Raw genomic sequence first — 52,090 nt, 5'->3', positions numbered from 1 at the left:
CAAATGCCTGTAAAATTTGTTGTCATTCAACTGTCTGTGAGCCTCACGAAGGTTAGCAGATTTATGTTATATGACAGTTGCACCACCTTTATCAGACGGTTTGTTGACGATGTTGTCACTGCAAGCCAGGGTTTCCATCGCTTCCATTTTTTTCGGCGCATAGGCAATGGCCGTGGAATGGCGATTGCCTTTTTATGCTTCGATTACATCTAGCTCACTGCTCAGACCTAAATATCGAGACATTCCCCTCGAGTAGCGGCAGTTAAACGTTTAGTCGAGAAAAACGCTATTTTGTTATATATGGAATAATCGTGAATTATTCACGTGAGCGCATGCTTCTTTCAAAATCGCTAAGTCACTGATTAGTTGCGTTTCAATGAATCCTCCAGTGTTAGAACCAAAACTCAAACGACGAAAAAGAACACAAAACTCCTCTACCAGTAACCGCTAAGTGCATACTTATTAATATGTTGTGTTACATACACACATGCACACATACGCACACGCACACAGTATATCGTACCAGCGCGCGTGCGCGAACGGTACATAAAGGTTTTCGATCTATAGCAAGAGTCACATGGCCTCTAAGATACACGCAACGCGCTCGCCATCTCGGAGGTCACAAAGTCTGACAATGTCTCACAGATAGCAGCACATTATCTAGCGTTTGCTGTTTGCTTGATCAACGCCTCGAGAAAGGCATATGTTTTCCACTAGATTGACATAGTTGTCCATTTTCAAAGCCGTTTGAAAGTTCCTGTGTGTTTTTAGCGGCGATGACTGCTATTTCCCGGCTTTTTTCGACGTAGTTCCTTAGCCACTAGACAACCGCGGCAATTGTTGTACTACCCAAAGAACTAAAGACCAAGTTTGAGAATACTGCTTTGCACAAGATAACATGTTGTGCATGTTTCTTTATCTCCTATGTATTAGGTGCCCTCATTCTTGTGCTTCCGGTAAATAATTGGCCAGGCATGAGTAATTAACCTGTAACCAAGCACACAAAACCGGCAAAATTGTAGAGTGGTTTTCATAAAGCCCAATTAGAGTTTGACTTCCCTGCCAAACATAATTTTTTCATTTTTATTACTAAAACCCATTCCGCGAACTCTCATTAAAATTTTCTTTTAAAGCCTGACGTATTTCAGATACAGAAACGACTTCGAGGACAACGTCATATCCAATTGATGACACGTAATTTGTCTCTCAGCTCGTCTCAGTTGATAACCGCATTTGTTCATTCGTTGTAGTAATATGAGGAGTTTTCTATGTGAAAAAGAGGCAGCATATCCACGGGCTGAATGATGGAGAGTAGGGTGAAGCATCCGTCCGTCAATTCGTTCTTGCTTCCGTCCACCCATGTGTCCGTCTGTGTGACTATCCGTGCGTCCAAGCACCCGTCTGTGCGTGCGTCTCTTCGTGCGTCCACACTTCCATTTATGCGGCCGTCCCTAGGTTCATTCATGCAACCACCCATACGTCCGGCCATGCGTCCATCCGTCCGTGCAGCCATCCGTGCGTCCATTTATGCATCTGTCTGTGTGTCCGTTCGTCCATCTAGTCAACCCTCCACGTACCACCATCTCCCATCTTTTCTTCATATATTCCGCATATAGAAGCACAACCATCCAGCTGACATTCCAAGGACTAAACGAGAGGTGGCACACGCACACTTTCTTACGGCTTGCGCTTCGTGTCTACTTCCCAACTTTATCCATCTCGAGTTCACGGTATATACAGTTTCTTGTATTCATGGCACTGCGGCCCAATTCTCGGTAAACCTTTCTAAAACCAACGAGGTCAGACCCAGCGAGTATAACGTAGCAACCTTTTTCTGTCAGATAGTGCTCAATGTACATGCCAATGGCTGCTAATGGGAAATGAGAGACAGGAGAATACGGTAGGTGGTAGGTATCGCATATAAACTCGATAAGAGACACATTATGAAAGTTGTACAGGCTCAGGCGTCTAAATCAAGCCATGATGGCGCGCTGGTTGAAAGCTTCGACGAGGACGTTTCATCGGCAATAAGGTAAAAACACATTATACTGCAACATTCCATTTCTCAATTTTCTTATCGCCCCAATACATTACACAATTCTCAGCGCAAACCGCGCCTGCAGTTCATTAGAAGCTTCAGGACTGTAGATCATTTTGATAAGAGCATGCCCACAACGCAAACTGTAAAAATTATTCTTGAACCTACGTCACCGCCAGCGATAACGCTAAAATATTCGATGGCAAGAGCATAAATGCCGACGCACTTCGCCACATGTCAGTAGCTGGTCGACGGCCGACGCTTCGTTCACTGCTTACTTGGCGCCGGGATTCCCGCGACTAGGCACGCTGCCAGTCGTCGACCCCTCTTATCGAGCATCAAGCGAACCTCTGCACAACCCCCCGGCTCTGTCCAGGCCTTCATCGTGAGCCAAAGCCGAGGCACCACAGCGCAAGCCGTGGGAGCCAGGGCCAGGACAAAAGTGTGATGGCTTTCGCAGCGCCACCGCCAAAAGCTCATTGCTCTAACTTCAGCTCTCCAGAGAGGAGCACCGTTGACGACATCATAGATGCCCTCGAAGCAGTAACCGGCCCAGCCGGTATCAAGTCCCTCCAGCACTTGGGAGGTGCAATGTTCGGCGCCGCAGCCTCAAACATCCATGCAGCCACCAAGCTGAAGAGCCGGTGCGCCATTCTCTTGAACGTAGAATCAGTTCCACTAGTCAGCGTAGGTCCTGAAATAGTCCACGTCACAGTCTTTCGGGTACCGCTGTGGGTAAACGACGCAGCCCTAGCGACTGCTCTCTCTGTCTACGGCAACGTGCAACATACCCACGAGCCAGTGTTCAAGGGCCGCCCTGGCGTTGGCACAGGTAACCGTGTGGCGCGAGTAGAAATGAAAAGCCAAATACCGAACTTTCTGACAGTCCAAGGCTACAATGTCATGTGTGACTACCGGGGTGTCAAGAAAGTGTGCTCGAAGTGCTGGAGTGCTGGCCACATCGCCAAAGATTGTGCCACGCCCCGTTGCACGAGCTGCAACGTGTTTGGACATGCCACAGAGGGATGCGCAGAACCGTGACGCAGGTGCTCGGGCAGCCATGCAACAGCTGACTGCGTACGTCCGAAGACCTTCGCAGCAGCTGCAGCGGCGGCAACTGAACAACAAGTGTGCATTCACCGCACGCCCGCACTACATGATGATTATCCGGCGTTCGAGCCTGCGAGCGACACAGACACAAGCGACACTGACGCCCATGCTGAACCACAAGACGCAGGAGACATGCCTCCCCTGTCTGAGAAAGCCTCGTCAATCCTTCGCACCCCGTCCGAGACCAGCGGCTTCTCGCCGGAGGCCTATGAAGAACACAGCTCATATAAAGCCGAAGCCCGAGTGCCCGTACTTAGCAGAGACCCCGAAAACTACAGCTCTGACACAGTTGTCACCACCAGTAGCTCCGAGGCGCCGAGAGCTTCGATAGGACGCGGCACCCGAACGACGGGACGTGCAGACGCTCCGATTATCGGCCCAGACAAGACCACAATAGTGATAATGCCACCGACAACTACGAGCGCCCGCGCCAGCAAGTACTCGGCTCAGATCCGCAAACTGAGCCTGTCTAACTCCTATTACCAGATTACAGGTGCGGCCAACGGTACGAGTGTGGGTGCCAGCGTCATGGAAATAGATCGTTCAGCCACCAAACGAGCCCACCCACTGACCACGGACTCTGAGGGCTCTACGGACAGTAGTAAGCCCCAAAACCTCGCTAATGCTCTGACGACGTCAGAGCATTGCTATCTTTAGTTTTGTTCACTCTTTAAGCTCTCGCCCCACCCCCTGCAAGGGGTTTCTCTGAAGTTTGCGCACACTCCCCCTATTTTCTAAATAGCTACGGTGCATTTTCTCTCCTTAAACGTCAGGGGTTTCAGACGCCGAAAAAAGCAGAAAGAAGTCATGCACTTCGCAGGGCCACGTCATGTCAATATCCTTTTCTTACAGGAATGTAATTTTAGAACGCCTTTTGATGTGCAATCTTTTTGTTCACATTTTGGAGTTGAAACCTTTTTTTCGCTGACTGATTCAAAGATATGCGAAGTCGGAGTTGTTTTTTTGACACCAGCATTACGTCGAAGAGCACACTGTGTTTATGGTTTTGACGGCCGCACACTAGCAGTAGACTTTGACCTTCACGGCAGACGAGTAAGGGCGCTCGTAATATATGCCCCAGCTCTACGTGGGGGCACGGCCGACTTTTTCAATTCACTCGACTCATTTATGTTTGACAGTTACCCCACTTTCTTAGTTGGAGATTTCAACTGTGTTGAGAAACCGACAGAGATGCGCGCGGACGCAGACAAAGCAGACAATATAGCGGAGTTAGCGCATTGCGAAAACTCATCCACAATTTCAAGCTCAGGAATGCGTGGGTCGACACTCACGGGAATGACTTCGTTGCAACCTGGCAACGGGGTTCCGACATGACCCGGCTAGGCCGCTACTATTTTCCAGAAGTTATAGCCACTCATGTCGTTAGTTGCGAGGTCATACATTTCCCACCGGATGTTCCATGCAATACAGACCACTGTCCAGTGTCTGTAAAACTTTTCTTTGAACAATCCACTACATTTAGAAACCATTGGAAAATGGACACCACACTCATGCACGACCCGGAAAGCGTAGCATTACTGCGCAATGCACTAGAGCGAGCGTGCGATAGGCCGCCAAAACCCTGCAGCTGGGACGCATTGAAACACAGTTGGCGCGCCGAGCTTATCAAAGCGGGGCACGAAAGGAAAGCGCGCCTGCCGACAGAGTAAACGACACGCTACGAAAAGCGCGCATTGTACGCAGAGGCAAGACGCTGACGTTCGCAATGCACGACTATCTCGATCAGTTAAAGGCGCGGTGCGAACTTTTGCTATGTCTTAGTTCGCGCACGGCTGCGCAGTCTTTTATCAACGGACGACCGGTTTCAGATCTGGCGGTTCTTCGAAGTGTTCGCAACGGCTCCTTGGGTGAACACATGCTTGTTCCTTTCGTTCAGTTGCCGAACGGCTAACAGTCTACACGAGCAGAAGACATAATGAGGGTCTTTGAAACACATTTTTCGAATCTTTTCAGGGCAGAGAACACGAGCGACGTGAAATACACCACCATAGTTAACGAGTTTTGCGCGGGAATTTCCTGCGTACCGGAGGAGCTCCGCGATGGCCTGTACAGCCGAGTGACGCTGGATGAATTACGCTTTGTGCTTCAGCATATGAACGCAACCGCCGCCGCCGGCACTTACGGGATACCTTTGAGTTTCTACAAAACCTTTCTTGAAACAATACAAGGCCACCTTTTGGCAATGCTAAATAGGCTTCTTGCTGACGGAATCAGACCGAATACGTTTCGTGAGAGCAGAGCTATACTCTTGCTTAAAAGCGGGGGAGAGCCGTCCGACCCAAGGGCGTGGAGGCCCATTAACCTACTTGACTCGAATTATGAGATATTGACAGCCATCCTTGCAAACCGCATGACAATCATTCTACCAGAAATAGTAAGCGACATACAAACATGCTGTGTCCCAGGTCGGACGATCAATACCTCACTTGCGCTGACTCGCGATTTATTCACGTACGCTACAAGAACACAAATGTCTGGCGTTGTTGTTTCCTTGGACCAGGAAAAGCTTTTGATCGCGTAGAATGGAACTATCTCTTCGCTGTGCTTGAGTGGTATGGCTTCCCAGCATATTTAACCGACACCCTCCGTTTACTCTACACAGACTTAGAAACGTCATTAGTAGTGAATGACTATACATCTGAACCTATTGCTGTAAGTAGGGGCATCCGACAAGGCTGTCCCCTCTCCGCAATTCTCTTTGTATTATGCATAGATCCATTATGGAAACAAATCGAGAAATGTACTTCGATACGTGGTTTCCCTCTTCTAGGCTTGGGCGAAGTGAAAGTAGCGGCACACGCAGATGACATCTCGTTGTTCATTCGGAACATAGATTGCTACAGAGCCTTTCTGCAAATATTCCAAACGTATAGTTACCTGTCGGGAGCACGTCTTCATCCCAGAAAAAGCGAAGCATTGTGCTTGAGATGCACATTGAAGAGTTTTTTGATGGCGTCGAAATCATCCAAGGCGTTAAACACTTAGGTGTAACTTTCCTTTCGACTGGTGAGGTAGCCCGCACCACATGAAAAGAAATCCAACGCAAAGTGGACAGACGCATTGAAGTCACCAGAACGTTTCAACTACCTTTTACTGGAAGAGCTTATCTAAATAAATCCAGCATAACAGCGCCACTGCTTTATCTAGCCAAAATTGCATGACCACCTTGGCGGGTTTTTCTGAGAGTGGCTACTACGTGCGGCTACTTTTTCTGGGATGGCCACGCCGAAGCTGTTGCCAGAGCCTTGGTCCGCCTACCAGTAAAATGGGGAGGGCTCAGTGTACCCAACCTTGATGTAATGTGCCGCATGTTGGCTCTCAGAAACACCTGGGCACTCTAGAAGAACTCATCGTATCGAGGCAGGCAACTTGTAGTGTATCTGCTAGGAACCTCTAGAAGACTTTTTGGTTTAGCAAACGACACGGGACCAGCTGCTGAGCAGACACCAGCGTATTACACACATGTTATAGAATCTTTGCAGTAATGACGAAACGATTTTTAAGTTCAAGAACTTATGGAAATGTCCCCAACCGACAAGAGCGAAATAATACCATTTAAAAGCCTATTTGAAGAACAACGCCGGAAATGCCGGGCGAAAAGACGCTGGACTCTTACAAACACGTCTCTCCCCTCCGAGGTCCATGACCTAAACTGGCTCAGGGAAGGGGGGGGGGGCTTTACCAACAGCCGACCACCTTGCGGCGTGGGGCGTGGCGCCCTCCGCCACAAGCCCGCATTGTGGTCGCGTCGAAACACTGAACCATGTCTTCCATGAATGTATAGTAGCGCGCACCTTTTGGCCCATGGTTACCAGGATGTTCCAAACAAGTATGCAGTGGAAATCTAGCCACAGAGATAACTTTGTAGTACTCTTAATGGCTATCGGAGCCTTCGTCTTACGGAAACGAAGGGGACTGGCCTGCCAGAGGGACGTCCCCAGAGAGCCATGTTTCCCGTAATACATCGGCTAAGAAACATAATCTTATGCATCTTAACGCAGAACTATTCATGCTGGGAGAGGAGGCTTTCTCCGACGGTGGTCTACGCAATTTATTATCGTAAAAAACAACAGAGTGTCCATGCCTTTTCTCTCTTATTGAGGAGGCGGGCTAGAGCTTGTACCACTGTGACATTAAAGTGTGTATTTTTATTTTCTTCTTTAGAAACATGTATTTTTCTGCAATATTGTTTTTGAGCGTGAGAGAAAATTGTCCTCACAGGTGAATGCAAAATATCACGCTACACTGTGATTGACCTCACCTTGTTTGTTCATAAAGCCTTACTGTTCATTTAAGTTTAATCATCTCAATGTCATGAATGTCCTGTCTTTGTTGTACAATTTTTGCACTGTACGTCACTGCATACGCTATAAGTTCTTTCGCTGTATATAACAACTTGCATTATTCATACGTAGCTCGGCGTGCTACGAAGGAATGGCTACACAGAAGCGTTCATCCGCCGGGCGTCACGCCGTTTGTCGAGACGACAACCACCGCACCGCGGAAAGACACCTGCAAGCGACACACCGCCCGACCCCCTTTCCGCCCTGGCCACACCACCGCACACGAGAGAAACGAAGACGCCAAACAACCGCGTCGCCATTCCATATGTGCCGGGCATAAGTGAACAGCTCTCGAGAGTCCTAGGAAAAGCCGGGGTCACGGTAATCCATAAACCTGTTTCGACGCTCGCTCGTTTGCTACCGCGGCCGAAAGACCGACCTCCGAGGGAGCTACACCCGGGCGTTGTCTACAAAGTGTCGTGTTCTGGGTGTCCAGCCAGCTACATAGGCGAGAGCAAGTGTTTCCCGGAAAGAATGCGCCAACACAAGAACGACGTCAGGAAGATGGAAGTGCAACGTAGCGCTCTGGCGGAGCACTGCGAGAAGCACGACCATAAAATTGACTTAGACGGCGCTTCTGGTATTGAAACAGAACGGAATTTGGGAAAGAGGCTCTTGTTCGAGTCTTGGCACATTCAGCATACGCCTGCCAACGTGAACCGCTCGCTGGGAACAATGCCTTCGGTGTACGTTCACGGTCTCCGAAACGTGGTGGAAAGGGAAAGCCGGAGACTTGGTGAGAGAACACGACGCGACGACACTTCCATGACCAAGACAGTCACCCCTTGAGGAAGGGACCGAGTCGGTCTCGAAACGTCGGGCTCTTTTTGAACTGTGGCTGGAGCAATTTCAATTTTCTAAACTTTTCTACCCAGCCAGACAGATTGCTGTCAAAATGTTTACGTTTAACTCCCAGTTCCAATAACAGTATCATATCATTCATTTTTACTAACATCCGTAGCCTGATTCCCAAAAGGGACCAACTAAGCAACATCGTTACCTCAACCGACTCCAATTTTGTAATTCTTACGGAAACATGGCTAAACCCCTGTATAAGTAATGCAGACGTAGAGCTCTATTTCCCAGATTTCGACGTCTTCCGATGTGATTGGGTAAACAGGCGAGGCGGTGGTGTCCTGTTGGGTGCCCATCGTAGTTTGCAGTGCTGTCGTGTTGTCATTAGTTCCCCACTCGAAATACTGTTTATTCGATGCACAGCTGCGTATCATCCTTTCATAATTGGCGTATGCTATCGCCCCCCAGATGCCGACGCCTCCTTCGTACCCAATTTTCACGACGCGTTGCAGTTGGTCTCAACCCTACACCCCAACACGCGTATTGCAATTTTTGGTGATTTCAACCTTCCGGCTATTGCCTGGTGCAACCCCGCTATCACGCCGGCGCACAAAAGCGTCGAAAGCGATTTCATAAACACGTGTTTTTCGTTCGGGCTTTCGCAGTTGGTCACATCACCCACAAGAACTACAAACCACTCGAACAATCTACTTGACCTGGTTTTTGCTTCTCACCCCGATAGTTTCTCCCCACTCACCTATCTGGATGGTATCAGCGACCATGCTATCATTCATGGTACGTTTCATTGCCTACACAAACGCCCACCGGAGTTATCGAAAACAATAACACTTTACGATAAAGGTAAATATCTCGATATGAACGCCGAACTGAGCCACTTTTGCGATTCGTTCTTGTTGGATTTCGAAACTCGCTCGGTTGAAACAAATTGGTCAATCTTTAAGTATGAAACGCAACGTTTGATTGCAAAATACATACCTACAAAAACGATAACAGAGCGGATCGAATCCCTAAGATTCAGCGTTACTTTAAAACGGCTCAAAAGAAAAAGAAATATGCAATTTAGAGCGGCGAAAACATCCACCGACCCACGCACAAAGGATAAATATTGAGCAACATCAAAAAAGTTCAATTCACTCCTGTCTAAATCCAAACGCACCTTCTTCTCGTCGATACTTCCAGCTCTGATTCGCACTAACCCTAAGCAGTTCTGGAGGACCATTAACCCCAAACACGTAAACCCTACAGTTTTCTTGCTTCACTCCTCAGGAACTGCTATTCCTGACTGCAAGGTTGCCGAGTTCCTTAACTCCTAATTCTGCTCAGTATTCACCCGCGAGCCAGACGACGGCCCTGTGTCCCTTTCTACTAAATTTCACTCTATCATGCCCTGCATTACATTCCAACCACACGGCATCTCAAACGTCATTGACTCCCTGAAGCTATCTTCGGCCTCAGGCGTCGACGGCATAAATGCAAAAATTCTTAAAAACACCAAACACCTCTCTAGCATCATTCTTAGCCATATCTTCCAGCAGTCCCTCTCAACAGGTTCTGTTCCCCAAGATTGGAAAACAGGAAAAGTGGTACCGGTCCCCAAGAAAGCCTCAGATAACGCGTTTCGTCCAATCTCTCTTACATGTGTTTGCTCTAAAATCATGGAACATATCATTTACACGCACATAGCTAGCTTTCTGAAATCCGCAAAGTTCTTTCATCCCAATCAACATGGCTTCCAAAAAGGTCTCTCCTGCGACACTCAATTGGCACTCTTCCTAAGTAACATTAATTCTAATTTAGACATAACGTCCCCGTCGATGCTATTTTCATAGATTTCGAGAAGGCCTTCGACAAAGTTCCCCACAAGCGTTTGCTATCTCAACTTTCACATTTAAACCTTGACGAACATGTATTTGCATGGCTTTCAAACTTTTTACCTAACCGACAGCAGTTTGTCTACGCTAACAACAGTTCTTCATCCTTATCTCCTGTCCTATCAGGTGTTCCTCAAGGGAATGTCCTCGGGCCCTTACTTTTTCTCATATACATTAACGACCTACCAGACAATATTTCTTCAAGCATTGGGTTGTTCGCGGACGACTGCGTCATTTATCGCCCCATTATCGATCCCAGTGATAACGCAGCACTCCATCAAGACCTAAGGAAGATAGACGAATGGTGCAACAAATGGGTCATGGTGCTAAACGTTTACAAAACATCCATCATGTCATTCCACAGGCGTCACTCCTATTGCACGTACAAATATTTTTTAAGTGGCTCCGCTATATTTCCTGTCTCGTCCATAAATATCTAGGTCTTCTTATTTCTCATGACCTTACATGATCATCCCACATAAATCGCATTGCCAATGACGCGAATCACGCACTGGGCTTCCTGCGACGTAACATTAACCTGGCTCCGTTCACAGTTAAATTATTGGCCTACGAAACGCTTGTTCGCCCAAAGCTGGAATTCGCGTGTAAAGTCTGGAACTTACCACAAGCTAACTCAAGTACCATCCTTGAATCCGTTCAGAACCGTGCGGCCAGATTTATCTTTTCCGATTATTCAAACCACACAAGCGTAACACTTCTTAAACGTAAAGCTAAATTGCCAAGTCTCAAAACACGACGTACACCCTACTGAAACGTTCCGCATATACGGATCCGTACATAAGCAATAATTGGACTACGGAAAGCCGCATCATGCGGAAAGATGCGAACATCCACAGCTTACGGAAAGCGCCATATCATGCGAAAAGATGCGGACATCCACAGCTTACGGAAAGCGCCATATCGTGCAGAAAGATGCGGGCATCCGCAGCTTACGGAAAGTGCCATATCATGCTAAATTACCCGATAAGCAGCTTATGAAAATCAGCAAAATGCAGAAACCATGCATCTATCTGCTGCATCTTGCAAAGATCAAATGGACATCCTAGATCTCGAGTAAAAGCAATTGGCCATTCAAGTTGTTTGCAAAAGCAAGTACTGTGTAGAAATATATATGAATATTTCCTTCTTAATATGTTGCATGAAGGTGAAATATGTTTGCTATCTGAAACAGCCTTGATGAGTAAACAAAGGCTTGATAGAAACAAATGTGTTAAGAAGCTACTTAATGAGGGATTGAATCATCGGCAACTTTCTAATTGTCGTGATGCGGAAGCAAAATTACCTTTCAAATAAAATACATTACAAAACTACTGAATTAACATGCTAGCAATCATAAATGGTGGTTACATTGCAACACATTAATGCAGTGTTCTATGCAAGACCTAAAGAACTTATAAAGTTATTATTATCAATAGAGAAGCATTATTGTACACACCAGCCCTGCTACAATCAATATATTTTTTTTATTTGTCTGTATGCTCCAGCTGTGAATGGTGACATTGCAGTGTTGATGGTACACAAATGAGGTGACTACACCGTAATTTCACGAGCTCCACCTAAGCCACAGGATGGTGGCACAAAACACAATGTAACAGCAATTTTAGAACGAAATGTTTAAACATAAATAATAATCATAGCACTGTGAAAATGTGGCGCTGTGTTTGTCTCATGAACGCCTTGTGGAGATCGGCGAAATGCTGCTTGAGGCTCCGGCACCACTGTAAATTTGGAAGGTCACTGCCATAGAACTTATGTGTCCTTCATAGGCACCTGGAAATGAAAATATTGGCACAAATAATGTCAGAGACACATGCTGGCACATTAGTTCACATGCAAAAGAAATATAACACACAGAATGAAACTGAAAATGTAAGGCACACAATCCTTCATGTTATGCATATGTGAATAATAGAAGGAATGAGTTTATAAATTAGTTCTGCCACATCAAAGAAAACAGCATGCTTATCACAGTGAAAATAACTAGGTTGTCACGATTTTCAATGGTAGACATAATCGATTATTATGTCCTTATGAAATTATGGTTTAAATGCTTCCTGCACAGTAAAACTTAAGAAACTGCAAGTGAAAGCTCTCAATGTACATTTAATAGTGTGTGCATGTACATCTGCTGCCTTTATACTATACAGTTTGTGCACAAAATTGGTATCTTGAACAATTTTGAGAGTTAAACCTATGCAACTTATGAAGGTTAAAATCACCATGAAAGCAAGCAGGACAAGGCAGGTGTCATTAAAAATCTGTGCAAGCCAGATAACTATAACCGAACTGCACACATATAGGGGAGCAAGAGTACCAGAAATTCGGCTGCTGACCCGCAGGTCGCTGTATCAAATCCCGGCTCCATTTCCGATGGAGGCAGAAATGCTGTAGGCACATGTGCTCAGATTTGGGTTTACGTTAAAGAACCCCAAGTGGTCGAAGTTTCCAGTGCCCTCCACTACGGCGTCTCTCATAATCATATCATGGTTTTCGGACGTGAAACCCCACATATAAATCAAGAATAACAGAAATAAACTGCCAACAGAAAAGTTGGGTGCATGTGCTATCTGTAAGTGCTTACACCTTACTACATACAGCATGCTCATTCCATTTTAAATACCGATATTGAAAATAACTGCTCTATTAGGAATGTAAAAGGTAAGGTAGAACTGAACGACTCTACAAAAAGTGACCCTATTATGACATCACGTTTTCTTATAACAAAATTGACTAAGACTCTGAAATATCATTATGCAAGAAAACATCTTAAAAAGAACAATCAAGTTTGAAGTCATATATTTTTAATATGGCTACTATGACTATAACCAAGAAATCGACCTCAACATGGCTAATGTTAGTTTTTAAGGCCTATGTTCACTAAACAATGAACTATACCACAAAAAGCACAGTGTTCAGGCAAAGTACCACACAAAAAAAGAAAGCAGTCCTTTTTGTTATTACCTACAATGCCTTTAAAATGGTATTTTTACCTCTACTTCCCGCTTTTTATCAATGTAACTGGTGTAAAACAAGTTAGCTGAAAATGCACTGTGCCTCCAAAACCTGTTGGTTGAATCTGAATTTTTAAAAAATGGTGAAGCTTGCACTAAATTAGGCTCCACAAGCCTTGGAACAGCGAGACTGCATGACTTTTAGTTCTACATTGGTTACTTGTGTTTTGTTTGTGGGCCTAAGCATAAAGACAAGGGCTTAACTGAATTGCTACTAACAAACAAATGCTTTCGAAATCCCGAGCGTCAAAGGATGCTCAGACATTTGTTGTTTTTCGCACTGGGCCATTCTACACCAAACATACAAACCATACTGCCTGGCGACCATCACAGATGTATAGTTTAAAACATGATGGTAATTTACTCTTCTGAAAATAGCTATTTGCAGAAATGTTTTCAAGAGAGTACCTTCAGAATTTCGCAGAATGTCGTGCGGGTGTTATTTGGGAGAAAAATTTCAAAGTACCGCTTTTTCTTGCCATATCAAATTTGATCTACATATTAAGTAAAGGTGCTTCTTAAAGTATTTGAAGCCGAGTAACATTAGTGCAATTTTTCCCCTACATAGGCTTTGAAGAATTCAGCCAAACTGTTTACGTTTGCATTTCTTGTATGGCAATACTGCACTTTGTATGAATATTTGAGCCACAAATACTCACTGCACAGAAGTTACATTTCACGAAAAAAATAATGTTAGGTCCAGATTACAAATATCACTATATAATCGTTTTTGTCCACATTGAGATGCAACTTGAGCTGTGTGTTTGTCTAATTGAAAATTACTTTTATGTGTAAGTTGAAAGCAAATAAACAGTTCTTGTTATATGGCAAGTGTTATCATTACAATTTTTGTTTAAATGAGGAAAATGATCTTTGAAGTCTCCTATTGAGGGCCATGGAGAACTTCGGAACGAAAGCTGTCGTATATCAAATGCAGAAAACAGCCATCATAAGAAAACTTCAAAAATTCATTTCTACTTTAAGACAAAGTGTAATCATATAACTTGCCATATAGAGAGAACTGCTTCCTTGCTTTTGATGTGGCGAAAAAATTGCACTAATATTACTGAGCTTCATGCACTACACACAATCACCTTTACTTAATACCTAGACCGAATTTGGTGTAGAAGAGGCAGTATTTTTGAAACACTTTTAATTTTTACAAACAACACCTAGATGACATCCTGGGAAGTCCAGAAGGCACCAACCTGGCCTAATAATTTGTTCTCTGCGATATATTTTAGCATTTTGCTGTTTTCAATACAGTAACCGAGCACAATATTTTTTTTTCAAAACACATTTAGTATGGTTGGCAAAATGACTGGGATGTTTGATGTGTAATTGCTTCACTGCCAGCATTTATTCTTCCGAAGCTCAAGCTATCACCTCTCTGTTACTGCCTCCCTCACATACAATGCCTGCATAGGAAAGAAAAAGAAAGGCAGGTCCGACAAAGTTCGCAAGGCAAGATATTTTCAAGTTGGATAAATTCATTACCATAAACAGCAGCAAAATAACATTCATTTTGAGTAGTCCAAGACACAAGCTATATACCAGCATACTAAGAGCCAAGCACAAACTTTTCATTTGAACAGGAAGCACTTATTGCAAGACTGATCAGTCTGTAATTAACTGAATGAAGTACAATGCACTGTTCAATCCAACACCACATAGGCATCTTTGCTATAGCAAAGCCATGTGTCATTGATTCAAGCACTAGATGGGACAATGCAAATGTAACAAAAAAGGTGAAAAAAGAAAACAAGGGAAAAAAGAAGAAAAGGGGGGATGCAAAGTAGAAGCAGTGTAGCACTACTTTTACTTTGCATCCCCCTTTTCTTTCTTCTTTTTTCTTCTTTTCTATCATTTAACTTTTTTTTGCTTCTCTTACCCCCAACCTCCGACAGGAGAACACTTTGTATCAGTGCAACCTACTTTGAAAAGAAGCAAGGGCTGCACTCTTCTGCGTTATAGGTTTTTTTTTCAGACAAACATTTCCAACAGGCACACACGCCTACACCAAAAGTTGATGTCATTACTGACCCCTTTTAAACTAACACGCCAAGGATCACAAGGTGACTTCTAAAAAATAGGTCCTCCTATCGTAACATCGGCCAGCCTGTCTGAGGCACTTCCACTGTTCACCCTGATTAACCCACTAGATGTTTCCATCTGTCGACTCACATCTACATTTTGGATAACACTAAGACGAGCTTACATTGATGAATACGCACGAAAGTATAGTGATGTATCATGTATGAGATTAAGCAACTCTGTTAAAAAATTATTGATAGCTTGCTTCCAGGCTTTTTATACTGTAGCCTGAAACTTCGTATTGTCTTCTATGCACATGAACCAGATTGACAACGTAATGCACAACATGCTTAAGAATACTGCGAGGAACATGATAACGACAAAACGACCGGCCACCCAAATGTTTCGCTGTACATGTTTATAAAATGTTCATGTACACCCAAACGAAGTGCTTATGATACAAGCTGAAAAAACCTACAAGTAGGGCCTTGGAGCCTTCTGGAAGTAGACGTGTTGCATTTTTTCTGTGGAGGGCTTTACACCCATAAGTGAGGAACAAAACTCCTGTATAATGAAGAATGTTGGCAGCTATCAGTTATAGAAAAACCTAATGCAGCTAATCTTCACCAACACATCTGTACATTTAGAGAGGTGACGTAGCTTCTGTGATTGTGGCAGTAACTCCAACAGGACCAGTCCGAAAATTGGCACTACTTGGCTAGACAAATGTCCAAACATGCCTGCCCGACTCCCTCTAGCCATCCCGGCTGAGTCTGACACATGATTTCTTAACTGCTGGCTGGACAAAAACAAAACCACTGAAGCACTCACAATACACAGCGTGAAGTTCCTCTGGAGTGGTCAACTTCGTCTTCTGCGATGAAAGAGCAGCACAGTGTACTGATAAGGCACTCCTTGCGATGGTTTTCAATGCCACACAGTGACCATGATGTTCCTGTCGAAGAGAGCTTCGGGAGCTTGGAGGATGCTTGCTCTTTTCTGGGGGCTGCTGCCGCTCCTCGTTTTCTGCTCAAGGTCAACCTGCACAAAGTTGTAGACAAGGCTTTAAGAGTTGTATATAATGATATGCAAATTTTCGCTGAACACACATTTCCTCGTGGCACATTTCCGCGTGGAAATGTGTGTTCCTCGTGGAACACACATTTCCTCGCATATGCAAACATTTACAATCGATCCGAAGATGCACTCGACTCTAAAGGAGCAAGTTTGTTATGTAGTGTATATAAAGAAAGGTCATTCAGCACAACCACAACTACAGTTCCACACGAAAACGACATTTTACACGATCCTGATTATTTACATGGTCCATTTTATTTTATTTACACGGTCCATTTTACACGGTCCTGTTTTACACAATCTGGCCTGCATGAACACTTGAACCGAGCACTATATATATTGAAAGACACACACAGAGTTAGAGACGAACCTAGTTTCCCGTGGAGCATCCTCTTGCACTATAACAACACATCTCAATTTAGTTAGTTGGTCAGAACGAGGTGAAAACAGCTCGCACTTGAAAAGCACGGGCAGAAGGAATGACGCCTGCACCCTGTGCTTCCTGTACATTATCGTTGAGGGTGCAGTTTTCACCTTATCCTTATGCAATTTCGCATTTATAACATTTATTTGCTGCATAATCTTTGTGGCATTAAAGTGTGTGATACCGTCATGTGTATCCCATGTAATTTATAAAAATAGAATACAAGATAGCTTGATTCGAAAATAACAAAGTGCATCCAGTGCCATGTCCTGTAGCCATTCTTTAGGCAAGTGGCAGAATGATTTATTCTTCAAAACTTATCTTACTTGTAACCAGTACAAGAGCTAACTCGTGCACTGGCACATTCTGTTTGCCTCTTCAGATTATAAGGTACCTTTTTTACACCAGAAAGTCTTCAAGAAGAATAGAAGTGTTGTAATTGTGAAGAAAGAAATGTAGAAGGAAAAAAGATAACCTGCCCTGTACAGGGACCGAGCCTGCGAACTTCGAATAACATGTCCGATGCTCTATCAACTGAGCTACCATGGCGGCTATCCCTCTTCCATTTTGTACGGTATATATGTGCATTTATACATGGAAGGGTCAGTCAGCGCTGCCTCTTACCATTATGGCGAGTGTGGGACAGCTTTTTTTGCCTACTGGCGATTACATTACGATCGCAATTACGTTACGATTACTTCCAATATCTCTATACTTTTTGGCAGCATTATGCATCTGTCAGTTCTCTGAAAATCTGCTAGTCACAGGAGGTGGCAATGGTTCACCCTCCCACCTAAACGCATTTACTTGAACACATGCACAACTGATCAAAAAAAAAACAAGTCACACACTGCTAACATTACTGAGATTCACTGTTTCAGAATAATGAGTAAAGGAAAGAACAATAAATTTAAGGGTTTGTTGTCTTTGTTGAACACATTATAATGAGAACTAGTAGAAAATGATGCCAAACAAACTATAGGGGATGTTATCAAAAGTAACTTCAACAAAATTGTGAAAAGAAAAGAGAACAAAAACGTAACTTGGCAACGTTTTTTGACAATTGAATTGACATTACTTTTTATAACATCCCTATATTTTACTAGGTAATGTTGTCGGGTAATTCTCATTATTAGAGTGGTGAGTAGGCTGACAAAGAAAGCATATATGGCATTGATACTTCTTTTGAACATCTAATAGTTTGAGGACCTTAAAAGAGCGGAAGCTACTTTGAGTATACCAGAATATTTAGTTGGAGCGAAAAAAAGCGTACACACATTTTTACCAGGCTTTTTAACACATTTTGAGACATAAAAGTGTATGCTGCCAGTAATGTTAAGTACCATTACTTTTGTCACACTATGCACTGTAGCAGGTGTAGTTAGAGTGGTGATAGTGAAGGATTAATCAAGCACGCCACCAACTGTGCTCACATCAATGGTCGTGCATTTTAAAAATAAACCTGCTGTATAATAAAAAAAGTTTAGAGCATTTATGTTTTTATCCAAATCAAGTTAAACCGACTGGGTAAGCAAACCATTTGCATAAAATCAAAAGGCATAAAGTGATTCATGTATTAAAACTATGTGAACAATTTCAGCAACGCAGGGCAAAGTGACAACAGTTCTATTAAAAACCCCTCTCATTATAACATGCATGAAAAGCACCACACCAGAATATTTTAGAGTGCATGTAATATCAAGACTACTAGACTGTCTATTGATCTTTTAGAAGAAGGGTATCTCCTTCACGTTCAAGGGGCAACCATTTAGCCTTTTCCTGAGCTTTTCTGTGAATATTTCCTGAATTTCAGATATCAATAGGATTGATTTAGAGCGAACAGATTTTGCTTACGCATTGAAACCTAGTTCTGTATGTAACTGCAATTATGGGTGCCAAACCACCTCCAAATAATTTTTAACAATTAACTCAATTTTTAACTGCAGCAGCACAACTAGCTATGGGTGCCCAAAAATAGCTAGAAACAATACCTTTACCTCTTTGAGCCTTTCGGAACTGTTCAGCTTCTCAGTGCTCACCTTACAACATTTTTTTTAAATACGTGTTTGTGTGCTCACTACTCTTGCTCCTTGTAAAGTGAGGAGGAGCACATGGCAAGAAGAGACAAGAAAGAAGCATTGCGAAAAAAAGCGAAATAAGCGAGGACCTCTTTTGTATCATACAATGTGTGTAACTTTACTATTGCGACAACATGTAGACAAATTATCACGGCTATGCATTCATTGAAGAGTCATACACAGCTGCAACACCACGACTAAATTTCAACCTTGTGTTGGTTTAGTATCCCTTTATAGTGGCAAGTTATTGATATCTGCATTTGTTTGGCACACATTGAGATGCAGCGAAATGTAGTATGGTATTCTCATTTAGAATGCACGTCATGTGGCTTCATTGTATATGTGGCTACAAGTAACTCTGGTTGCAAAGCAATATGGCAGAGCCTAAACAGACGTCACCGACCACTCCAATCTGAACTTGCCTTTGCTACTTGCCGATTATCATCCCAGCAAAAAATGAATAATTGAATCTGCTACAGGTATGTGCTAGCTTATGCTAAGGACCAAGTATGAAGGGTGTTTTGCCATTATTGAGATCAGTTATTTGTTTAAGAACACTTGCTGTCAAACACAAATACATTGCTGTCGAAGCATCAAGACTCAAATATAAAGCAAAAAGTAGTGTCTCTTTAAAAATTACAGGCCACAAGGTGCAAGATAAATATTTGATATACTTGGGATGTAAGGCACGCACAAGAGGTGCTCCCATATTATACTTTTCCTTGTGTTGAAACCTGCTTGCTTTACTCACCCAACACATCTGTAAAGATGCCGTGAAAACACCAAGGAGCTGATGCAGCAAGGTTGAACACATGTCCAGGGATTCCACCATTCCTAAGCAGCCCTACAGCCTCCACAGTCCTGCAACCATTTGTAAGATAAATATAGTTCTACCCGAAGTTCTTATTTACAGACAAACATGCAAGACGCATTACCACTCTATAGGAAGTTTGCATCATAATGCGCTGGGTAGCAAAACGAATGCCAATATCAAGTATCCCGGCCTGCCGCTTCTTTCTTTCCGTTCTTAATTAATCAATCCATGGTTAATAAGTGTTTCCCCAATGTGAAGTGTACTGGCAGTCCGGTGAATAATTGCAATGTATTTCGAACACAGTCCAATTCATGCCAAGTAAGCATGCAATAGCGTTTTGTCAGCTCTTCAAGAAAAGAGCATAAAGTTTAGCTGAAACCCACGTTTTTTATAAACACCATTCAATTTGATATAAAAGTTGTGAGCATTATGTAAAGGAACACGGATTCATGTTTAATCAATGATTTCTTATAATGTACTGATATGAATGCAACTAACTGAATATGAAACGATAATTTTTGCTTGAGAATTCAGAGTTATGAACACTATCGCACTTGCCAGCTGCATCTTGTCCAAAACAGCAGCAAGATAGGCTAGTTTCTGTAGGTGAGCAGTAATGAGCAGTGCAAAGTAACAACAAGAAACACCAGTAACAACAGTATGGAGCAAGCACAGACTGACAACTGTATAATTTATTGCACAAAAGTTCGACTGAATATCAGTCAGACAACTCGTGCATATGAAGGTCCAGTTAGGAATGAACAAGTTACGAAATCAACAATGCCTGCTTTCACTAACAGGACCCTCATTCACATAAAGTATGCAGCGATAGGCCCCTACCGAGGTACGTCACAGCATGATGTCACTGGCACATGTAAAAGGTGTGGCTGGAAAACCACTCCCGCTCGTGGCTCAGCCCGGTACAGTCGTGCGGTGTTTGGGGCAAGTTTTAATTTTTCAAAGCTTACACTTCACGTTACAATGTCGACATTAGCTGTATTATGTGTCAGCAAACATCTAGCTGTGTGGTAAAATATTTGTCACGCTGTCTGTTTATCTTGAAGAACTGAACACACGTGGTGGCCTGTGCGAGGAACAGTGGCATAGTCTTCAAAAATGTGCACTGCTGATTGCGGCATGTAGTGTGCATTGAAAGGTATTGAGAATATTGGTTCAACTGAGAATATTGTGTGTGGTGCGTGCAGTGTCAATAACAATGTGTCTTGTTTGCGAAGACATTAGCACTCATGGCAAGGACTGGTCGATGAAAAAACTTGATTCGGCATTTTAGTCAAGGTAAATATGCACTTGACGCGACCATCTGCGAGTGGGTACATCTCGGTGTTTGCGCTGTGTACAGAAAAAAATTGCATGGTCACCGGGCTGGAAGATACCATTTGCTGAAGCTGCATGTATAAATCGCCCCGACCAGTACGCAAGCCTAATAAAGGTATAACTCGTTTTATCGAAGGCCTCATATGTCTTCATGTAATAAGCAGAGATTATTGTTTCACATATACTCAGTACTTTTACCGCTCGATATTCATGAAGTGACAATGCAAACAACAAGTTTGTGTGTTAGGTCCTAAGGGAGCAATGTAAATATGCAAATAAGTTGTAGGAGTCAGATGCAGCGATGAAACTGCGCAAAAGGTTATGTATATATGAGGCTACAGGTTTAGAATCGCATACATCTCAGTGGTCTATCAGGAACGTCACAAACAACTTCCTTGCCAACCAGCCCTTGCACAGAGGGAAGGAATGGCTGGCACGGCGCTCGAAGAGACGTCACACTATTTGCAAACATAGAGAGGTTTCTTACTTAGGCAACATTTTGCACAATATTTTTTTTAAATGCAAGACTGTACTCGTCCACATTGCTCATACTGATGTCTTTTGTTGTTACTTTGTGCTGTGAATTACTAGGCATTTAGTCACCATGATCTTTAAAAGCTAATTTCAGTGTTCTCTCTCATATTGCTGACAACTGTGTTGTTGCATAAATTGGGCAAAAAAGCAACACAGGAAGGCTGTCACAATAAATACACCAACATGGGTATTCTCCTGCAAACAAAAGTCGGCACTGGTCCTGTCATTACCCGTCTTCCTTCTCTTTTTGCCTTGTTTGTGCTGAAACAGCCAAAAACCTGATGAGTTAGATGAGAAATATTAACGCATCAAAACTATAAGTGCTTGCATCAGCAAATACACAACAGCTTGATAACCGCACCCCTGCCACACAGCAGCGAAACATATTTTGAACATGCTGGCAGTGTATTATATTATAAAAAGCAACTCTGGCAGATTACAAAATCTCACATTGTGCATGCAAGTTTTCTTCAGTCAGGTGTACAATGTAGGTGCTGGCCGGTACATTATTAGTTACAAGCAAAAGCGTCTTGCAGGTACCTATGCAGAATGCACGAACACCTCTCTCTCTACACTAGGCACACACATTATATCTTTTAACAAGCACACGCCACTGTTTAGGGGCATAATAACGCTCTACCGTGAACGTATGCTAATCAACCCACTTAGGCGGTTGGCTAGGTGAATCGAGCCAAGTTACAAATTGTATCGCCCGCGAACGTAAACAAAATGCTGCTTTCCATCAAATGGCACTGCAGGCTTCGTTTAATCAACAACGTAGCAAGTGCCGTGTGCGTCTTCCTCAATACATTGCACATATGAAAAAATCGATCGCCATACACATGCATGTTGCCGCAGTTGTCTCGAATTAGCTCCAGTAAGGCCGTGCCGATGCGCCATGGCTCTGCTAGCGTTAGCGTTGTCAAAGCGAATCGGCAACCGCACTCGCAAAGGCGCGTAAGATTGCCGTTTCACGACGCCTCGTTCGAGTGCCGCAACACACACTTGCACTGAGTGGCATACTTGGTCTACATAAAAAAGTGTCCCCCTTACCTTTAGTTTCTTTCACACTGTCCTGAGGGAAGCGACCACAGGCGTCAGCCGTCACCTCGGAGTCCTTCGAGCGCCCGCCCAACCCGCCGATTCCTTGGACGACTCGCACTTGATCCGCACTCGAACAACCGCGGGAATAGGGCGCAATCTTAGCACATCACACGAACGAGGAATGGCACTTCCTTGCGTAAATTTAACATTTCGTGCTCTCGTGTGTAGCAGCGCGAACACATGAGAGAGCATGCCCATGGAGACAAAGACAAACAACATGTGGCTTTAGCTGTGAATGGATTTGGCTTGGATATCTGTGTGAGGAAAATAAAAAAAAAACATCTTTCGCTGCTATAAACTGAAAAAAAATGTATGCTATCTGGCAAAATAACTTTAAGAGTGATAAACGGTTATTCAAAAAACAAGTTACAACTTATGAGTATTTTCGCAGGTCTTTGTTTTGTTTTTGTTATAGCAGACGACAGCCTCCTACTGCTTCTACGACAGACGTAACGCGGTTTCACGTTCGGTGGGTGTCGCCGACGCAAAGCTCTACAGTAGCGATATCAGAGTTATCAATTCTCAATGAATCATAGGATTGCTACAAAGCAGTAACATTTTGACATAGTGCAGTACGCAATCTTTCAATGTATGACATTTCTTTGCTCTGAAGCAAATCGAAGCAAGCCAAGCCGGCCGGCGCAATCAGCTGATGTAGCCACTACGCGAGGCATGGTCGTGCGCAATAGCGTCGCGCCCCGCGCTCGATTTGTCATAAAGCGATAGAGCTACTAAGTGGAATACAGCTAGATGCAGCGATTAATGGCGTATCACTCGAATTCCCTGTGGTGGCCGACTCAATCGCAAGAGAGCCCCGGGAAACAACCTTCAACTGCTCAAGCTTGTGTGTGGGTGTAAAAATACTTGTTTTCATCCGCGGCGGGGCAGCAATCTATAGTTGAAAGACATGCGAAAAGCATGTGACGTATATACAATCACAAAACATATGCACACAACAATAGATACGATCGCATATCGTACATAAATATGCCAACACATTGAGTGTAAAAAGCAAATTTATATACATAACTTAAACTCAAGTGTGCTGCTCAGCGCGAATATCTTAGCAAGTGAACGCACGCAGTTCACGTGCGCGAGCACAACTAAGTGGCGCAGGTTCGAGTCCCGCCAAATCTAAGTTTTTTTTCAACGTTTTTATAGTACTGCTATCTTTTCTAATGCATTAGGTTATAAAACAAAATAAAAGCAATATTGCGCTCAAATACGTATGTGAGACTGTGTTTTTTGCACAACAGTTATTAGTATTTTTATTTTCATTATTAATTTTTTATCTATTTTATAACAAAATTAAGGACTAAGGGGAACATTGGGTCTGCTTGATTGTGAAGGGACTCGAGAACTGAAAAGCTCAAACCAAAAAGTTTATTTGAGAAAAAATCTAAGCATTTCACAGCCGGACCAGTTTCTTCAATGGTAGGCCCTAGGTATGCGCGAGACTTGCTATATGACTCATCTCAAGCTGTGGCAGTTGAGGGAAGGCAATATCACCGAGAAGCAGTTCCAAAATATATTTTGGTTGATGTTTTTTGCTTCCTCCAAAATAAGGGCTGCACAATTGTGATCGAGCCAAACCAAGAATTGCGGGCACGAAGTCATGAGACAGAAAATGAATAATGTTGATTGTTTGAAAAATTGCCCTTAATAAAAGGAAGAGTTATGGAGTGCTATGTAGCTTAACCCGCAGTAGGAATTTTATATATACATATAGATAGTTTAAAATGGACAATGTTGCACACACAGACATTGGATAAATTTCTTTGCAGCACAGTTGAAGCATCTATGTAGAACTGAAGCATCAAGAGAAGCTCATGCGTCCTCACTTTATTGCGCTTTACATAGCTTGTATGCGTCCATGCAGCCATGATATGATATATTTTAAAGCATTTGTTTAACCTATAATCTTCTTATTCATTAAAGCTGGCCCATAAGTTGTGTCTTATGTAGCACTACAATTGAAGCGTAATCTGCATGGTGGTCTGAAACAAAGCTTTTGAAGATCTCAAAACGACCCAGCTCTATACACGACCATCCGTGCATCAATGATAAGCACCATTATGTGTCCGTACATATCAGATGTGCTCTCATACTAAATTATTTTTCTGACCACTCCCTCTGCCCCTACCTCGTTTCTGTCGTGAAGCTGTGGCAAGTTGTGTATAGCTGTATTTATATTGTAGGAGCACATATACTATCAATAAAAAATTATTTTTAGGCTACATGCAAATAGTTTTCATAGATTTTCATTTCTTTTGTCGGTGCTCAGGAGAGCTAAGCTCATGGTCGATATTTTAAAACGACATTTTTCTTTGCCAATGTTAATGAGAACAGTTTCATTAATATTGACAAGTTCATTCACATTGAATTTAGTTCTCATTATTATTGTGTCTACCAAAAAACCAGCCCTTGAAGTTATGCTTTTCTTGCTTGATTTGTTTTCGTGTGACAGCATGCAAGTAAAATGACAGTTATTTTCATTCCTTGTGAATGACACATTTTCCGTGTGACAGACTTTAGTACCTCGTCATCTGCAGAAGTTGTATTCATTCTGGAAAAGGGCGAACAGTGCTGACTGACAACACAGACTAGCCTGCGTTATTCTTTTGTACTATATATGTCACTGTGCATTCATTTATAACTTTGTAGAGCTCGGATTTCCTGCTGAAAATGTGACAACAACTGTAGAGTTTCCACACTTTTGCAACAATCCACATTCCTTTCATACACTATTGCACATTTTCGTAAGCACCTTACAAAATCTGTATATTTCCGTAAGACCTTACATTCTGTATTTTCCTTATGAAAGCTTCTGTACACTCCATACACTTTCCTTATCCTCCGATATCTTCCATAATGAACTCTCCGTATGCTCCATAAGTTTCCTTATCTTTCCATATTTACCATAAAACTCACTCCATCCACGCCATAAAACTTCGTTATCCTTCCATATACTCCATAAAAAGCTTTCCATATATGCCATACATTTTCCTTATCTTTCTGTATACTTCATAAAAAGCCTTCCGTATACGCCATACAATTTTCTTATCCTTCCATATACTCCATAAGAAGCTTTCCGTAAATGCCATACAACTTCCGTATATTTCCACAAAACTCCATATGTTTTCCGTATGTACATAAGGAAATGTTACGGAGTCCATATATTTTCCGTAATATTTCATACGGAACTTTTCAGTAGGACAGTAACACGATTTTGCCTCTTCCGCGAATTCTACAACTCGTTATCATGCGAAAGCCTCCACATAAAAACTGCTCACCACCCATCGAATCGCCTCAACCACCCAAAAGCAGTATACCCACCTCGTGCACGCACGACCGCCTATCTAAATTCATTTCCTGTTCTGACAGCCACCGAATGGAACAGCCTTCCTGAAAGTGTCGTCACCAAAACAAACCCTACTCTTTTCAAAGCTGCCGTTGAAAAACTTCTGAACTGATTATCTTTGTGTCAAGTATGCGATTATCCTTAGTGGTGTTATCTGCTTCGCTGGTTGGCATTGTATGCTTTTTATGCTTCGTTGGTATGCTTCGTTGGTTGGAATTGTATGCTTTTTATTAACAGAGCGTGCTTGATACCCTTTCGTGATATGCTCGTGCAGTTTTTGTTTTCTTTTTTTTGTTTTCTTTTTTTGTGTTTGTTGATCAGTTGTGTAATTTACGTGCTTCATCACCCCTCATGTAAAACCCCACTCATTGGGGTCTTTGAGGTACCTGTAAATAAATAATAAATAAACAAACTGCCGCATACTGCATCATGAAGAGAGCGACAGAATAGCAATAAAGAAGAGTGTAAGAAGAGGGGATACAATCTCCCCAATGCTATTTACCGCAAGCTTACAGGAGGTTGTGAGAGATCTAGATGGGAAGGGTTAGGAGTAAAAGATGATGGAGAGTACCTTTGTAACCTGCACTCCTCGTATGACATTGCATTGCTGAGTAACTGGGGTGACGAGGTAGGTACGTAGGTAAAAAAATGGGGAAACCTTAAAGATTTCAATGCGATAGCGATGCACGTTCATAAATGCGCATGTGTCTTCATTCTGTGTCGCGCATAAAAGGTGGCTCTTGCGGGCAGAGCAAGTCATTTGCTCGGCGTTTTCAAGCAGAGATTTGGGCGAGTGGTATAACATTTGCTTGACACGCATACGGCCTGGGTTCTATACTCACTCAGACCCATAATTTTTATTCTTAGTGCGTACCTTTATTCTGAGTACGTACCAGTGAGAACTTGTTATGTCCCCGCTACGTGGCCTTGAGGGAAGAGGCACATTACCTTTAGTAGTGGGTGAACGGCTTCAAACCCCGAAGTAATGAGGATAATCGCATGTTGTGACGACCGCCTGGCAATTGGTGGTAATACCTTGCAATAATAATGCAATATCTGATGTTGCATTGTTAATCATGCGTAGACGATGTGTGTGTGTGTAAAGCAAGGAAGATACTTGCACTGAATTTCCCAGCAGATAAAAATCTTTTCACTGTATTCCCAAGTTGAGACGTCGCTGTGTGGTAGAACATCGGCTTCGCACGCCAACGACCTTTGTTCGATCCCCACTCGGGCCCGAATGACTCTTGTTCGGTCCCCACTGTGATCAAGAACTTTTTACATTTATTTTAGTTGCATCGTTCTGCACTTTTTAGTCACAAGATGAAGTTTTGCTCACAAACAACGACGCCGACGCCAACACTGGAATTTCTGCGAAACCAGCTCGTTAACACATCGCGTTAAGAGCGGGTGGGTGGGTGGGTAGGTAGGCAGGTGGGTAGGTAGGCAGGTGGGCAGGTAGGCAGGTGGGTAGGTAGGTAGGTGGGTAGGTAGGTAGGTAGGTAGGGAATGCAGATTAGTTGGTAGTGTCTGTTTGGTCTTTGCTAAGATATTCGTGATATGTAAAACAAAACGTTGCGTTATTTTGTTCGTGCGGACTAAGTCTGTCAGAACATCCAAGGCGGTGAATATTTCGTAAATGTTCACTCACTCGGGATGAAAGGATACACCAAGTTGAGTCCGTCTGTAGCGGTGATACCGCTCGAGGAAACCTCGGAATTCCCAGCTCCAACTGGAAGCATTGAGAAAATTATTGTTGCCGTCTTTGTAGAAAGAATCGTAGAAAAGGAAGTCGCATATGCCGTCTGGAGGTTGGTACCTCCACCATATATTCAACGTAATGCGGTGCGGGTGGCTGACCGTGCACACGTAGGAAGAGGGGGGCATAGCCGGGGCAACTGCAGAGAAAAAAAAACATAATTCATATCCCGCAAGCTCGAATACAAATGTATACTGGAGAATGGAGGGTGCGGCGTGCACATTTTCTCGTGGCTTTTCGAATACAAACTGACGGATATGTACAGTACAGTTCACTGTTAAAAGGGAAACTCGAACGAACACCGTCAACATGGCTGGCCCTCTAACAGCAAGCGAATCAAAAACATTGTTCATGAACGTCACTAGTGTGTCAAGAGAAGACAGAGCTGTAAACCACCAGTAGTGTTATGCAATTCTAAGTCACTATACTTCTGAAAGAGTGCGAGAATTGAGAATTTTGTGCAAGCAGCTGTTCCTTTTAGAAATGGACTCATCTGTACCTACGGGCATGTCATCTTCAGCAAATTGAGTAGGCCCAGTTCAACACGCTCACCATGCGAGACTGGCAGGGTTGGCCACACGAGCTTCTTGCGGTGGTATTTTCGCCCGTGGCGTGGAGTCAGAACAGACGCGGGAGGCATTACGTTTATAAAATTACACTTTTCAAGTTTCTCGTATTGGCACCGTACCTGGGGGAGTTGCGTTGCTCGCACTGCTCTTTCTTGGGTCCGATGAGATTGGCCGCTAGCGCTCGCAGAAAAAATACGCGCGCACGCGTCTCGCGTGTAACCCGCCCTCTATCCAAAAACTCATGCAGAGAGGGAGACGTGCACATAGCGTTCCTATTTTTCTAGGATTTACGCTCTGGCGCTGTAGTCGGATGGGAAACCTCAACTGCACGGTGCCTATAGGCATTTTTACTCAAAACGTTCTGGGAGCCGCCATAGTCCTCTCTGGACTGTTGTTAGCACAAGTCACCACCAAGAAGTGCACTGCCGAGGCTGTGACGTTGGGGTTCATACTCTCATGCCCAGAGAGGAGGAAACCCTCCTCTTTGTAAAAAGAGGCCCATCGACACAGCTCTGTATATCGTTTCTGGTCATTTATGGCCTCTATACTATGCCATAATGACATTGATTTGATTTGATTGATGATTCATTTGTGGAGTTTAACGTCCCAAAACCACTATATGATTAAGAGAGACGCCGTAGTGGAGGGCTCCGGAAATTTAGACCACCTGGGGTTCTTTAATGTGCACCCAAATCTGAGAACACAAGCCTACAACATTTCAGCCTCCATCGGAAATGCAGCCGCCGCAGCCGGGATTCGATCCCGCGACCTGCGGGTCAGCAGCCGAGTACCATAGCCACTAGACCACTGCGACGAGGCATGCCATTATGGCATAAAAACACTAGCACGTGCTTGTTTTCTCCGCTGTCCTCGCGTTTGCCATTAGTGAAAACCACACGATCACTTGCTAGCAATGTTCTTCGCGAAATAAGTGGCGGTAGGCATGGCTAACTGTCGTTGTGCACAAAGTTCCCATTGATTGTATGCGGATGTGTGCACTTCGAAAGGGTAAAACTGAAATGGTTGGGTGTTTATAGATGGCTGATAGGCAGTAAGTTAGAATGATGGGTGGTGAAGTAGAAAGCTGCGCGCATTACTGCCTCGCATACTCTAGGTATAGGCCAAATAACGGTGGCTGGTCTTCCAGCATTCATCACTATTGGCATCTTGTCATTTTCCGTACCATTCTCTTCAAGTGTAATATGTGGACAATATTTAGATTTTATCTGTTCAGTAAATGCTGAGTGTACCTCTACATCATATAATCAGTTTGTGTTAAGTTTTAATATGGTCATAATGATCCCTTTGTACTTGAGGAAGCACTTTCTTAAAGCGGTCCTTGCTTGCAATGCAGGACAACTTGTGAGATTATGATAAACTGACATTGCGGCTACATGTTGATGTAGCAAAGCAGTCAAGGATCATTTTGTTGCATAAGTTCAGTACGTCGATGAGCTCAAGCTGTGCATAGTTGAAATTTTCACTACCGAGTACAGTTTACGTGCATAGATTTTCTATCTTGTAAAAAGGTGAACATTTTGCAGATAATAGCTATGAAACTTCAAGAACAGTTTTGAATATATTGGTATGGCAAGTACGCAACGAATTGGTGTCGAGAGAAATAGAAAAATTGTACAAAGATTACTATTTTGCGTCTTCCGTCGTAGTAGCATGACTCAATGCCTTTTGGGATTGAGATAATGAAGTAAAAATTCTAGAAAGAGAAGAAGATAAGAAGTAGAGATTTCTAAGGCAGATAGAAAGTAGTGATTTCTATGACGACAGCACGAAGGCAAATCTCGCGGCCACAGGGTGGCGAGTTCTGCATGCGGGAACCGCAAACTCGAGGAATGCGCCCAGTGCCGGTATCTTCGACCGTACTGGAAAAAGGAAGTCATCAGCGATTTTTTGCCAGGATTTCTGAGCAGGTGATAGCGGCTCACCATCACATGTCGTTCAGCAGCCACAGCAGGCTAGGAGCAAATTGCGTGCTCCAAGTGTTTCCTCATCGCTGCACTTGCAGCGTGAAAGTCACACACTAAGCTTCATCATGAAGGCACTCATCTTCTATTTGACCTTCTCGACGTAGAAAAAAATCTACGCACATCGCCGATGTGAACCTTGATAATGGGGAGAAGCAATGTATATCCGATCATGAGATCCCTTCATATTTTGGTTAACGGTGATTTATTTTGTTTTTACCGTTTTGTTCGTCCACAAATTTCAATTTATCGGTGGCTATAAGTCGATGTTTTCCTGGTGCTGTGGCCTTCTGTTGTGATGGTTCTGGGCCACAGCCATTAGTTATGCTTTTTGTTTTCACGGATATATCGGTGCATACATATTCTGTAGACTCCGGGCGGTATTTTTTGGATAGAGGGATAATATGCGGTCCTAAAGGGACCCTGCCACAATAAATTATCAAGGTCAGCCAAACATAGCATTTTCTTATCTTGAAAAATGACGCTACAAGCTCAAAAATCTCCAGCACAGTCATTGTATCCGCCATTGGCTGTTTTGATCATGGTGGGCTCAGTCGTTACTGCGGCCGCTGCAAGAAGCGGCGACTTGTCAACGCGTGAATGCGCGATCGCACTCCAACAGGTTACGAGGCGCGCGCGACATATTTTCCTTTCATCCCACCTCTATGTTTCTTGCCTAGCTTTCAGCAGGGAGCTTGCAATATGTGATGGCGCCTCCAGTGGTGATTCAAGTAGAAACGAGGCAGGTGGTCCAGCTTGTCTGCTATGCGCGTCCATATCAAAGCAGCCTAGTAAACTTTTTCCACGTCATAGCGCAAGCAAAGTGTGCTCGAATACTTTTCTTATAATAATAGGCTAGCTGGAATTAGTATTAAGGCAGGCTTGTAACATAGAAGCGCACTTGTGGATTAGACAAATCTCCTATTGTAGTGCTCGACAAATCCACTCGTTCTGGACGGATTTTAAAACGTTTCGCTGTGGCAAATTTGTCGGGCAGTGAATCGATTAAATCGCCAGTTGTGAATGTTCCAGGACCCCTGTAAGGTGTCTCGCCCCTAAAAACGATGCGTGTAAAATGTACTCTTCATTTTTCAGCCGTGGAGCTGCTGAAGCTCCACGTAACGCCGTATCCGGTAGCCATAAAACACTTCTCAAATTCTACAAAGTGAACCGGGTGCATTGTAAATCATGTGAAGTGTGGTTAGACAGACATTGGAGATGAAAGGGAGGTTAAGGAGAACCAAACAATTCAGGACCTCTAAGCTTCTCCGTTGGAGTTGAACGCGAAAGCGATATCCTATTCCTAATGCGTACTTCAAACAATTAGTCTGCGAATTTTTTTCCGACTTGCTATGCACCGACTACGTTGACTTAAGGAAGTAGGCAAACTAAAGAGCTTGACTTTTGTAATAGGTGACCGTCTTTCAACCACAAAGTAGTTATGATAATCACATGGTCTGAGGACTGATGATACTGTATGGTTGTACCACGCGTTATTACTGCAAGAATTCATGTACTCTGAAGCATGTATACAAACGCGTGTGTTTAAAAAGCATGAAAATTACTTTAAATGCATTCCCACGCATAGAAAGTAATTTTCACAGTAATTATCACCAGGTGCGTGGCTCTGTGGTAGAACACCCGGTTTCCATGCAAGCGTCCCGGGTTAAATACCCACTTGGACCCAAACCATCTAGGTTCGATCCCCACTCACACCCAAGGCATTTTATTATTTATTCTATTCGTATTTTTATCAATATTTCACTTATGCAAAAGATTATTTTTCACTCATAATTGACGATGCGGATGCCGAACCTTCTTCTAAACGATTAACCATTGTTTCTAACGCATGGTTAATTGCTGAATCATACGCATCAGAATATTCCCTTATCTGCCCTATACAAACTGTACCACCTGTATGTATTATATACCCAAGTACTTGTCATTTTTTGCTCAAGACTACTTCCGGTACCACACTGCGAAATCACCGAAAGGTTTTTGCAGTATCTGTAAATAAATGAAATAAAATAAAACAAGAACGATAACCTATTTTTTTTATTAGGAAAAGGGAGGACCGCAAGTTACTGATGAGCAGGAGTGATTTCCCACCGAGACGCGGCAGCATCACTTAGAAATGCTGCGCAATTTATCCAGAGAAGCCGAAGCCGCCCCTTTAGAGGTAAACGACAAGCAATGGTTTCAGGGAGTAATCTCTGAACAAGACAAATTTTTTAAAATGTCTCTTTACAGAAGTGGTTAATTGTTAACTACATATTGATATCGAGAGCTCATTCAGTGTCTGTTGGTGTTTGACAGCTGAATCAACGTTTACCATGAGTGAATTCTAGCTCACGCCTAATGTTACATCACCGTCATGACGACTGACGTCCATGAATAATGATTGATTGATGATAGGCATGCCCTCATGGTCATGGATGCCTGGGTTAATTGAAGTAAACAGTGAAAGCGAAAAATACTAATTGAGAAAAGCAGAAAACGCACTTTCTACAGCCCCAGTTGGGAACACGGAGCCACTGCACGATAGAGGGAAATCCTACGCGCGTTTCGTCGTCCCTGTTGGCCAGCCAGGCCATTTCGCGGAGAGAGCGTAAGTAAGGAGCGCGGAGCTCCACCCGGGCACAGCATGTGCCTTGCAGATGCTATGAGGCACGCCGATGCTTTGGTAAGGTCGCCCTTTGGCGGTGTGTCAACGAACTCGTAAACTCGCACTTTTTTTGAAACGCGCCCAATAGGATGAATGCGTAGGAACGACGTACTTGAAGAAATAATTGTGAATTTTACGGTGATGCTGCAACGCTCCATTTTTCCAATGGCACTGTGAAAGGACAATGGTAAATATAAAACGCGCGTTTAGTGCGAGGCATGTGACCGTTGCAGTGAATAGCGTGTCCGGCACCGAGAGGTCGTGGGTTCGACTACCACTGGTGCAAACTGGTCTTGTGACCGTCTGTATTTTTACGTCGTTGTTTCCGTGACGATGTCACCGAAGCCTTGTTGGACCAGGTGAAACACATGCATGTTAAATTAAAAGCTAACATTATCATTTCCTTTCATTATAATGCATAAAAAAGATTGGAAGGTATGTTTAGGAGGGAAGGTGGAAAATAGGAAGAGGATATGGCAAAGCCTAGGACACCTTTCCACAGCACAGCACAGCAAATCAAGCTGATCGAATGGAGTGATGCTGCAGTGAGGATAAGGGAAACAAATAGCTGATACCTTTTTTTTTCAACTTAGGTGCCCGGCCTCTACCAATTTTAGGTTTGGGATCGAGTGTGTGAGCTATACGCACGCACGCGCAACGACACGCAGACAATCCCACTTGTCGAATCACACAATTCAGCAGCACCCCTGTGCGGAAATTTTCCATTGATTCCTGGACTACGTGTTCCTCTCGATACTAGTGCAGCAGGGTGGCGCAGTGGAAGCGTGCCGGGCCTATATTCCTCTCGATACTATTTCCTCATTTCATTGGCGCCTTTCCTGTAGACTGTGACTCTGCTTAAAACTGTTCTTTTCCATCAGTTGGGAGTGGGGAGATTCAGAGTGGAAAATATTTGTAATTCTTAGGTAAAACATGCGAATCAGATGAGAGAAGTATATTTAAAAATTTTTAGGTTATTTAGGCAGTCGTTTCTAATAATGAGAGTTACCATAAATTTAAAAAATTTGATAGTGACGGCGCTGATTTACCTGGAACTGGTGCTGGTGTGGTGGTACCCTGGGTTGCTGTGAACGAAAAAGGAATAAATGGATATTTAGATACTTGCAGCAAAAATGCTTTTTCTGCTATAATTAAGTGCTCCTGCAACAATTTCTATGCCCTCGTTGAATTATCTCAGTATGGGTGTTCATTATCACACAAATTGGTTGTTGTAAATGAGTTTTCAAATATGTGTACCACAGCAGCTAGCAGTAGTTGTCCGATGCTTTCAGCCTCGGTCTTGTTTCAATGAGTGCGCTGAAACCTACAGAGCGGCTCTCATGGAAGGCTACTAACGCAAGGTCTCGCCTGGAACCGACAGGATCTTTTTTTCTTCTTTGTACTCGTTACCTGGCTTCTGTTGCAAGCCAATGTAACCCTTATTCTAGCATGACGGACGGCATGCATCTATAAACGACACTGTGTTCATTCATTTCAGTGTCGCTCAGAGGTGCATGGGAACATACACTCTCTTGATACAGCCTTGATAAACCAAGCTTGATATGCTTGATATAGCCAGGTAACCGAAAAAGTTTTACTTATGCATGAAGTGTTTTTTGCTGAAATAAATTTAGTAGCGAGTGCTGCGAGTGTTGTGTAGCTTTTGTACTCTTTGTGCCCATGCAGAGCACGCTACTGCACCAAACGCTATTATAAACCCTCCTCGCTCTTTGCTATGCTTGAACAGATGCTTTGCCTTTCACTTTACCTTCATTCATTCAATATGCGTGGGCAACTCATTGAGCATCGCGATGTTTTTTTTTTCGCTACGCCTAATATACACAAGAAAAGGAGTTTCATTTGCTTCAAGCGATGCCACAACAGTGTTGTATATTCAATCCTACTGGTAGGGATGCTTTAATCTGTAAGCAAGAAGTGCCGACAACACGCACATGAGCTAAGATGGTGTAACGAGCTGTATAGAGAGGCAAAGCTCTAGACGAGACGCTCGTGTTTCTGTACGGAAACCTGTGATGACTCAATCGTCATCGGGCAGTAACGAGGCCGTTTATGCAGTCACACAAAATAAATGTATTTACAAAAGACATGAAAGGTCTAATAATAAATGAAGTAAGGCCAAAAATATAACGTGCTTGGAATGCTGGTGTGAGGGTCACAAGGGCATAAAAACGGAAAGAGTTCACCGGAGAGGAAGGCGGTGGTGAAGTCCCGGCGGCAAACTCAACGCTGGGAAGGGACGGCCGACGCTTGGGTAGCCTGGTAAGCCCAATGACAGCCGCGGCCCAGAACGCGGATCACTGCGGAGGTCGTTGACCTGGAACACGCATGGCGTTTGCCATGCCTATCTCGAACGCTGGCTGGCGCTCGCTGCCGTAGGTGCCGGACTCGCCTGGCGCAAACGTCCTGGTGACGTTTCGCCGACGCTAGGCCCGAACTGCAAGGACGGCTGATATGGCCCCAGGTGGGAGCCTGCTGAGACCTCGAGTCTACAACCCGACGGGTCACTGCTCCCACGCCCTCGTTCTTCAACCTTGCTTCTTATTTCCAGCCACGTCTGCCTCACTTCTTCTTCTTCGCCCCACCACCTGCCCTGATTTCTTCCTGCGTCGTCTTCTTCGACTGTCTCTGTGGCGCGCACTTCAAACACAATTCTATCTTCACGATCACGCACGGCCACTTCACTCATCACACAAGCCCCACGAAAAAGTTTTTTTTCTAGCAAAAACTTTTTTTCTAAAAAAAGTTTTTTTCTAAAAAAAACGTTGCTTGAAAGTTTTTTCTAAAAAAAACTTTCTAGCCACGTCTTAGTCGCAATCACCACGTGTCCGCACAAGACCACTGCACTGCACCAGTGAATAGAGGTGATATATGTCCACAATAAATGTTCACACACCCTCACACATAAAAAAACAAGAAAAAAACATGTAGTCAGCCATGGCGCGATGACTGTTTTCTTCTGGTGACTAAACCACGTGGTTCAGAAATATACATTGTAGAGAAACAGTAAACCAGTTGCAATACAATTCCGTGAAAGCTTAGGTTACAGCCTACTCATGAAATCGGCACCTGAATTATCTGAGCCTCTTATAAGTTGAATAACAAAAGAATACTCTTGTTATGCCAGACTCCATCTCAGTACTCTGTTGTTCAGGTATTTGGCCTTAGCTAGATATTGTAATGTTGTTGATCAGTTTGCACAACAAACTGCGTTCCGTACACAAAGATGTGAAACTTTTCTATTGCCCACACTAGTGCCAGACATTCTAGTTCTATGGTGGAGTAATTCTGTTCTCGCGGCAATAGCTGTAGGCTGGCGTATGACACTGGATGTAACACTCCATCGTGGTCCTGCATGAGAACTGCCCCAATACAGGTGTCAGACGCGTCCGAACGCAGTACGAATGTGCGTTTCGGATCAGGGGCTCGTACTATTGGTCCTGATGAGAGGGTTTGCTTCAGTGTCTCAAAAGCCGCTTCTCTTTCTTGGTTCCAGCAGATCTTGTTCTTTTCCCTTTTCTTGGTTAATTGCGTTAAAGGCTGGGCCTTTTCGGCATATCGGGGTATGAAATCGCGGTAGTATCCTGCTAATCCCCGGAACAATCGTAGCTGCCTCTTGGTCTCGGGTCGAGTTGCGTTAGCAATCTTCGCCACTGTACTTTCTACTGGTTGAATAGTTCCGCCTCCGAACCGATGACCAAAGAAGATGATGGATTCCACGGCGATTTCACATTTCTGAGGCTTGATGGTTAGTCCTGTTTCACGGACTCGCTGCAACAAGTCCTGTAAAGTCTCTAAGTGCTCCTCCCAGGTCGCTGTAGCTACGAGAACATTGTCAATGTAATGGACTACGTTTTCCACACCCTGAAGAAGAGTCCTCATTAATCTCGTGAACACTGCGGAAGCCGTCTTGATGCCGAAAGGCATATATATGAATTGGTAATGTCTAGACTGCGTCGAGAAGGCAGTGACTGGTCCTGAAGCCCGATTGAGTGGGACTTACCAATAGCCTTCCGTCAGATCGAACTTAGAAAAATATCTCTTGGTGCCGACCTTGGTGAACATTAGGTCCGTTCGTGGTATGGGTTCGGCATCGGAGATTAGAATCTCATTGATACGCCGAAAGTTCACACACGTACGATAAGTGTTATCCGGCTTTTTTGACGAGAACCAGTGGTGAATTATAAAGAGAATTCGATCTCACAATGACGCCAAGCTTCAGCATGTCTTGAACTTTCTTCTCGACGACTTCCTTCATTGCTATCGGCAAAGGGTACTGTGGAGTGTTAATAGGTTCAGATGTTGTCAACTGAAGACGGCACTTCAAAATGTTTGTATTTCCGGGGATGTCGGAAAAGACATCGTCATAAGCAGCTAGAATCTTTTCAAGCGCAACACGGTTCTCTTCTTCCAGTCCTTCGGTTATAGGAATTGTTTCGACGCCAAAGCTTCGGGTAGTCTTGCAGACTGGTATTGGCGTGTCTGTTTCGTCCTGTTCCATAACCACGAAAGACGCTGTTTGAGGGGTTGTCCTCGGCTGGCGATTTTCATAGCACTTCAGCATATTTATGTGGAAGAGTTTGTTGCCATGTCCCAGGTCCAATAAATAGTCGTGGTTATCTTTCTTTCCAACGGCTCGAAAAGGTCCTTTCCATTGCATCAATAACTTGTTCTCTGTGGTAGGGAGTAATATCAAAGCAAGATCTCCCACATCTAACCGACGGTTCTTGCTTCTCCGAGCATAGTACTGCTTTTGAGTTTTCCTCGCTTGTGACAAGTTCTCATGGTCTAATTGCAACGTCTTTCCAAGACGATCTCGAAGATCCCAGACGTAGCCATACGTTGTTTTTACTTCATCACTGATGTGTTCTCCCGTCCATATCTCCTTCAATATACTGAGAGGGCCTCTAACGTATCTCTCATAGATAAGTTCAAACGGCGAGAATCCCATGCTCGTTTGGGGTACCTCTCGGTATGCAAAAAGAAGTGGCGCGAGCAGCCAATCCCAAGATTTTGGATCCTCTTGACATAGTTTTCGCAGCATCTGTTTCAGCGTGCCATTAAACCGTTCAACCATCCCGTTGCATATAGGGTGGTAGGGTGTCGAACTTAGATGTTTGATGGATAACAATGCGGTGACTTCTCTCATCAATTCGGACGTGAAGCAAGAGGCCTGATCGCACAGAATCTCACGGGGAAATCCAGTGCGTGAAAACATTTCCAACAGGCCCTCTGTCACAGTCGCCGAATCAATCGCGGGCAGGGCCACCGCGTCCGGATAACGTGTCGCAAAGTCAACCATTGTCAGTATGTATCGGTTACCCTTGTTAGAGACTGGTTTCAAGGGTCCGATAATGTCAACTGCCACTAGCTCGAATGGTGTCTCCATCAACGGCATTTGGCCAAGTGGTGCTTCGCCTACTTTGCTTTTCGGGTACGTTCTTTGGCACATATCACAAGATCGAACATATCTTTAAGCTTTTTCCTGTACTCCAGGCCAATAGAACGATCCTAGTACCCGATTAACGGTTCTTTTGGTACCTTGATGTCCTGATATCAGACTTTTGTGCGCCATCTCAAGCACGTAGCTGCGCAATTTGCAGGGAACTACCACCTGTTTTATCATTTTGCCAGAGGATAACCGGTAATGGCAGTAGACTATCCCCCTTTCTATGGTAAACGAATAATGGGTTGATCCCCTTCCATAATATACTTGTCAGACTTTGTTTCTGCAAGTATCCAAGGTCTTGTTTTGTGCTTGCGCAGTTTCGAGATCCTTTCTGGTCATTTTGAAACTGTCGACCTAGAGTGTGGCTGAATCCGGCTTAGACCTTGTGCTCTTGATGCCGCTCAGCAAGTGGTTCAAGTGATGACTTTCCTCCTTGTATCGTTTACGTGCTACGCTGTCCGTTTCTAATTTCGGTACAGTAAGCTTCTCTTTCCATGTTGTATCAGGGTCGTGAGCCTGACGTGATCCGGGCACATTTCCCACGATAATGTCGTATAACGGGGAAATCATGCATTTTACGATGCATACGCCTAAAAAGTATGGTGAAAAAATTTCCACCTTTGCCTATAGAACCTTAATTCTACTTCCATCCGCCAAGAACAATGTTGCCGTGGTTCCCGTAAGTGCTCCGTCTGGCACGAGGGAACGCCGCACAACCATCGTATTACTTCCTGTGTCCCGTATAACTGAGGCAGTCTTGCCGAATATCACGCCCTGCAACACGGGCATCTGATGCTTCGTCACCCTTGGTTCGGTATTCACTGCACTAGCCATACTCTCTTCGCTTTTTTCGTCCTCCACCTGGTCGACTTCGTTAAGGTTCTCCGTTTGCGACCATATACATGAGGCTTTCCGGGTAGTGCTGGGTATCTTGGTACACGCTTGGGTGTCGTGCCCAGTTTTACGACAATAACCACAGTATGGTTGCCCTGTCCGAGCGCGGCATTCTGCAGCTCTGTGACCGGTCTTGTCACACACAAAACATCGAGATGAAGTTGAATTACCGCCTTTTCCTGCAGGAGTGTTCTCCCCTTTGTCACGAAAAACAAGCAAAATTGACTGTCGCTGAGCTTCTAAAAAATTGTCGGCTGCTTCCGCCATCTCTTCAAGCTTACGGCAGTTTTTCTCTCGCAAAAATAGCGCCACCTTATCATGACAGTTGTTTATAAATTGCTCCGTACTTTGAGATTCCGAACTGATGACTATTCCTTTTCCGTTTTCGACATCTCAACCCATCTGTCGAAGAAGCTTGTTAGCCTTGTTGCGTACTGCCAGCCCATTTCACCATCTTGTGGCTTGCTGTGTCGCAATTTTACACGGTAGCCCTCCACCGTGAAACGAAATCGTTGCAGTAGCGCCAACTTGGTTTTGTTCTAATCGAGAGCCTCTTCTGGCGACAGAAGACCAAAGACCTTGAGAGCCTCCCCGCTCAAACACAAACTTAGGGCCATGGCCCACTTGTCTTTTGGCCATTCTTGACCAGTAGCAACATTCTCAAACCTTTTTAGGTATGCGTCTAAGTCGTCGTGGTTCTCGCTAAACCCTGGCATGAAATTGTGAGGATTAATGGTAGGAGATGCTCGAACTGGTCGGCCTTGGTCAGCCACCACTGACTCTCTAACGCCTTCAGACTGAGCGAGTTGAAGACGCAACTGTATAGTCTTCATGGTATTCCTCCTGAAGTCGCCGTTCTACCTCCATCTGCTCCATCTTCTCTTTCTTTGCTTCACGTTCTGCAGCCCTCTCTTCTCGAGCTCGAGCCTCCCGTTCTTCTACCCACGCCCTTAACTCAGCTCCCTCTAGCCCCATGCGCAACGCCAGTGCCGTTAATTCCGAACTCATCATTGATCTGTCTTTTTTTCTAGCAAAATGTAACCAGGAAACAGTAACTAATAATGCAATAAACGGCTTCGTCCTGTCGCCTTGGACGCCAATGTAACGAGCTGTATAGAGAGACAAAGCTCTAGACGAGACGCTCGTGTTTCTGTACGGAAACCTACGATGACTCAATCGTCATCGGACAGTAACGAGGCCGTTTATGCAGTCACACAAAAAATGTATTTACAAATAACATGAAAGGTCTAATAATAAATGAAGTAAAGGCAAAAATATAACGTGCTTGGAATGCTGGTGTGCAGGTCACAAGGGCATAAAAACAGAAAGAGTTCACCGGAGAGGAAGGTGGTGGTCAAGTCCCGGCGGCAAACTCAACGCTGGAAAGGGATGGCCGACGCTTGGGTAGCCTGGTAAGTCCAATGACAGCCGCGGCCAAGAACGCAGCTCACTGCGGAGGTCGTTGACCTGGAGCACGCATGGCGTTTGCCATGCCTATCTCGAACGCTGGCTGGCGCTCACTGCCATAGGTGCCGGACTCGCCTGGCGGAAACGTCCTGGCGACGTTTCACCCACGCCAGGCCCGAACTGCAAGGACGGCTGGTAAGGCCCCAGGTGGGAGCCTGCTGAGACCTCGAGTGCGCAACCCGACGGGTCACTGCTCCCACGCCCTGCTTCTTCAACCTTGCTTCTTCCTTCCAACCACGTCTGCCTGACTCCTTCATCTTCGCCCCACCACCTGCCCTGATTTCTTCCTGCATCGTCTTCTTCGACTGTCTCTGTAGCGCGCACTTCAAACACAATTCTATCTTCACCATCACGCACGGCCACTTCACTCATCCCAGATAGTATGCCAGGCCTAACTCTTACTCGGTCCTGTCTAAAAGCTGGTGCTAACTGTTCCTTAAGTCTATGCATTTTAACTTCGGTTTTCTGCTGTTACCTTAAAGTGCCACAGCTGTAGACTATCATGCATAAGTTGCATGAGGTACGTTTGCAGCGAGGCCTCATATTGAGTATCGCGATGTTTTTTTTCCGCTACGCAAAATATACACAAGAAAAGGAGTTTCATTTGCGTCAAGCGATGTCACAAGAGTGTTGTATATTCATTCGTACTGGTAGGGATGCTTTAATCTGTAAGCAAGAAGTGCCCATGACATGCACATGAGCTACGATGTTAAGCCAGGCCTAACCGTCACTGGGTCCTGTCTAAAAGCTGGTGCTTACTGTTAGTTAGGTCTATGCATTTTAAATTCAGCTTTCTGCTTTTACTTTAAAGTGCCGCAGCAATAAAAGATCATGCAAAAGTCGCATGAGATACGTTTCCAGCGATGCCTTATATGGCGGATGGTTTTTGTTCTACCTGTTTGAACATCTTGAGAACTCCATGGTGGTTGGAAGAATTCACTGCCACTGTTGGCACAGACAACTATAAACTTATAAACCCCACAAACAGGGCGGATGTCAAACTGAATTTTGCAAGCCCGAGTTTTCTGCATCGAGCTCCACAAAGAATAAGCAACGTCTGTGAGTGGATGAATAGAACAAACAAATTGTTCTCGAAAGTGAAATGGTCAACTTTGGTTCCCTTAGGCTGTGAGAATTTCTTGCACACTTGGTAGGAAAATGTTCAGAACCACACTAGTTCCACAATATGCCCAGTGCACCCAGTCGACGGTACTGATGCCACAACAATTCTTTGTACTTTATTCCAACTGTATGCTCTTAACGTGCCACAATTGTCCTGTGTGTTCACCGAACCATTCATAAAACACGTTTTTTTCACCACCAATAAGCATAACAATTCTATTGACAAAAAGTAAGTGAAAAATATGTGTCGAAGCTCCTTTAACAGACGGCTTCCGTGCACCTAATATTTTCAGCTGTTGCACATTATATTAAAGAAAACTGGTTATGATTGTATGCAGAGGTATGTAAGTGGTTGTTACTATCGCCGTAGACACCCTTCGTCTTCGTGTTCTTGGAGGTAACGCAGCTGCGTCATTGACGGACGTCAAGATTTTAAAGCTTCCGCCATGCATTTATGGTCCTCAAGAATATAGTTTTGGTGCTCGTAGCCATAGTATTGTCAGCACGTTGTTGTCTTCCTTTTATTGACTTTGAGTGGCTCAGTGTAACTGTTGTACTATTGCCAGCCCTTTAAAAAAATCCCCATCCTGAAATACTCTATGTTACAGGAACGCGAAAGCTCGAAATGAATGCACTACCACTTCTTATAGGAGTTCTCTTAGCGATATTTGAATTCTGAATAATAAACCCCTGGGGTGAACGAATTAATCCAAACTTACTTGTAGTCGGTCGTGTTGTCCGTTTTGTGGTAGTAGTTGGCCTGGTAGTCGGTCTTGTTGTCCGTTTTGTGGTAGTAGTTGGCCTGGTAGTCGGCCGTGTGGTCCGTCGCGTGGTAGTTGTCCTTGTAGTCGTCCGCGTGGTGCGTCGTGTGGTGGTAGTTGGCCTTGTAGTCGTCCGCGTGGTGCGTCGTGTGGTGGTAGTTGGCCTTGTAGTCGGCCGTGTGGTCCGTCGCGTGGTAGTAGTTGTCCTTGTAGTGGTCCTCGTGGTGCGTCGTGTGGTAATAGTTGTTCCTGTAGTGAGCCGTGTAGTCCGTCGTGTGGTAGAGGTTGGCTTTGCAGTAGGCCGTGTGGTCCTTCGCGTGGTAGACGGCCTTGCGGTAGATGACCGTGTCGTAGATGTTGGTCTCAGAGTCGGTCTCTTGGCAGTCGGCTTCAGCGTGGAAGTTGGCTTCAGAGTCGATGTCCTTGTAGTGGTCCGCGTGGTGCGTCGTGTGGTAGTAGTTGTCCTTGTAGTGAGCCGTGTAGTCCGTCGTGTGGTAGAGGTTGGCTTTGTAGTAGGCCGTGTGGTCCTTCGCGTGGTAGACGGCCTTGCGGTAGATGGCCGTGTGGTAGAAGTTGGTCTCAGAGTCGGTCTCTTGGCAGTTGGCTTCAGCGTGGAAGTTGGCTTTAGAGTCGATGGGTTGGTGGTTGGCCTCGGAGATGCTGTCATGGGAATCGGGCTTCTGGTAGACCTACGTGTATTCGGAGTGGGACGCGGGACAGTTGGACGTGGTGGTGTGGTTGACGCCTTAGTTGGTTTAGAACGTGTGGTAGTCGGAGCAGTACTAGGCCGCGAAGACGTTCGAGTTCTTCGTGGTGTGGCAGCTGGCGTTTTCGTATGCGCCTGAGTAACAATGGTGCGCTGTGTAATTGGTAGAGGAGATAATGAGCGCCCTCCTCCCCCTCCAGGTTTATACTTGAATTCCTCAGTCACGTCAATGGCCTCTTCATCACCTAATAAAGAAAGATACACGCAGCCATTATGTGTAACATGGTGCAGCCATAGAAAAATGAAGCGCATCCTCCGTTTTCTTTGATGTTCGTGTGTGCTGTACCACTCTCGTATTTAATTCATTGATAAGTAGCGTGCACAATGCTTAACGACGCTGCATTTCCGTTTCTTAGCATATTATGAGTGATATTAGAGACAGGACCCGCTTTTATACCATAGCGTCAAAGTTACTAAACTTAGCGGTTTCTGTATGTAGACATTTCCCAGTGAATACTAAACTGATAAGTTACCAATTAGAAGGAATTACCAAGGAATGCACTGATTTTGGGGAGGTTAGACAAGGGGAACGCATACATTAGAGACCTATGGGTGCGTTCGCGACCCAAAGGGCGACTTTAGAAGACACCACAGCCAATGATTTGATTGATATGCGGGGTTTAACGTCCCAAAACCACCATATGATTATGAGAGACGCCGTAATGGACGGCTCCAGAAAATTTGTCCACCTGGAGTTTTTTAACATGCTCCCAAATCTGAACACACAGGGCTACAAAATTTCCACCATTATCGGAAATGCAGCCGCTGCAGCCGGGATTCGATCCCACGACCTGCGGGTCAACAGCCGAGACCTTAGCCACTAGACCACCGCGGCAGGGGCACCGCAGACATTGCAAAATGTCATCGGTGTAGAATAAATGAAACCTGAGTCAGTTGGTGACTGTTCTTGGGCGACCACTTCCCAGACAAATGCGGAACAAAAGAACAGAAGGAAAAGCCACAACACTAAGTCGCAACTCAATGGCCTCTTCAGGCCTATGACAGAAAACATTGCTACTGCCCTCGCAGCCACGTGACCTCTGTCAAGCAAACAAACTGAAAACCCGCATTGATTCTAAATATAAAAATAAAATTATAAAACGCACACGTGTATACTGTAAGATAATGAACAATATCTTACCGTACTGATTGATATGTGGGGTTTAACGTCCGAAAACCACTATATGATTATGAGAGACGCCGTAGTGGAGGGCTCCGGAAATTTAGACCACCTGGGGTTCTTTAACGTGCACCCAAATCTGAGCACACGGGCCAACAACATTTCCGCCTCCATCGGAAATGCAGCCGCCGCAGCCGCGATTCGAACCCGCGCCCTTCGGGTCAGCAGCCGAGTACCTTAGCCACTAGACCACCGCGGCGGGGCTATCTTACCGTACTATCTTAAAAATAGCAAACCCGCATTTACGCAGGATGGCAGAAGCTAGGCTAATGCAATGTTCATTCCTTTTGCTGGTACAGTAAGCCTTCTGTCATTTGCAGTTTTTCTTTCTAAGAACTATTCGTTTGACGTCTGATGAATAGCCGCATGCAAATGCTTTACATCTACCTAGTGATTATTCACATAGTACATATACTGCTTATACCGAGTCTAAGCAGTGCGTATAAAATAAATTGCGTTGAAGAAGAAAAGCAAAATAAGTGCAGTAAGCTAATGAACACAAAGTTAATCAGGATTGTTTATACAATACAAACGCAAAAACACAAATATAACGCTAGCGAAATTGACCTATTGACATCGTAATAGTGCCAAAAAAGGCTGTATTTTAATATCTTAGTTCGAGACTTGTTGGTGGTAATAGCATTCCTGTGATATTGGCGAGTAGATATCGCCACCAGTGTTCTCCTTGCACATGGTCACTTAGAGTTTTTAGTGAATCAGAGAGAAAGTGAACAAAGATGTTACCGGCACGCTTGAAGTGTTCGCTTAGTATTTCTCCTCTTCAGTTTAATCGGGGAGCAAAGTGTCAAAATATTGTTACGAGACTACATCACCCTGAAGAATCAAGCCAGACAGCGAGACAGACGACGTGATTCTTGGATGTGGGGCATGCTCTGGTTTGCCATCTCAGCTTACGCTTGGCGTCGCGCAAATATATCTTAGCTGTAACCTCGTTTCTTTGTGTACCCTCCCATAACATTTTGGTGGAGGTGCGGGGTAGCAAAGCACAACAGAGCTTCGCAGCGGACGCCAAGTTGCCGCTTCTATTATGTCTACCGACAGGGATGCTGCGCCAACAGCCACGCCTCACGCATCAACGGCGCCCACCTCACATGTGGTCATTGTGAGCACTCCACCCCGCGATCCTGGCAAGTTTTCAGGTACTGACTGCGAAGACGTCGAGGAGTGGCTTCAGCTCTACGAGCTCGTGAGTGAAAACCACAGATGGGACCCAACCATAACGCAGGCAAACCTTATCTTTTAATGAAAGGTACGGCCAAGGCCTCGTTCAACAACAACGCGGAAGAGCTCACCACCTGGGACGTCTGTAAGGCGAAGTTGCGCAAATTGTTCGGCCAGTCTGCCGGGTGCAAGCAGACCGCTAAGAACAAGCTTGGTAACCGTGTCCAGCCATCCAAGGAGTCTTACCTGGCCTATATTCAAGATCTCTTGACCCTCTGCCGTAAAGCCGATAACACCAGGACCGAAGCCGAGAAGGTTGCACACGTACTCAAAGGCATCGCTGATGATGCCTTTAGCCTTCTTTTATTTAAAGGCTGTTCGACAGTTCAAGACGTCATTAAGGATTGCTCACGCTTCCAAGAGGCTAAAAGCCGTCGCATTGCCCACCACTTCACCCGTCTTCATAACACCGCAGCAACATCAACTTGCAAGGAAGTCCGTTTTGAGACCCAGCCCAATCCACCCTCTGCTGACATCACTAGGGCTGTTCGACGCGAAATCGAAAAGTTGTCACCAGGACCCTTGAGGGTCCTGACGCCGAACGATCCTCAGCACACCATATTCCTCATACAGAGCATTGTGCGCTGTAAAGATTGGCAAGATAAAGAAAAGAGGAAGTGAAAGAACTTGTATTGAATAGGTAATATAACATGCTGGAATGAGAAAGAAGAAGAGGAAAAAAGAAGAGGGCACGAGGCGAGTGAGGAACGTGAGAGCCGGGACGTGGCGTTCGAGGGGCCAAGGGCTGCGGAAGTTCGGACTGGGTCTCGCTCCAGGCTTCCGCCCGAGCACCTGACTCGGCGAGCAGCGCAACGAAGCACCGCTGCCCCTGGATTGCAATTGTTTTCGCCCGAGCACCTGACTGGGCGAGCAGCTCACGGAGCAACCGCTGATCCTGGACGGCAGTTTCCCGCCCGAGCACCTGACTCGGCGAGCAGCTCACAGAGCAACCGCGGATCCTGGGCTGCAGTTGCCCACCCGAGCATCGACCTCGGCGAGCAGCCCCGGAAGCACCACCGGTCCTGGTCTGCAGTTTCCCGCCCGAGCACCGACCTCGGTGAGCAGCCCCGGAACCACCGCCGACCCTGGTCTGCAGTGTATCCCGCCCGACCACCTGCCTAGGTCAAAAACCACTGGAGCTACTGCTGTAGTGGGTCTTCAACATCGTGGCCACCGTTCAGCATCGATTTGGCGTGTCATCACGCCTGAAAGGGACTCCCAGCGGACGAGAGGCCACGCCACAACTGTAAGCGCGAGACGTAGAGAACGCCAACGGAATCGGACGTTAAAACGCGCGTCATTAAGACATCTTTTCTGTGTTTTTCAACGTGTGCGTATTTCTGTTGTTGTTTCGTTTTTGTGATTGTCATGGTAATGAAGTGATAGTTTTCGTTTCGTACCATCAGCCTCTATGGTTCATTTCGCGACGCCCGACGAGCGAACCAGGCCTCAGCACATATACGCGTGACAATGGCGAGCCTGCCAGGATCCATGTAACTTTTTCACACGCCTAGGTCTGTCGGGAGCCGTGAAATTGATCTGGAATGCTTCATGGCAGCCGGTAGTGCTGCGGGATTATCTGCTGAGGCGATAATGACGCTCTATCATGAGGAACAGAAAAGATTACGCGAAGAGCGTGCAGAGGCACGAAAGGCCGCGAAAGAAGATGAAGAGCGAGCGAAAGCCGCTGAAGAAAGAGCGAAAGCCGCTGAAGAGAGAGTGAAAGCCACTGACGAGCGAACCTATAAAAACTTAATGCTGGAAAAGGAGCTCATTAAAAAAAATTGCAGTTGCGCGTAAGCACTAGTGTGGAAGTACCAGATAGGTCAGAGATGGTACCCCAGCCACCAAAAGTGAGTCCGCGTAAGTTAATCCCACCGTTTGACGAAAGGCGAGATGACCTCGACGCTTATATACAGCGGTTCGAGAGAATAGCGATAGGACAAGGCTGGCAGAGGAGTGATTGGGCGACTGGATGGAGCATGTGCCTTGCGGGAGAGGCATTGGCTGTTTTTAGGCGGATACCAGCAGCGGATGCGCTAGATTACGACAAGGTCAAAAGGGCTCTGCTCCAACGCTTCAGATTAACTGCCGAGTGTTTCCGAGAGAAATTCTGGAGCTCGAAACCAAAGGAAAATGAGACAGGCCAGCAGTTAGCTGCTCGAATCTCCAATTACTTCGATCGGTGGTTGGAGATGGCTAACATAGAGAGATCATTCGAGGATCTAAGAGGTAACATGATTGCGGAACAATTCCTGGCATCGTGTCACAAGGGAGTGGCACTATTTCTGAAGGAGCGGAACTTGAAGACGGTGGCTGAGCTGTCCGAACACGCCGACCGTTATTTGGAAGCTCAAGGTCAAAGGAATCAAGGGAAAGCCCAAGATGAAAAAGGTTTGGTGGAGAAAGAGCAAACCCGGAGTGCAGTCAAATGCTACCTCTGTGATAAGATTGGGCATAGAGCAGGAAATTGTGCCGCGGGTCGCACTTACAGTTCATCGTCGAAATGCGACCTGGGAGAAAAGCGTGGGCACACAACAGAAACCTGTCGTGATCGGTCAGGAAATAAAACGGCTTGCATGGTTCCAGATGAAAGCTCTACTGATGCTGACAGGGGAAAACAACGTGACCAGGAGGACAAGGATAAGACAAGTGCTGTTACGGCAACTGTCAAGGCGGGAGAAGTCAAAGATGCTATGACAGTGGTCGTGGGGATGTTGCATGGACGTAAAGTGTCGGTACTTCAAGACACGGGCTCCAGCACTGTACTATAAGAGAATCCATGTTGCCAGAAACGGATATCACGGGTACAGAAAAGCCGGTTCAGTTGGCTTATGGAACAGTACGGCGGGTGCCAGTTGCTAGGGTACTGATTTTGTCGCCGTATTACTGTGGTTGGATTGAAGCCCGATGTGTCAAAGACCCTCTTTATGGCGTGATTCTCGGTATTATGCAAGGGGTCAGAGGAGTTGACGATCCGCATCCCCTCTGGAGATTGCCTACTACAACGTGCGCTGAGGGTGCGGAGTTCAAACCTCATAAGGTTATGGATAAACGTGACGAGAAATGTGTTGATCAGCATACCAGGGAAGATTCCGCCTATGCCGTGGAGAAAGCTACGAGGAACAAGAGTGAAAAGGAAAAGGAGGGCATCAAGGAGAACAATTCAGTAGCAGCCATGGACAGCAGAAATGGGGAGAATGCCGGAAGCAGACAGTATGCGGCGACGGTGTTTTGAGATTCAGGGCGAATGAATCTATTGTAAGAGGAGTGCGGTCATGCACAAGTTTGAGAAGCTTTCAGGGCTGCTGTACAGAATAGTCAAGACCCATGAGGCAGGAGAAAAGAGACAGTTAGCAGTGCCGGTGAGTTTACGAAGGGCTGTTCTAGATTTGGCACATGACACTATTATGGCTGGCCATCAGGGAGTAAGAAAGACAACCAGCAGGGTCGCTGAAGAGTTTTTTGGCCGTGCATACAAAGTGACAATAAAAGGTTTGTGTGATCTTAAGACACATGTCAGAGAACCACACCAAAAGGTTTGGTCTCGAAGGTACCTTTGAGGACTACGCCTATTATTGAGCAACTTTTTAAAAGAGTCGCAGTGGATATTGTGGGACCTATAAAACCAGTGTCCCACAGAGGAAACTCCGTGCGCACACATACCTAGTATCATTGTTTCAAGGATGATGGGGGGTGACAGTGAAGTGTGACTGTGACTCACGAAGATGAATGTGCGTGTTAGTGTAGGCAAGTCTAGTGTTGCCACTTTGGATTTAAGTATGCCGTTCAGTGACGTGGTGTGCCGTGAAGTGAAGTTTTGTGCGGTGAAGGGAAGTGCCGAGATGTGCCGTGAAGTAAAGTGCTGTGTCGCGCAGGGACGTGTTGTGTTGTACAGTGAAGTGTATGGTGCTAGTGGGGACGACAGTTTTCGTGGAGCGAAAACTCAAAAAATTGGGAGCCATTGTCAAGAATGACAAGATGAAAAAAAGGAAGAGAAAGAAGTTGTATTGAATAGGTAATTTAACATGCTGGAATGAGGAATAAGAAGAGGAAAAAAGTAGAGGGCGCGAGGCGAGTGAGGAACGTGACAGCCGAGACGTGGCGTTTGAGGGGCCAACGGCTGCGGAAGTTCGGACTGGGTCTCGCTCCAGGCTCCCGCCCGAGCACCTGACTCGGCGAGCAGCGCAACGAAGTACCGCTGCCCCTGGACGGCAATGGTTCTCGCCCGAGCACCTGACTCGGCGAGCAGCTCACGGAGCAACCGCTGATCCTGGATGGCAGCTTCCCGCCCGAGCACCTGACTCGGCGAGCAGCTCACAGAGCAACCGCGGATCCTCGGCTGCAGTTTCCCGCCTGAGCACCGACCTCGGCGAGCAGCCCCGGAACTACCGCCGATCCTGGTCTGCAGTTTCCCGCCCGAGCACAAACCTCGGCGAGCAGCCCCGGAACCACCGCCAACCTTGGTCTGCAGTATATCCCGCCCGAGCACTTGCCTTGGCGAGAAACCACTGGAGCTACCGCTGTAGTGGGTGTTCAACATCGTGGCCACCGTTAAGCATCGATTTGGCGTGTCATTACGCCTGAGAGGGACTTCCAGCGGACCAGAGGCCACGCCACAACTGTAAGCGCGAGACTCAAAGAACGCCAACGGAATCGGACGTTAAAACGCGCGTCATTAAGACATCTTCTTTTCTGCGTTTTTCAACGTGTGCGTATTTGTGTTGTTTCGTTTTTGGATTGTCATGGTAATGAAGTGATAGTTTTCGTTTCGTACCATCAACCTCTATGGTTCATTTCGCAACGCCCGACGAGCGAACCAGGCCTCAGCATCCCCGTCCCCGTCCTTCGCCCGACGGTTTCTTTCGGGCCACTATCTGGTGCAGCTCCTGGAGATAACGCTGCTGCTACGACGTGCCCTACAATTCCTCTGTTGACCCTCCCGACTAACCAGAACTTGATTGATGGATCGGTTACCTGTTAAAGCTTTAGTCGCCACTGGCACGCAAATTTCTGTTACGAGCTCACACATTCGTGACCGCTTAAAGAAAGTCTTGATTCCAGCCCCTTCACGATGTGTTCGTGTTGTTGATGGCAGTGCAACTGCCGTCGATGGCAGTGCGACAGCACGCGTTACTATAGTCGGACATCAAACCTCCGTCATTTTCACTGTTCTCACCAACTGCACCAATGATGTTATCTTTGGTCTGGACTTTTTGTCCGCCCATTCGGCCCACATCGACTGTTCAGCTAGCACGGTGCAACTTGGCCTGCCCTGTACGCCTGAAACGCCCAGTCCGCCACAAGTTCGTCTCTGCTATTTTGAACATGTCCGTTTGTCACCGCAAACAGTTACCTGCATTGACGTAACACCGTCGCCACCTGTACCTTATGGAGACTACGTGCTCACGGCCATTACATCCGTCCTTCTGGCTCGCAGTGTTACTATTACGCACACGTTACGGGAAAACCGTGCTTGCATCGCTTTGCTGAACTTTGCTCTGTGTCCACAAGTGCTTCCGTGTGAAATAGCCCTCGCCACGCTGACACCCTCTAAGGATTGCGTCATCTCAGCTTCCCATATGATGTGCGTCGCCCAATGATGTGCGTCGCCCCAACTGCACGCAAGCCTGTTCTTCAACAGAGAGTCCATCTTCTAATGTGGAAAAAATGATTGTGGTGGACCTTTTGCCACATCAAACTGACGTGCTACATGACGTCCTGGAATCGTACTTTCACGTATTCGGCTTCAATGACCGTCCGCAAGGTCAAACCAGCATTGTGAAGCACCGTATAGACACTGCCGATGCATCTCCGGTACATCGACGGCCGTACCGCATTTCTCCTGTGGAGCGTCAGATTATTCAAAAAGAAGTCGAGAAGATGCTCGCCAAAGACATAGTTGAGCTATCTTCCAGTTCATGGGATTTCCCTGTGGTTCTTGTAAAGAAAAATTACAACAGTTGGCGATTCTGCGTCGACTACCAACATCTGAACTGGATCACTAAGAAAGACGTCTACCCGGTACCGCGCATTGTTGACGCCCTGGATTGCCTTTATGGCGCTAAGTATTTTTCCTCCATAGACCTTCGCTCAGGGTACTGGTGAATTGCTGTCGACGACATGGACCGCAAGAAGACTGCTTTTGTGACTCCTGATGGTTCCTACCAGTTTAAGGTCATGCCGTTCGGATTATGCAATGCTCCAGCCACCTTCGAACGATT

The 52,090-nt window shown here is 45.2% G+C and overlaps 1 protein-coding gene across 1 annotated transcript; it reads right to left on the bottom strand.

The window, feature by feature from the left end:
* Nucleotides 1–27,607: 27,607 nt before the first annotated feature.
* On the bottom strand, nt 27,608–45,746 carry LOC142768373 (uncharacterized). Its single transcript, XM_075870344.1, has 4 exons — nt 45,732–45,746; nt 42,637–43,367; nt 34,017–34,052; nt 27,608–27,890 (listed from the first exon to the last, which is right to left on the bottom strand). The coding sequence occupies exons 1-4, from the start codon at nt 45,744–45,746 to the stop codon at nt 27,743–27,745; spliced, it is 930 nt and encodes a 309-aa protein (XP_075726459.1). The 3' UTR covers nt 27,608–27,742.
* Nucleotides 45,747–52,090: the final 6,344 nt, after the last annotated feature.

Source organism: Rhipicephalus microplus, chromosome 8 (assembly GCF_043290135.1).
Source record: "Rhipicephalus microplus isolate Deutch F79 chromosome 8, USDA_Rmic, whole genome shotgun sequence".
Classification (NCBI taxonomy): Eukaryota; Metazoa; Arthropoda; class Arachnida; order Ixodida; family Ixodidae; genus Rhipicephalus; species Rhipicephalus microplus.
The sequence above is the reverse complement of the archived record's forward strand: the minus strand, read 5'-3'. Positions and strand labels throughout refer to the sequence as shown.

What these genes read in the sequence shown, in the direction of transcription:
- LOC142768373 (XM_075870344.1), bottom strand. An exon ending in GACAACACGACCGACTACAA is followed by an intron (nt 34,053 to 42,636) that starts GTAAGTTTGGAT and finishes TTTCGTTCACAG; the next exon opens with CAACCCAGGGTACCACCACA. An exon ending in CACACCAGCACCAGTTCCAG is followed by an intron (nt 27,891 to 34,016) that starts GTAAATCAGCGC and finishes TTTTCTCTGCAG; the next exon opens with TTGCCCCGGCTATGCCCCCC.